At 41.6% G+C, this 72,089-nt stretch overlaps 3 protein-coding genes across 3 annotated transcripts; 2 read left to right on the top strand and 1 right to left on the bottom strand.

Moving 5' to 3' along the window:
- Positions 1–1,705: 1,705 nt before the first annotated feature.
- Positions 1,706–5,702, bottom strand: LOC117461017 (zinc finger protein OZF-like). The gene is made up of 2 exons (XM_071206102.1): positions 5,678–5,702; positions 1,706–3,241 (listed from the first exon to the last, which is right to left on the bottom strand). Exons 1-2 carry the CDS (start codon positions 5,700–5,702, stop codon positions 1,860–1,862), a joined length of 1,407 nt encoding a protein of 468 aa, XP_071062203.1. The 3' UTR covers positions 1,706–1,859.
- Positions 5,703–26,751: 21,049 nt separating this feature from the next.
- Positions 26,752–43,302, top strand: LOC117461022 (zinc finger protein 501-like). The gene is made up of 2 exons (XM_071206017.1): positions 26,752–27,264; positions 41,364–43,302. Exons 1-2 carry the CDS (start codon positions 27,033–27,035, stop codon positions 42,671–42,673), a joined length of 1,542 nt encoding a protein of 513 aa, XP_071062118.1. The 5' UTR covers positions 26,752–27,032; the 3' UTR covers positions 42,674–43,302.
- A 17,182-nt stretch (positions 43,303–60,484) lies between these two features.
- On the top strand, positions 60,485–70,269 carry LOC139435386 (zinc finger protein 41 homolog). Its single transcript, XM_071206034.1, has 3 exons — positions 60,485–60,604; positions 68,551–69,176; positions 69,856–70,269. Exons 2-3 carry the CDS (start codon positions 68,796–68,798, stop codon positions 69,943–69,945), a joined length of 471 nt encoding a protein of 156 aa, XP_071062135.1. The 5' UTR covers positions 60,485–60,604; positions 68,551–68,795; the 3' UTR covers positions 69,946–70,269.
- Positions 70,270–72,089: the final 1,820 nt, after the last annotated feature.

The raw sequence follows: 72,089 nt of genomic DNA, 5'->3' as shown, positions 1-72,089 counted from the left end.
CGTGGCTAGAAGCTGCAGCTAGACTGCAGAAGCATTAGCTTTTTGTTTTTGAGGATGGAACAACTTCACACACGGAGGCTAGACCTATACAATTCATTAATTTTGGTTTATAAATTAATGTCAAGACATTTATGTTATTGATTTCTGAAGCACTTTCTAAATAATAAAAAGAGAGTTCATATGTATTTACTGCATGTATGCATTGATGAAAAATAAGCCATGTGCAGTAATATAGAAAATTGAGGATGCAACGCATTGGTATGAATCGTGATGCACCGGGATATCGAACCGAATCGAATCGTTGACAGGATAATCGTAATCGAATCGAATCGTGAGACCAGTGAAGATGCACAGCCCTATTTACCAGCATTGAGAACACTTTCATGATCAATCATTATAAAACATATCATATATATTATTCTGAAATGGACCAATCTGCACAACGACTACTTTTACTGTCGCTACTTTCACTATATTTTGATGAAAATACTTTTCTACTTTTACTTGAGGAACATTTTGAATGCAGTACTTTTACTAACAGAGTATTCCTATTCCTACACTCTGGTACTTCTACTTTTACTCAAGTACAAGACCTGAGAACTTCTACTTTTACTCAAGTACAAGATCTGAGTATTTCTGCTTTTAATCAAGTACAAGATCTGAGTGCTTCTACTTTTACTCAAGTACAAGATCTGAGTGCTTCTACGTTTACTCAAGTACAAGATCTATACTTATACCACCTCCGTTTATCGCCTATGAAAAAAAAACTATTAGAAAACGAAGGCTAAAGCTAACGTTAGCAGATAGTGATAATGTATGCTAGCTAGCTCAACGATAATATTGCAACAGAAAAACTTTTCAGTGCACATCACGCTCTGCGCTCCGACAGGGAGCTCTGCTCTGAACACCTGAATGGCCCGTTCTAACAGCTGTTCACCAGCGGTCCAGTCTGTGCCACAGTGACTCCAGACCGCACAGTTAATATTAACGAACGCACCCGTAGCTAATGTGGCTGCTGAAGCTAGACCATCATCGCGGAGCAGCAGAGCCGACAGGCAGGAAGACTCGCGCTGCATTATAATATATAAAAAAAAGAACACCATGCGTGTCATGATGGCACATAACAGCTCGCGGCCGCAGATTACTCCGGGTCCCAGACCCCCCGCATACCCCAAAAATATTTTTATTGCAGATCTACATGAATCACACAAACGACCTATTTTGGATTCAAAGCGGCGAATTTCGCCGAAAGGTGAGTGATTCTCATGTCTGAGCAAGTGTTCGTGTGTGTATTTTCCCTATAAGGCAAGACCCGCCCAACTCTGTCTCTGATTGGCTTACCCTGAAATGTTACGCCGCGTTAACCAATCATCACACCTCTCTGGTTACTTTCAGTTTTCCATGGTGCTGTGAGAGGACATTGCTGTATTCGCCTATAAGTTACATACGCAGGGAGATTCGGTTCAGTTCCATCACATAATGTAACGCAGTAACGCACCCATTTAAATCACAGTAACTATAACGGCGTTACTTAATGGGAATAGGTAACTAGTAACGCTATTAGTTACCGCAAAAAGTAGTTGCGTTACAGTAACGCGTTACAAAGTCCCAACACTGGTCCTGAGGAGATGTAACAATTATTAAACAAGAAATAGTCTCAAGAGGTCGAAGAAATAAACATTTGTGTTTATTAGCGAATCGGTTGCAGGTGGGTGAAAACAGGCTTAGGGAGTAACGTATTACATGTAACGGCATTAGGTCATCAGGATACAAAATAGACAAATGTATTCCCTTACCAACACACTTGGTCTTTTTAAACGATTACGCCATTTAAATCTTTTGTCACAAACTTTGCAGATCTATTTTTCCTCTCCTGTGTGGATTCTCATGTGTCTCTTTAAATGTCCACTCCGTGAAAAAGATTTCTTACAGACTGTACAGGTGAATGGTTTCTCTCCTGTGTGGATTCTCATGTGTATATTTAAACTTCCACTATGTGAAAAAGCTTTCTTACAGACTGAGCAGCTGAGTGGCATCTCTCCTGTGTGGATTCTCATGTGGTCCTTTAAACTTCCACTCTGTGAAAAAGCTTTCTTACAGACTGTACAGGTGAATGGTTTCTCTCCTGTGTGGACTCTCATGTGTATCTTTAAATTTCCTCTCTGTGAAAAACATTTCTTACAGACTGAGCAGCTGTGTGACATATCTCCTGTGTGGATTATCATGTGTTCCTTTAAACTTCCACTATGTGAAAAAGCTTTCTTACAGACTGTACAGCTGAATGGTTTCTCTCCTGTGTGGATTCTCATGTGTCTCTTTAAACTTCCACAATGTGAAAAAGCTTTCTTACAGACTGTACAGGTGAATGGTTTATCTCCTGTGTGGACTCTCATGTGTCCCTGTAAATGTCCTCTCTGTGGAAAAGCTTTCTTACAGACTGAGCAGCTGAATGGTTTCTCTCCTGAGTGGACTATCATGTGTCTCTTTAAATGTCCTCTCTGTGGAAAAGCTTTCTTACAGACTGAGCAGCTGAATGGTTTCTCTAATGTGTGGACTATCATGTGTCTCTTTAAATGTCCACTGTGTGAAAAAGCTTTCTTACAGACTGAGCAGCTGAATGGTTTCTTTTCAGCACTACGTTGTGGATCACTGACAAATTCATGTCTATTTTTCAGTGAGTTTGAGCCTGAGGCAGGTTCTCTGGTCTCTTTCCAATCAGCACTGTCTTCAGTGTCAGTTTCAGAAGAGCCTTCAGTGTCAGGTTTAGAAGAGTCTCTAGTGTCAGGTTCAGAAGAGTCTTCAGAGTCAGGTTCAGAAGAGTCTTCAGTGTCAGGTTCAGAAGAGTCTTCAGAGTCAGGTTCAGAAGAGTCTTCAGAGTCAGGTTCAGAAGAGTCTTCAGTGTGGTCCTCAGTCTTTGGTTGTAAACTGCTCTCTGGATCTGAGTTCCTGGCTGGTTCTGGTCCTCGACAGTCATCTCCATCAGCTTTTGTTTCCATGTGTTCAGTTTGTCTTTGATGAGGCTGAGAGGACAGAGGTTTCTCTTCATCATCTTCACTCTTCACAGGGTCAGGAGTGAAAGTGGACTTGGTGATATCAGCCTCCTCCAGCTCCTGAAGCTGCTCTCCCTCCTGTTCCTGCTTAATGTGTTGGGGAGGCTCTGGGTCCTCCTGGTCCAGACTGGTGCTCCACTCCTGCTGGTCAGGGAGAAGCTCTTCTTTAACCACCACCAGCTGCTGGAGGTCTGCAGGAAACAGGAAAGTCAGTCAGAAGAAACTGTTAAGTGTTAGCATTTAAAAACCTCACCATTACAATGGGAGACATTTTGCAGCCCTAATGAATGCCTTTGTTTTTATATTTTCACATTATCTTTCTTAGTCCCACCTATTGTGTATTTTTGTTGGCTCAAGTCACCTCATGTAGCCCAGCCCCTTTCCACTTGCAGTTAAAAATGTAAAAGGGTTTTTTCTTCTGGCGTAGCACTTGCCGCAATGTAGAAATAAAGAAAGAAATTGTATTTGGGATCGTTCACAGATACACTACGCCTACAGTATAGAATGAAAATACGCAAACAACATATTGAGTTTCACTGTAAGTGAAAAATGAAAGGATCTATAAGTTAAATAACATTAGCATCTTCCATAGGCCTTATCACACTAGCATGTACAATCAAGCCCATAGCATAACATGCTAGCAAGCACTAACAGCCAGACTCTGAATATCAAAACCTTGTTAGCAGTTAGTGCTACCTCTATGCTAAATTGGTATTAGCATTGCAATTTCAGTAAAACAAACAACCTATGTTGTCCTTGTAGACATCTAATAATATCCATCATATTGAAAGAATAGGCCTTCACCAAAGCATGTTGATAAAGCTAGTAACTACAGCGAAAGACCTTTCAATTAACTTAAATATATATTGTGATAATGTTCCACACAGCTAGTTGGTTACAACAATCTACAGTGATTTCAGGCAGCAGGTAGTTGAAGGTTAATCCATTTGCTATGGCTACAACTGCCTCGTGGAACAACAACGTTTTCCTTTCTGTTTGTTTAATATAGGAATGCATCTTTGTCTATCACACTTTGCTTCTGTAGATCTCCCATCTGACTTTATTGTGAGCTTGTGTTTTCAAAAAGTAAATTGAGCATGTTTTATGAGACTGAACAGTCACATAGGGTATTGTACTCTCTTAAACCCCAGGTAGGTGCATAATAGGTTTCTCAAAAATAAAGCAATCAGGAAGGCAGTACTATGCATGACTACAAATGATAGTAAACTATATGTACACGTTGATTAATACCTACTTAACTTGGGACAGGACTGCAAAGTACAGATGGGATATTCCTGATCATAATCAAACTTATATAAATGTGTACCAACATTAGTTATCAGTGTTCTCTATTCTCAATTTAAAAAGAATAAACTGACAATAAAAAAAGTCCTATAACATATTTTGCTTGTGTCTTTTGAAGGCCTTCAGTGTTTGTTTTTGTATGTATCAACTAGTTACATTGTCATTTTGTAAATTAAGAAAATAACATCCAAATAATTAAACAATTATAATTGCAATGTAAATAGTTTGCACCCCATCTTTTTACTTTTAAATTAATCTTTATGGTGTGGTGTTGCCAATTCTGAAAATAATACAAGGATTGGATGTTCAAAGGATTTTCAGGGCAATCGATTTGCAGCCAATCAGAGACGAGACTTCTGCTGCATGCACCCATCATGCGCAGAGGCAGACAGAGCGCATGCGTAAAGGCACTGACACTACGGACACCACGCAGGAGGTGAAGAGCACGGCACGTGGCGCGCCCAGAGGAGAGAAATCAGCACTTTGAGAGGTAACGGTAAAAACTATTTATCAACGGATTCAAAACACTTAAGACTTAAAACGTTGCAAACCTCAAAGTCCTAGCTATGGTATACATGTTGTTTAACGACCAAAAACAAAGTAATGTTAGCTAACGTTACCATAGCTAGGTAGTAGCTAGCTACCATGCTTTGAAAGTGAGCTGTTCTCTGCCATCATTATGTGCAGTAATGATATTTTTAATGATGCGCAAGATGCGTGCTCGAGTGGCTGAGCGTGATGTGCAGTGAATGTTTCAGAGTTACTTTTTTGCAATATTATTTAATAAATAGTTTAGCTAACTAGCATACATCGTCACCAACTCCTAATCTCAATCCTTAGTTTTATAATCGATTTTTTTCGTGGGCATAATATTACACACAATGCACATTATCCATATATTTTAGATCCTATGTTAAGGCTATAAACAGAGGTGGGAGAAGTTCTCAGATCTTGTACTTGAATAAGAGTAAAAGTACTCAAGTCTTATACTTGAAGTGGTATTACTGTACTTAAAGCTGCTGCTGTGTTATTTAAGTTATTTTTGCTCAAACTTGTGTCTCTTGTTTCCCCTCAGCTGTTAGCTGCAGTACCAGTAATTGCAACCTACCAAGAATAAACAGCAGCCAGAGATCCTCAAGTAAGATTTCTTGCCATATTACAAGTTTTATCAATTCTCAATGTCCTATGTGATATTGCTATGCAAACAGTGAAAGGACATGGAAATGGCTAAACTATGTTTTTCTGCTGACCCTGTCCAGAGCAGTACATTGCTTTGCTTCCAGGTGGTTGCTCATGTCTGCATCTCCAAGCTCGGGGCATACCGGCCATCAGTGGGGGACTGGCCATTGAGACGAATCCCGATGGGCCGCTCGGCCCACTTCGGTACCGGCAGGGGCGGACTGGCCATCTGTAGAATCATCGAACGGCCGGGTCGGTTCGCTGTTTTTAATCGGCATCATTGAAGTTGCGCTGACAGGCGACAGAGGTCCACCATTTCCCAGTCTGCCCCTGCCGACCATCATCTACTCTAGGTAATACACTGACTATAGATAAGTACTGTACCTTATAAAACCCCACTTTAAACACCCAAACTATCCCTTTATGATGTGACATTTTCTACACTGTTCACATTAGGAAACACTTAAAGAAAGAAAGCTGCAGGAGCTGATCATTCCTAAAATACAATTGGCCATATGATCACCAGTAAAAAAACAAAACAATCTGCACTAAATATGTTTTGGATTTATAAATGTTTTATGACTTTTTCCTTTGTGTACCTTAAGGGAGTTCTCCCCTGACGGCTGGACACTACATGATAGCAGAGGATCAGACCATCGTCAGTGGCAGTGTCCTGAATGTTGTCAACGCCCTGATGCTGATGTTTGCAGCATATTACTGCGTCAACATCAGTTATCGCACAGAACTGGGAGCTACCCTGGAGTTCTTGCAGAGGTAAGACTTGAATTGTGATTATTAAGTCATTCCATCTTAAACCACAGTAGTTTTGATGTCTTCAGTATAAATCTAGAAAGTAGGACCAATTTAAATAAATAAAAAACTTTGAAAGAGAAGATGTGTCCAAACTTTTGACTGCGTCTAATATTAGTGTATATCTCTCTCAAAATATATATATTCTGTGTGTATGTATATATATAAATATATATATAAATATATAAATATATATAAATATATATATATAAATATATATAATATATATAAATATAAATATATATATATATATAAACGCCGCACCGTGACGAGAAGCATCCGTGACACAGCCCAGCTGCTCATATTTCTCCGGGGGATAACGCGCGACTTCAAGCTTACGGAGGAGCTGGCAGCAATGCGGCCAATAAAAGGAACCACAACGGGGAGTGATCTGTTCACCGAGGTAAACGCATGCATGGACAAAACTGGGACCCGAATGGGACAGACTGGCAGGTGTCACTACGGATGGATGTCCGAATTTGACAGGGAAAAATGTTGGGCTTTTGAAAAGAATGCAAGATAAAGTGAGTGAACTCAACGCAGAGCAGAAATTGGTGTTCAGCCAAGCGTTGTGCAAGTCAGTGCTAAAACTTAGCCATGTGGTTGATGTTGTTACAACAGTTAAGTTCATCAGAGCGCGAGCATTAAAGCACAGGCAGTTTGTTTCACTATTGGAGGAGCAAGAGAGCGAACATGGGGATGTCAGGTACCACACAGCTGTCAGATGGGTCAGCCTGGGCAAAGTGCTGAAAAGGTTCTGGGTTCTGAAATCAGAGATAAAAGAGTTTTGTGAGATGAAAGGCAAAACCATCCCAGAGCTGTCTGATAAGGACTGGATGGCAGATTTAACATTTGCTGTTGATGTGACTGCAATGATGAATGCACTGAACACACAACTGCAGGGCAAGGGCCTTTTTGCTCATGAAATGCAGAGCCATGTGAAAGCCTTCATGACAAAGTTGCAATTAATTTCAAGGCAACGAGGCAGCAACATTCTCGAACACATGAAAACCCTGAAAGAAGTCAAACCATCAGCTGATCACCGGCACAGGTACTCATCCATGTTAGGAGCACTGCGTGATGCATTTTCAAGGCGTTTTCAAGATTTCAAAAAGGTTGAAGATGAAATGCAGCTGGTTTCCTCTCCCTTTACCTACAGTGTTGAGAGTGCACCCACTGAGGTTCAGCTTGAACTCATTGACCTGCAGTCTGATTCACTACTGAAAGAGCACTTTCCAAACATGAGGAGACATGCTCAGAAGATGTTGGTTCTCTTTGGATCCACCTACACATGTGAACAGACATTCTCAGTCATGAAGTTTACCAAATCCAGGTACAGAGCCTCTCTCACTGATGAACATCTGTCAGCTGTGCTTCGCATCTCCACCTCAGACATTCAACCTGACTTTGATGGACTTGTTAAAGCTCAACAGAGACTGGATTTCTCACACTGAATGAAAAAAAAGAAGTGAAGAACACTCAAATGTGGGAATATAACAAGTGAAATGGGACACTTGAAACCTTTTTTTTTTTTTTGCACAGTTCTGAAAACATTACATGTTTAATATAGGCATGTAAAGTCAAAAAGGCTACAAAACTGGGACACTTTTCTTTACACAGTTACAAAGTTCAGTGACATGTCTTGTTTATGTTGGCTACAAAGATGATGTGATGTCTTTAGAAAGCTAAGAAAATCCTTGTTTCAATAGTATATGAAACTCAAAATGCCCTTTGTTATTAATGTTACTGAAAATGAGTCAAATGTTTCACATTTTGGAAATTATATTTGAATAAATTATATTTTTGAAAGCTAAACTCACTTTTTAATTGCCAAATAATAACATACACTCTTACCAGCGGTCAAAACAATGCCATTTACTGCTTTTTATATAGAAATAAAATGTATATTATGCATAAATGAGTTCGGCATTTTGGCCCGGCCCTCCAAAATATTTTCAGTTGCTCATTTGGCCCCCTGGGAAAAATAATTGCCCACCCCTGGTCTAAAGTGTTATTAATGTGATAATTAAGTGCTACTGAAGAGTGTAAAGTGTTAATTAAGGGTAAAGGGAACAGACCTGCTCTGTGGATCCGAAGCTGAGGCTGTAAAACAGCGTCCAGTAGCTTCTGGAGTCTCTTGTTCTCCTCTTTGGAAAGAAACAGCTCCTCCTCGAGCTCTGCTATTGTTTGTTCAAACAGAGCAAATATCTCTTCATTAGCAGCAGTGACTCGCTGCTTCTTCAACGACAGCAGCATTTGGACTTTACTCATGTTTCCTAGATCACCCTTTCCTGCAGACTCCGTTAAACACACCGTTTCTCTCTGCACCAAACTCTCAATCTGACTAGTGTTGCTAACGTGTTTCAGCTAGCATGCTAAGCTAGCTCCTGTAGTCCGAGGTAAACGCTCCAGAAGAAAGAGCACACAGTCCATGCGGAGGTTTATCCAGACACACAGATGATGGATCAGTAGAGCTGGAGCTCACACACACTTTCTCAGGAACACACAGAGAGAGAGAACCGTAGCGACGAGACGACACGTGGATCCAGGTTCTTCTGCTTCTTCTTCTCTTGCTTTTGGCGGATTGCAGACAATTTAAAAAGGTGCATACCGCCACCTACTGTACATGAGTATGAATCATCACATCATTCCAACTCTTTAACTTATGCTCTAATCAAAATAAAATTAAAATAAATCAATAAAACCATGAAATAAATAAAACAAAAAACAAATCTATGTTCTTTCCTGACCTATTGTTAAATTATTTTTCCTACCCCAGTTTCACTCAAGAATGTAAACAGTGCCTTTCTGGTAGATCTTACTCCCTCTCCTTTTGTTCCCAAAACACCAACCACACGCTTTATAGATGTCACAATGTAACAATATATGTTCTACATCTTCTTTTACTGCACAGTTAGCACACTTGTTACTGTCACTGTTCCCCATGATAGACAGCGTACTATTCAAAGCCGTGTGATTTATTCTGAGTCTAGCCATCATGATTTCCTCCCTTCTGTTTCTTTCTTTATGAATATTAATTGTAATTGTCTTTTGTACTTTGTGATAGTCCTTGCCTTTCTAATCTTCCTCCCACCTCTTCTGCCAGATCTCCATCCCTTTTTTCTTAATGACTGCTTTTCCTTCTCCTTTACCAAGTTGAACTGGTAATGTTATTTGCTTTTGTAGTGCACTTTTTGCTAATTTATCAGCACACTCGTTCCCTTTCACCCCCTCATGAGCAGGCACCCAGCAGAACTGCAGATCGATGCCGCTTCTGTGGAGTCTTAACAGGCTATGATTCAGTTCTATGAGAATGTCTTCTCTAGTGGTTGTTGTTGATTGTATGCGTTGTAATATGGACAATGAATCTGTGCATATAACCACCCTATCTGGTCTGACCTCTTCAACCCACTGCAATCCTATTATTACAGCAAGCATTTCTGCTGTATCCACTGATAATTGATCAGATGTTCTTTTTAAAAATAGATATTTTAAAGTCTGGGATGTATATGCCAACTCCAACACACTCTTCCTTGTTCTTAGAACCATCTGTATAAATGTGTAGGACATTTTAGTACTTTTCGTTCAGATACATACTTGTTTTAATTCCCACTTTTATTTGCCACTCTTTTTTCCTTTCTACAATACTCATATCTATTTTAGCTTCTGGGAACAGCCATGGGGGAACACTGCTAAATGGGATTGCTTTGGCAAACGTGATATTCTCCACTCCACATGCCCTCGTTCTTTCCTTACTTGTCCAGCCAAACCCACGTCCCTGGAATTTTGCATATTCCCAGCAATCCTGTAATATTCTGTTTGAAATATTTTCTTCTCCACTTCCTTGTAGTCTGACCCAGTATGACAGAGCACGTTTCTCTCTTCTGATCTCCAGCGGTGTCTCTCCTGCTTCTATCAGAACTGCATTGATAGGGGATGACTTTATCGCTCCTCTGCCAATGGTGGAACACAATTCTCTCCATGTTCTCTTTTTTGTATATTTGATTGTCCTTCGAGCAGCTGCCCTTTTCCTTTGAAACTCTATAACATTATTTTGTGTCATATTTTTCTTGAATTCTCTAAATGCATCGTTTCGCTCTTTAGTAGCCCTGCTGCATTCCTCATTCCACCATGGCACCACTTTCTTCCTACCCTTGGTTGTGGTTTTGGGCATACTGTTCTCTGCTGCATTTAGTATATGTTGCGTTATCTGGCTTGTAATGACCTCTCTGTTTCCCTCTGATGTTAGCAGGTGTACCGACTCCTCACACCATATTCTAAATTTCCCTAAATCAGCTTTAACAAAGCACCACCTGGTTATTACACATCCTTCCTGCATATATACATTAGTATTCATTTTCGTAAGCACTGGATAATGGTCACTTCCTACAGTGGAGTTATTCAAAACAAACCATTCGCATGTATGAACCAAACAGTTTGACACTAATGTCAGATCCAGGCATGAGACTTTCCCCCTGTGAACATCTACTCTTGTGCCGAGTCCATCATTAAGGCATACTCGTGTTCTTTCCTCCAGCATTTCTTCCACTATATTTCCGTTACTGTCTGTATGGTTGATGCCCCATAGACGGTTGTGTGCATTGAAATCACCACACCACCTTCCTATGTTTATTGCCTGCTATTTCTTTAAATATATCAGTGGTTAGATTTTTACATGGGTTGTATACATTGATTATCCTAATGTTATCTTGTTTCATAGGGTTGCAAATGTCCACTATAATACACTCTATATCATCAGGAGATTGCACCTCCCTGTATGCCACGCGATCTTTGAGAAATGTGGCACACCCTCCACCATTTTGACTATTAGCTCTATCATGCCTTATACAGCTACATCCTGGAATGACAAAGTCTAATTGAGGTTGTAACCATGTTTCCTGCACACATTTTACCTCAGGGACTACCTCTAGCTCATATATATATTTCTTGAATTCTTGACCATTAGCTATGAGGCTTCTTGCGTTCCACTGTAGTATGTGCAGCACCATGATTAAGGATCTAACCCTCATCCTGATTTTCATTTCCCCAGCTCCATTTATAGCTAGCATTGCATGTTTCTGATCTGCTTTCATATCTTTCATGTCTAGGAATTTCCCAGCTGCCTCCACAATGGCTTTGATTCTATCACTTTTCTTTTTTAACTGTAATGCAACATTTACAGTATGGCTTATGAATACCACAAAATTCACCTTTTTCACTCCTAGAACACCATCATCCTCTTTACTCTTGGTGGCGCTGTGGGGTTGGATTTGCAGATTACTTTTTGGTGTGTTCCTGCCATGTTGTATTGTAATGCTCTGCTCCATTCCACTAGGGGTCTTATTGATTGTTATTGTTCCCCTTACTTTTTTATTGCTTCTGTGTATGAAACTTTGTTTGTAATCTTAACCCTCTGCACCTCTCTGGCCTCTCTCTGCACCTCTCTGGCCTCTCTCTCTGGCCTCTCTGCACCTCTCTGCACCTCTCTGGCCTCTCTATGTACCTCTCTGGCCTCTCTCTGCACCTCTCTGGCCTCTCTCTGCACCTCTCTGCACCACTCTGCACCTCTCTGGCCTCTCTCTGCACCTCTCTGCACCTCTCTCTGGCCTCTCTCTGGCCTCTCTCTGCACCTCTCTGGCCTCTCTCTGGCCTCTCTCTGCACCTCTCTGCACCTCTCTGGCCTCTCTCTGCACCTCTCTGGCCTCTCTCTGCACCTCTCTGCACCTCTCTGCACCTCTCTGGCCTCTCTCTGCACCTCTCTGGCCTCTCTCCGCACCTCTCTGGCCTCTCTCCGCACCTCTCTGGCCTCTCTCTACACCTCTCTGGCCTCTCTCGGCACCTCTCTGGCCTCTCTCGGCACCTCTCTGGCCTCTCTCTACACCTCTCTGGCCTCTCTCGGCACCTCTCTGGCCTCTCTGCACCTCTCTAGCCTCTCTCTTGGCTCTCTCTGCACCTCTCTGGCCTCTCTCTGCACCTCTCTGGCCTCTCTCGGCACCTCTCTGGCCTCTCTCTGCACCTCTCTGGCCTCTCTCTGCACCTCTCTGCACCTCTCTGGCCTCTCTCCGCACCTCTCTGGCCTCTCTCTGCACCGCTCTGGCCTCTCTCGGCACCTCTCTGGCCTCTCTCTGCACCTCTCTGGCCTCTCTCTACACCTCTCTGGCCTCTCTCGACACCTCTCTGGCCTCTCTGCACCTCTCTAGCCTCTCTCTTGGCTCTCTCTGCACCTCTCTGGCCTCTCTCTGCACCTCTCTGGCCTCTCTGCACCTCTCTGGCCTCTCTCTGCACTTCACATCCTCCAAACGCAGCACTGTGCTCTCCTCCACACTTACAACATTTAACCTTTGCATCCTTTTCACATTTCCCATACTCATATTGTCCTCCGCATCTCGCACACCTTAGCTGCCCTTTACACTGCTGCGCGGTGTGTTCCATTCGTTGACATGCGTAGCCCCTGAGAGGTTTGGGAATGTACTCCCTAACAATGGAGTTCAGATATCCCATTTGTACTGCCTTAGGTAATGTTCTCTCAAACTGAATGAGAACTGATCATGTTTCTTTGAGTGTGCCATCCCGTTTGCTTTTAAGCCTTGTGACTTCCACTACTTTGCCTCCTTTTAATTCACTTTTAACATCTTCCACTGACATGTCCAATGGTACTCCTGATATTACTCCTCTCATTTTTACCATTGCTCCCGGGACATGTGCCTTCATTTTCTCCCCATTCAGTGAGTTCATTCCCAGTATCTTTTCCTGCTGCTGTTTGTTATTGGCATGTATCAAAACCCGTTTGTTGTTCATGAATTTAGCAAATAAAAAATTTCCAATCTCTTTTTCAATTGCTTTGGTAAGTTTAATCGGGTGGTAATGCCCACCATCCTGATTGAATTATATTACAACTTTCCACTCGTGTTCTAGTTCTTTATTCAACATTGCTTGGCTGACACTTTGACTGATTTTTGATTTTTTGCTTTGATTAGCCTTGTCTGCTTCACCCGACCAACTTCTAGCTCTTACTGAACTATCTCTTTCTCTCAAAGATCTTTTCTTCCTCGCAGCTTTGGATATCATCCATTCCATATCGTCTTTTTGGCTACCATCTGAGCTGGTTGACATGATGAAACAGTCAATGTACAGTTTATGCAAATCCGCCAAAAATAACAGTCCAATGCTACAGTTTCTGTATGTATCGAGCTTCTTATTCTGCTTCTTCTTCTTTTTCTTCTTCTCTCGGTTTTTGGGTTTTTGGTGCAAACAGCTTTAAGGTGCAGACCGCCACATACTGTACACGAGTGTGTATCACCATATCATCCTATCACCACTTGTGGGATTATACCATTGTGTTGTTTACGTTGTTTTAAATTCTTCCAATCAATCCTGTTTCACTCAAATACTTAAGAATGGCCTTTCTGGTAGCTCTGACCCCCTCACCTTCTGGTCCCAGTGTCCCCATCAGGCTCCACTCCCTTCCTGGTAGCTCTTACCCCCTCACCTTCTGTTCCCAGTGTCCCCATCAGGCTCCACTCCCTTCCTGGTAGCTCTTACCCCCTCACCTTCTGTTCCCAGTGTCCCCATCAGGCTCCACTCCCTTCTTGCCTCTCTGACCCTGTCTCTTAGTTGTTCCCTCTCTGTTTTGTACATGTTACAGTGTAATATGATGTGTTCCACATTTTCTTTCACTCCACACCCCCTTGTTACAGGCTTGGCCTGTCACTTTAAGAGTAGCAGCTGCAAGGGGTTGTGGGTTTTGGAGTCTGTGTGTGTGTAAAAATGTGACGGCCAAGGTGAAGTGCAGAGTTATGGAGAGAGAGACGAAAGTATAGAGAAAGTGGTCAGAAAAGGAATAGTATCTAGTCTGTATGTATGCAATACAGTGTCAATATAGCTTAAAGAACGTGAATAAACTGAGGTTCTTCCCACGGCACCCGAACGCCTCGTTTCCATCCTTTTTCCCCTCGAAATGTCTGGGCTGCAGCTCCCCTCTCTGTTTTCTCTTCTTCACCTTCTGCTTGTTCTATTATCACGTTACTTAAGTACCCATTTGAACCTTCTCAGAGACTCCATTCGTCTCCTTAGTTTAAGTTTCTCTCCTGGATGCGAGGACAAGGAATATCCTAATAGTTGGTGAATCCCTGACGTGATATTCGCCACACCAGGAGAGCAGTTGCAGTTTTCAAAGGAGCTTGAACAATGCCGTCAGACATACACTCGGGCCCATACAGAAAGGTAAAGAAGTACCTGTTTATTCAAAATCTTCAATAGATTACTGTTACAACCCGGCTCCAGGGCTGTAACATAAAGCAGGGAGGCGAGACGAGAGGTAAGAGTACAACAGTTTATTCTCAGCCACAAACAACTGAATGTACACCAGCAATAGGTCCCCGAAACTGGCGCAGAGAGAGTGCCCAGAGGAGTGAGAGAGACGTATCGGGCTGGGCTCCTCCTATATTCTTTTCCCCAGGTGTAGCTCATAAGGCAGGTATCCTCCCCGACAGGTGCCGCTCATCACCACCGGAACCTGTGAACACCCACAAACCACACACACAAACAGACGGCACCCCACGTAGTGTGGAGGGGTCGTCACACTCCCCCCCATAAGAAAGGAATTCTCCTAAGAAAACCGTTAACTACCTAAATAGCTAGGAGCTCTTCTCCGATATTTTGGCGTGGACAGAAGACCACTCTGGCCAGTCCCTTGACCCAGCACCTGGAAGAACCCGGAATGTCCTTCCAGAAACCACAAACTAGCCCTTGGCAACAAACCCAAGACCTGACCCCCAGGTCGCTGCCGAATTGGCTTACCTGTCTGGCATGATTTAACGTCCCGAGACACATCTCTCTTCAGACCAGGCCAAAAGACATACCGCAACATGTAACCACATGTTTTACGGACACCCCGATGTCCCGACTGCCCATGCGCTTTCCTGAGGACCTCCTCACTAAATCTGACAGGAACCACAATCTGATACACTGGCTCACCAATGAAGCCTTTCCCACGTGACCACCACTTTCTGACCAGCAATCCCCCTTGCAGCTGACAACCCGTGGTGACACCATTACCATCCTCGGTGGAGAGAACCACCTCAAAAAACGGACTGAGGGAGACATCTGCTTTCTGCTCTATCACCAACTCACTGCGGGATACGGACAACAACCAGTCAGGAATAACCACAGAATCTATCTCACTGACCTCTTCACCCTGCTCAGACTCCTCCTGTGCACGGCTCACAGCCCGGGTCACAGAGCAAGCCACAAACACTCCAGGAGAGCACTTAACATTCTCCTCTGCGTTAACAGTCACAGTGGGTGAAGATGACTGCATGCTAGGCGGTGGATCCTCAGCCCACACACGGCTGCCAGCCAGGCCGTTACCCAGGATAACATCCACACCACCAATCGGCATTACAGGACGGACCCCCATGGCGACCTCACCTTGAAGATCTTCCTGCTATCACAGTGGAGATCGATCGCCGCGTGTGTGCACAAGAGCGCTCCACTGACCTGACACAGGGCCTTGATGGCTCAGATGTCGCGGTGGTGGACGGGGCCGCCTGGACGGCACAGCACTGGGCGCAGCACAGGCAGGAGCCTCAAAAACTTGGGCTTCGGAGTGAGGGCTGCGGCGGGGGCCTCTGCTCTGAACGTGGAGAGGGCTACAACAATGGATAGTCCCAGTGGATCAACGTCTTTGCCAACCTCTCCAAAGTGGAGTCATGTTGTGAAAAAAGGCCGACGTCATGCCTCAGAGAAGGCTGCTGATAAACCAAGATTGCGCACTGTTGCTCCCGAGCGGAAAAATGAATCCGGTAACGTGCCTATTGTTGGCACCGGAGCTGCGGGCAACATCAAATTGATCAAGACTAAGCTGGTGAGTGTTTTTGCTTCCAAGTTCTCACCAGACCTAGATGCTGAAACTTTGTCTGTGTATCTTAAAGAAAAACTTGGCCGCGAGGTTGCCTGTTGCCAAAGAATTGGCACTATACACGGTATATACGGTTCATTTAAAGTATCTGCTGAATGCAATGAGGTCAGCGAAATGTACAATTTATTTATTTATATATTTATTTGACGCGGACAGTGCACATTGATTGACATTTCTGTAAATGCGCCAGAGTTAGCCAACAGGCTAACGTCTTTAGTCCCTGGACAGATGTTGAAAGTCATCCTAAAAACTAAAATTCACTTCAAATAACAGGTAAATACAATCAGTAAAACAACATTCAACAGAAATACTTCTATTATGATAAAAGCATATACAAAAACAGAAAAACAGAACTAAAATACATATTCACAAAGCAGATAGCAACAGGTCAAGGCACATGTACAAACAGAGCGTTGTAAAGTGTAGATTGTGTCAGTGTTGACATAGCTGACTTTCCACTAACCATGTTTTGAAGTTAGATTTAAATAAACTGCAGGTGTTTTGTTCTCTAATCTTCACTGGGATTGAGTTCCACTGTTGTGCAGCTTTAAAAGAAAAAGAAGATTGGCTGAATGAACTCTTCCTTAATGGAACCACGCAGTCTCCTCTTGTTGCAGCTCTTGTTGACCTGGTGTGTGTATGGTGATAACATGTCAGAGAGGAGGTGAGGTAAGGCCGTGTATTATTTTATACATAAGGCAAGCATTTGCATATCTCATTACATTTCCCCAGCTCAACAAGTTGTATTTTGTAAGTATTGGGCAATGATGAGAATAAACTGATTTCTTATCAACTATTTTAAGTGTTTGTTTGTATAATGATTCCATGGGTTTAAGAGCGGTTGTACAGGCATGTGACCAGGTTATTAAGCAGTAGGTGATGTGAGATAGAACCATGGAGTGCATGTACATCAGAGCCGCCTCTGTTGGCATGCAGTTTCTGGAATTTGACCCTGTTGCAAACCTTTTTCACCTGAGCCTTAAAATTGAGTCTTGAATAAATTAAGACCCCCAGGTATTTGTACTGTGAGACCACCTGTAGCCTCTCCCCGGACACAAACACATCTGGCTCAACGCAGGAGGACTTGGTTTTGGTGAAGAACATACATACAGTTTTACTGACATTTAGTTGCAGACAGCATTGCTCCAACCAAGCTGTTACATGCACCATCTTGTTCGTCAGTTCATTAGCCACTTGTGTCAGACAGCCTCCGTGAACACAAATTAGAGTATCATCAGCATACATTTGGATGTTTGTGTCAGGACATATCGATGGTAAGTCGTTTATATACAATGAAAATAACAATGGACCCAGAATTGACCCTTGTGGGACACCTGTGGACAGCTGGAGGTTAGATGATTGATTATTCTGTACTCCGACACACTGAGAACGGTTGAACAAATATGGAGATCTGGCCGGAAGGGGCATTTGTCCGGCGGTATTATGAGCCGCGCAGAGCAGGAGTTATCGGCTCAAACACTGCACCTACTGCGGGGGGAATGAGTGTGCCTGCTGGTGCTATGGACACTCACTTGTCTCTCTAAATGACTATTCGGGTCTTGTCGTACAACTGTTGTGGCCTTCGTATGAGCCAGAGCACAGGGGATAAAGCTCGCCACATTGTAGTTGACCACCTTCTGGAGAACTGTGATATACTATGTATGCAAGAGACATTTTTAGCGAAGCAAGACTTGGAAGAACTGAACTCTTTCAATGATAATTTCCATGGGGCTGGGGAGTCTACTACTGACTTTGGCATGGGAATAGTCAGAGGAAGGATATCAGGGGGTGTGGCTATCCTGTGGAATAATAACCTTGATTCATCAATACATGTGGTTAGGCTTTGTGCCGACTGGTAGTTACCAATTCGTACTCCAGACACAACAACAGTAACTAAAGCTGGAAGACTCAAGAACTGCACAAGACTCATACTACCGGTGATAGCGGCTGGAGAAGGAGGATTGCAATACCAACCATGGACTCACAGGGACATGGAAGCATTAGTGGGAAAACTACCTCCACTCACGAAAGGAGGTCAGAAGTGGATGAATGATCTGGAGAGATACACAGCCCAAGACCACCTGTGCTTGGGAGACATGAGGGCCCTGCTCGGACGGATTGAAGGACGACTGGAGGCAAGAGCAGTAGATTTCGAAGCCAAATGCGCCAACTCTCCAGATGACATTTCGTTCAACAAAATCAGGTCGAGGTATTGGGCTGCTATTTGTCACATCTACTGATAAAATAACCGGGGGAAGACATGCATGCCTTCCTGAAGAGATGTGAAGGAGTGTGGGAGGACTGCACTGGAGAACGACATGACGTTTCCTGAGCTGTCGAAATGTTGTGGAAGAATGCGGTCATTAAAGCCCTTCCCCGATCAGTGCAGGCATGCCTGGAAGACGAGGTGGGATTAGACACTAAACCCATTGAAGAATGGAGACAACATCTCATTCACCACGATATGAAATACCAGGCAGCAAAAAGGGAAAATTATGAAGAAATGGAAGCACTACAACTGAGACTTCTGAAGATACAGGTAGCTGACAAAGACACCGAAGCTTGTAGGAACATGACAAGGAGAAGGGAGGAGAAGTTTTCAAAGATGGCCATAGAACCAGGGAAGAAAGGCCAGACGCCTCCAACAGTTCAAGCTCAGGAAGAACCAGCGAAGGCAGTCCAGACACCTCCAACAGTTCAAACTCGAGTAGTGCCAGAGATTCAGATGCAGAACCGACAAAGAAGAGGAAGAGGTTTACGGTTTGAGGGATGTTACAATTGCGACCAAATGGGCCATTGGTCCAGAGATTATCCGCAACTACTAATGCAACACCCACCACAAGCACCACACAACGGCCCTCCAAGCAGTTACCCCAGGGGAGTTTTCCATGACTACGACAGAGGCAGGGGGTCTCAGGGATGTCAAAGAGGAACAGGAATTCCAAACATGAACCAAATGCCACTGAGAGCTTGGTATCAACCACAACAATGAGGAAGCTCAGAGGGCCAGACCACCAGGTGATGCATCTTCAGCCCAGAAGGGTATTTTTAAATCCAGCTACATTGAGCCACATCTGTCACCACAGGAGGGAGAGGTTGAATGTCATTTAAAAGATAGTGAGTAGCATATTGCATTTACATATAAAGCATCCACAGATTAGTAGTAGAAGATTAAAACATAGTAGAACATTGAGCAGACTATTTTTGTAATTATGAGAAGGATAGAGATTACGAGTGATGTTGTTCCCCCACACAGAAAACTATTGTGTCCACACAGCTAGTGAGGTGAAGACGATGGGTTTCCACCCAAATTATGAAGACGGAAACCTAGTACGCGCCCAAGACGGAGGATCCTTACCAAGTCCTCCTGTTTACACCGACTGCAGTTCAAGGGGTGACTATACACCTGACGTGAGGCTGTTGAGACCTGAAAACAGAAACTTGATTCTGCTGTGGTGAAGTCTGGCTACAAAGGGAGGTGTTCGATAGGATCGCTTGTCTCAAACCAGTGAAGAAGTCAACAAGAACCCAGCAGAACTAGAGAGTGACTGTTAGCGGGAGAACAGTGACAGAGCGACAGAGACTGGCACAACATTTTCCAGTACATAGATAGACCCCGTCAGAAGACCGGGGCTGTGTTTAAAGGGGAACTTCATTTATTGTTAGTGGAAGTGTAGTTTTTAGTCAAACAATTATGTGATATATGGAGTCAGATTACATTTTTCTCATAAACACCATTTTATAATCGGTCTGAAGTATCTGTTTTAAGGCATAAGCTGCAAACTAAATAACATAACACTGATTGAGAGCTTGGATGAAGAAGTTGTAGGGTTTTTACAACTGTTTCAAGAATCAGTTTTTATTTATTTATTCTTGAGTGACTTTACTGATTTATAATGTAGTGCGTAAGGCAATATCTCATTTTAAGTGAGGGGCACCAGCCCTTCATGTTCTCCTGCATGTCACCCTCTGTGAGAATAGTCCGTATTTTCCCTCTAGTTTACAGAAATGTTATTTTATCATATGTTAGTTCAGCAGTATCAACCAATGCTCTAAGAGTTATTGAGACGCATTAGCGAAACCAGGGGTATTGTTTGTCGCAGCAACGATGATGCATAATACCAGGACAAAAGCCATTATTGAAACAAGTACACTATTTTTTGTGCTAATGGCAGATTTGAGTGAATATGCATTTATACCATCAGAAAACCATACATCACACGATATTTTTGTTCGCCTTATGGGTACATGGAGGATTTGTATTTATTTCATACAAAGTTATGGGTCTTCCATCCTGTTCATAATAGGGTAATCATTGCAATATTAATTGAGCAATTTATGCTCAAAGGAGGGAGTGTCATGATTATACAGATATGTTGATTTCAGGGACGTTGTAGCTAATAAGATAAGATAAGATGCAGGGACTTAAGATGGACTTTTATTAATCCCTCGTGGGGAAATGTTTTCTCTGCATTTGACCCATGCTAGTGTTAGGAGCAGTGTGCTGCCATTTTCAACGGCGCCCGGGGAGCAGTGTGGGGAACGGTGCCTTGCTCAGGGACACCTCGGTAGCACTTGGTCTTGCCGTGACTTGAACTGGTGACCTTCCAGTTGCCAAACCAAGTCCCTATCGACTTCGCCACCACCGCCCCACATGTAACATGTTATTAATAAATAATAACATGTTACAGATATATTGATTTTGTTGATGCTGTAGTTAATAAATAATAACATGTAGTTAACAATAGGTCTCATAACAACAAAAGGTATGCCAAAGCTTGGGCCTTTTCTAAGGAGGGAGTGGTCCAGTTTTAGATATTAGACGAATAGAAGTGATGAACATGTCAGAACTCTGAGTAATGTTATCCACGTTTTGTCTACACAGGCTAGGAAAGCTACAGAGATACCAGACGAGACACCAGAAGAGTCTCCTGTTCGGCCAGGTGATTCGGTGAGGGTGAAAGTTCACAAAAGAGAGTGAGCTGACCCCCGGTGGTCGGAACCGTGAGAAGTTGTAACGAACTTCACACGCGCTCCGGTTTAAAGGTAAAGAAAAAGGAGCAAATTGACACCACCCCACACATTGTCACCCTTCACTGGCAACTTCCAGAAAATGATTGGAAGTTAGGACTGATTTGGCAGAGCTGGAACAAAACAATAAATAGAAATAAGATTAAGATAGAAACAGCTCAAAAGACGAATTGTCTTTAGATTTTTATAGATTGTACACTAAAGTGAAAACCAACGTTTTGTTTTTGTATACGTCATTTTTGTACTCATCATTTGGCTTCTGTAACTGACACAACCATGGAGAAAATAGAGATTATGTCAAGAACAAGGCCAAACCAATTGTGGGGTCCCCTAGGGATAAGAGTCAGAATAGCATTGTTGATTGTGCTCATTACACTTGGCACCTGTCTGGTTGGAAGGGGAGTACAATATCATGTAAGACATGGATCCATTAGTTCACTCATAGAGAATGCCCACATCACTAACAGAACTCCAGCTGTGTTTCAGAGACTTTCACTTATCCCCAGAGCCAAAAGATCAGCTGAGGAACAAGAGGAGGAGTTAGAAATACTTGGTCCCAAAGGTGAGGCGGTTACAATCAAGATGATTCACCCCCCTATATGCAGTTCTTGTATCAAATGATGAGATGGGTTTAAGTGATCGGGATATGTAAGTGATGGGGATTTACAGATTAGGGGAATCTCCAAATACACTGCATCCATGTTTTAGTCTGTACCAGAAACACCCCTGTTATTATTAATTATTACAGTAGAAACAGGCTACTAACCCACAAGCACAGCTTTGTACATACAAACTCTATGAACAAAATTCCCCCGCAGATTGTGGCAACATTGCACAGATATGTCCAGTCACAAAAGTTACTGATGTTCTAAATAACAGTGAGATTTAAAATGATGGAGAAAATATGGGGAGGTTCTTTTATAGGGTGTGTGGGATCTTGTGCCGACGGGTCGGGTCGGGTTGCGGAACTAATTGGCAATATCTGCAGGTAGCGGGGCGGGTTCTGTATTGCACGTCGCGGGGCAGGAGCGGGTATTGAAAATCAGTGTGTGTGTGTGTGTGTGTGTGTGTGTGTGTGTGTGTGTGTGTGTGTGAGAGAGAGTCAGTCAGCTGATTGATGGGAAAATGCTGGGGAAATGGTTGGTTGAAGGATAACATTAAGTCTAATAATGATGTACCGTGCATGTTCACATCATGTATACTTGGCATTACTTAATACCACTTTTCAAATATTTATTTTTTAACATTTTGGACAAAATAGCCAATTGTACATCGAGGTGCCCAGATGTTCCTAGTGCCCACCTATCCGATTTGAACATGCTGATGTACAATGTGATGTAGTAGCCTAATGCAAGTGTAAGATCATTGTGTTTGTATTGTGTTATAGGTATGCATAGTTTTCTATGCATTTTGAGGGTTTTGGGGGGTTTGACCCCTCGAACCCTAGGGGGCTGGCTCCCCCAAAAGAATTAAATAACATAACCCTAAAACCGAAATAAAGTAACAAAAAAACTAAATCCACCAGAATCCCGAAAATCTTCGCGCTCGTGGGGGACACATGCATGTTTCCCATTTCTCCATTTCTGGAAGTTGGCAACCCTAGGCTTAACAGGCAACAAACGAATATGACTTACCTTTTAGAAGTCTGGTGGATTTTTGTCAACTCCAGTCCAGTCAGTAGAAAGAAACGTTTTGCTGCAACCTGCTGCTGTCTGTGCGAATCTCAGAGTGGTGCGCGAGTATCAGAGTGGTGGGCCGAGTATCAGTGTTACCATGGTAGCAGAGGGAGAGGGAGGGGCTGCAGTATGAGCATTGGAAGCTCAAATCAAGCAACTCCCTGGCTGTGTATTTGTTGTTAAATATCAGATAAACTACTGCATTGGGAAATATGGCAGTTTAAAAAAAAAAATATGATGGCAAATTTCAAGATTTCCTATCCTCTGTGACATCACGCACTCTAGTTAATGTTAAAATCTGAAGAAAACCTCTGTACCAAGGTCTGAACAATGTTTAATATCTATAAAAATAAGAATAAGATTTAAAAGTTGTTCTACACGAATAATGTCAGAACGATGTGTAACATTGTAAAGTTGGAATGAGGTTTCTGAGTGAAAGTATGAATGAACAGTTAGCAGTTGAAGTCGCATGAAGATTTGTTGAAGTCTGAAGATTTCCTCCATTGACCTCAATGTTAAAAATGTGATGAATTATGGGATGTATCTCTGTAATTATGAAAGTTATGAATGAGAAAAGTAATAGCCATCGATTCCCGACCGAGCTGAACGTTTTGATGTTTGAACGGAGTTTCTGCAATGTTCAATGAGGGAGGAGAAGAGGGCCAAATTCCCGGCGGAATAATAATAAACTTTTTGTTGGAATGCTGTTCAACAAAAATATGGCAGAAAAGGTGGGAGGAAGATCAGAAATCAGTCATAACAAAGATCTATACAGAAAGTAACAGACGGGAGGAGATCATCACTAGACTCAGATTGGATCATACAGGATTAAATGGAACAATGTTTATAAAGGGAAAAAGCAAAGTTGAAGAATGCAGGGGGTGTGGAGTGAAAGAAAATGTGGAACGCATCATATTACACTGCATGTACACAACATAGAGGGAACAACCAGGGCCGTATTCACCATATACATTGGGGGGGGGACATCCCCCCCAATATTCAGATACACTCAAAATGTCCCCCCCCAATAAATAGTAAAAAAAAAAAAAGTTTTGATTTTTTGATTTTTTAATTTAAATCAAATTGCTATTCTATGACTTATTTATTTTGGTTATTTGTATACTTGAAAATCTATATTTTCTGTTATTGTGAGCTTCACCAAAATGATATTTCTTTTCATATGTAAATTGGTTCCTTATTTTGTACCCGCGGGTGTATTTGGCTGTTGCACGTCTGAGTCCACCTTCAGTTAGCTTGATGCTCCAAGCAGGTCAGTCATGTTTTAATTTGCCCTCCATCAGTTCTGGTATATTTTCTAGTTAGCCCTAAAGTAATCTATATTATTTTATTTCGTAATGGTAATGTTAATGAACCCTCCGGTTTAGCTTCTTTGTGTAAGTAACTTGTAGTTCTGATGTTAAAATCGAACTTTTCAGGAATAGTAGCTAACTAGCTGTGGGCTAGCTGCTTTCAGTTGTTAGCCAGGGTTTGGCGGGCTAGTGTCAGTATATAATATAGATATCAATATAGATGTTTTTAAAGTAAATTCAGATTGAACATAGTAAAAAAATGTAAATGATAGTGTCCGTGCAAAAAATAAACCATTTATTATAGTGAAAACCACCTTTGAATGATGGGATAGTAGACTAAAAGCCTTAGGAATCCAAACGGTAACATATAATAAGTACCTTGTATCAAGATTGATGCAAAACAAGTATTTCCAAGGCACACCTTTATATGATCATTATAGTAATACAAAATAAGAGAATAACAGAATAACAGGTATTAAATCATTCCAACTCTTACTACAGTTTAAAAAGTGAGTGATTTGTAAAATATGCATAAAGAAAAAGTAAATCTGTTCTGACTATCACCATCGGCACCTCTGTTGTTTCCCCGACTCAGACTGCAAGGAATCTGGGTGTGATCCTGGATAACAATCTGTCCTTCACTGCAAACATCGCTGCTACAACCCGCTGCTGCAGATACACGCTTTACAACATCAGGAGGATACGTCCCCAGCTGACCCAGAAAGCCACGCAGGTTCTGGTCCAGGCTCTCGTCATCTCACGCCTAGACTACTGCAACTCCCTCCTGGCTGGTCTACCTGCATGTGCCATCCGACCTCTGCAGCTCATCTAGAATGCAGCGGCTCGCCTGGTCTTCAACCTTCCTGAATGTTCCCACACCACTCCGCTCCTCCGCTCCCTCCACTGGCTTCCGGTAACTGCTAGAATCCACTTCAAGACCCTGGTGCTTGCGTACCATGCTGAGAATGGATCTGGCCCGTCCTACATCCAGGACATGGTTAAACCGTACACCCCAGCGCGTGCACTTCGCTCTGCATCAGCCAAACGGCTCGCTGCAGCCTCGCTGCGAGGGGGACCCAAGTTCCCATCAGCAGAAACACGTGGGTTTGCTATCCTGGCTCCTAAATGGTGGAATGAGCTCCCCATTGACATCAGGACGGCAGAAAGCTTACACACCTTCCGGCGCAGACTGAAAACTCATCTCTTTCGACTCCACTTCGAGCAATAGAATTACTAACAAAGAACAGCTAACAGAGCACTTATATACTAATAAAGGACTGGATTATCTATAGCCAGTTGAGTAGCACTTGAAATACTTGGCTCTATGAAACCTGATGTACTTTATGATTCTGTGTTCTTCAAGGTTGTGTCTTCCTGGTCGAATGCACTACTTGTAAGTCGCTTTGGATAAAAGCGTCAGCTAAATGCAATGTAATGTAATGTAATGTAATGTTCAGTTCTGTTTCACATGGGTGTTGTTGAGATGTATCCATAGATTTTTGCAGGTCACCCTTGAAAAAGAGATCTTTTGATCTCAAGGGGCTTTCACCTGGTTAAATAAAGGCTACAAACAAACAATCATTTAGTCCCTAATGTTGCTCTCAAAGTGCACCAGATTGATGCTTTTAACATTTAAAAACAAATCTTCCCGGGGGAGCATGCCCCGGACCCCCCTAGAGGCAAGGCAAGGCAAGTTTATTTATATAGCACTTTTCGACGCAGGGTAATTCAAAGTGCTTTACAAAAAAGAAATGAAAGACATTAAGCATTAAAAAAGAAAAGCTAATAAAATAAACATTAAGGAAAAATACATGGATAAAAGTTACAGTGCAGTCTAAAATATGATTTAATTTAGACAGACTTTCTTCACCATATTTTGCTCGCATGACATCCACAATAGAGGAGGTTAGGTCCCCCGCCCGCCCACACCCCCCGTCAAATTGTCCCACCCACATTGAGGATGCTTCCTACACCCATGCCTGAGACACAGTTTCGTGACTATTGTTGTGTTTTGCCCCCACGGGCAGGGGCATGGGGTTTAACAGGTTTTAAAGTATCCAATGTGTTAGCGATTTTTTATGTATTTTCCTTTAGAATGGCAGGAAATTAGTATTCAAATTTGTATTGAATTTTTGGTCCCCCCCCAATGTTGACTCCATGAATACGGCCCTGGGAACAACTAAGAGACAGGGTCAGAGAGGCAGGAAGGGAGTGGAGCCTGATGGAGACACTGGGAACAGAAGGTGAGTGGGTAAGAGCTACCAGGAAGGGAGTGGAGCCTGATGGGGACACTGGGAACAGAAGGTGAGGGGGTAAGAGAGGCAGGAAGGCCATTCTTAACTATTTGAGTGAAACAGGATTGATTGGAATAATTTAAAACAACGTAAACAACACAATGGTATAATTCCACAAGTGGTGATAGGATGATATGGTGATACACTATCTTGTACAGTAGGTGGCGGTATGCACCTTAAAGCTGTTTGCAATCCGCCAAAAGCCGAGAGAAGAAGAAGAAGAAGAAGAAGAAGAAGAACCTGGATCCACGTGGCGTCTCGTCGCTACGGTTCTCTCTGTGTGTTCCTGAGAAAGTGTGTGTGAGCTCCAGCTCTACTGATCCATCATCCGTGTGTGTGGATAAACCTCCGAATGGACTGTGTGCTCTTTTTTCTGGAGCGTTTACCTCGGACTATAGGAGCTAGCTTAGCATGCTAGCTGGACACACGTTAGCAACACTAGTCAGATTGAGAGTTTGATGCAGAGAGAAACGGTGTGTTTAACGGAGTCTGCAGGAAAAGGTGATATAGGAAACATGAGTAAAGTCCAGATGCTGCTGTCGTTGAAGAAGCAGCGACTCACTGCTGAAGAGATATTTGCTCTGTTTGAACAAACAATAGCAGAGCTCGAGGAGGAGCTGTTTCTTTCCAAAGAGGAGAACAAGAGACTCCAGACACTTCTGGACGCTCAGCTTCGGATACAGAGAGCAGGTCTGTCCCCTTTACGTTTAATTAACACTTTACACTCTTCAGATGTGTTCATGATGACTTATATATTTACTTTGATTCATTCACAGTGCGGTATAATGAGACAATAACAGGCTACAGATGCGGACACGCACACACACATGTATATATTTATATATATACAATTTCAGAATCAAACCGAGCACTCTCATAATAACGTAACACTATCAGAGACTGGATATACCCCCCCCCCCCCCTTCTCTCTTCCATCTGGTCGCTACAATGAGGAAAATAAATTACGGGCCAAAAGTTGTATTAAAAGTAAGCAGAGGACACCAAACCAACAGAGACCCGTCTGTCCGCTGCATCTACGCACACACTGTACCACACACACCTACACCTACACCTACACACACACACACACACACACACACACACACACACACACACACACACACACACACACACACACACACACACACACACACACACACACACACACACACACACAGCTCCTAAAAAAGGCAACATCCGTTGTGTATTTTATTGTGAAGCACTAAATGGTTTTAGAAAAATATCGACTGTTTGTAGATATCTACTAAACTAAAGCAAATAAAGAGAGTAGGCCTGTTATACTGAGTGATATATTATACACACTGCTCTGCTTTCTCCACGGACCTCACAGCTGTTCTCACTGTAAACATCGCGTCGTGATGAAAGCAGTTAATATAATAATATCCAGGGGATGCATGCAGAGCTGTCATTGGCTGAGATAAATCCGGCCGTGCGTCACAACTCTTTGAAACATCTCTGTTGCCGGAAATGCCTCCACGAAGGAGCCGTGGAGGACCGTAGAGGACCCATCAGTGTATCCTCGGTTATAGCTCCTCCAGAGAGCCTCCTCGACGCTCGGTCCTCGAAGTGCATTTAGAGAAATGAGATGTCCTTTAACATGGCGCGCTAAAATTCATTTCCGGGTCACTATCGGAGGACCGAGGAGTGGAGGAGGGGGATTTGATGAAATGAGAAAGGGCCCTGGTTTCTTTCTCTTGTCATCGAGATGTCCGTTTCTGCTGCTCATTAAAGCCAGCTACATACCTTCAATGCACCACCTCCGACTCCTATCTCCCGGCACTACAACATTGAATAATATGCCATTTAATGTACTGATTTAAATATGACCCATGCATGTGGGCCCTAGTTGGTTCAATGTGGCATACATTGATACTTTAGTTTTAATGTGCTTCTTTATTCACCTTTTCTTTTTAAATGCGTAAAAGCAAATAAAAACAAATACTTTTGATTAATTCAAATTTGCGGGAGAATAATTCATAAAGAAATCAATGAATAAATATTAGGAATGCTCCAATCGATCGATACTCACTCTCTACCGATCGATCGGGCTCTCTAAAAATGCCGATCACGAGAGCAGATCACATGACGTAAAATGATGAAGTAAAATACATGACACTTTTCTCTGTGCGCGGCAAAACCAGCTCGCCAAAATGGCTTCACCAGTCTGGCAGCATTTGAAGGTGTCCGAAAAGGACAATAAAATAGCGGTGTGCAACGTGTGTGAAGCAGAAATCCTGCAGCTCCACCCGCTGTGACGGACCGGAGAGCGGAGCGAAACACACACTAAGAGTTAGACCTAACACACTTAGCTATTTTATCTACCCCTGGAACAAGCTAAACTAGTTATTATAAATATGTTTATTCTTCACTGTCGGGTCACTCATTACTGGATCAGTGAGCTGCATGAGATACTGACAGGTTGTCAGGAGAGAGAGAGAGAGAGAGAGAGAGGGGGGGGGGGGGGGGGGAAGAGAGAGCGCTTCCGCTCATTTCTCTCGTGTTATTATCCACAGTTAATGTAAACTTGAATAATGTACTTTATATGAATGTAATAATTATGTTGGTTGTTGTTTGTGGAAGCTCCAGTGAATGAGCCCCATTAACCTGTTAAGCCCGAAGGTCCCCGCCGTCGGGGACCCTGTTTTTTTTTTCACGACACTGTGTCTCAGGGTATCTTAATATTTAAAAACTATTAATGTGTTATACCAGATTAACGAGAAGAATCTCAGCTAACTGAAAATACGAACCATTTTTACCGAAACAAAACACAAGTCACACAAGAAGCGTTAGCATTAGCCCTTAGCTAAAACGGGCAGATGCTACTTCCGGTGCTAACTAGCAAAAACTATCTTTAAAACTTAATATTTCTGCACAAACTACATATCATCTGAAAGCTGATACTCCACAGATTATGTTATAAGTATCATCACTGTAGGACCTATGTTGCAAATGTATTATCTTTTCAATTTACACACGGCATCTATTGCACGTCTGTCCGTCCTGGGAGAGGGATCCCTCCTCTGTTGCTCTCCCTGAGGTTTTTCCCATTTTTCCCTTTAAACTGGGTTTTCTTTGGAAGTTTTTCCTTGTACGATGTGAGGGTCTAAGGACAGAGGGTGTCGTATTGTCATACTGATATTCTGTACACACTGTGAAGACCACTGAGACAAATGTAACATTTGTGATATTGGGCTATATAAATAAACATTGATTGATTGATAGGACACAAACTCACTGAGCTAGCAGCCAGAACAGAGAAGAAAAAAAAAAACAGTTTTCAAAACCATAACAATAATTATGTCTTACCGTTGCTGTTTTGTAATCAAAGCTCTTGTTCAAGGGAATAAAAACGCTGTTTAAGGTTAATCCAATGTCTCTTAGTCACTTTAGAATTGTTCCTGATAATCTATCATTATATTCATGGCAGCAGAGTAGGTATAAAGTTTCGCAGTCCCGAGCTAATGCTGTCTCACATGCTGTTTACGCAAACCTCTCTACTTGACATAAGTGTTTAGCAGGACTCACTAACTGTCACTCGATTCTATTGGCTCTAACGGTTCAGAAAAGGTGTCAATCACCCAAATCGACCAATGGGTTCCAAATATATGATCCTGCGTAGTATAAACTACGCCCGCTCCGGCTCCATTACGCATTATGCAGCCAGAAGGGAGAGCTTCACCACTGAGCAGGTGCTAGAGATGCTAGCTGACGATAGCTATGATCATACCAGATGACTCTTCGTCAGATGATGAAGATCTCCTCCAGCCAGACCTGGATCCGGACAGTAGTGACTCGGATGTTGAACTTCCACCACGGGAAAGGTATGTAATCTCTCTGTTTTTTTTATATTACTTGTGCTTGTACTATGTGTTTGGTGGAACTGCGTCACAGTGCTAGCTTAGCCAAGAAGCTACAGGAATGATTAGGCAAAATGCTAAATAGTGTTACTTGTCTTTTTGGAGTTACATTTTCTAAATGAATGGCCAGTGAATGAATATACATGTGTTTACTTATTTATTTGGTGTAATATTATTCATTTATAGTCCAATATTATCCTATAAGTATAAGCCAGTGAATTAATCTAATCTCTTTGTTTTTCCACATTTGTTAGATGAGGAGTGACCCCAGCAGGACAAAGCCACACACCCAGAAGACTTTCAGGGAGCAGCTTGCTGCAGAATTGTTGGAGTTTGCTGAAGGCCCTGCTGAAGGCCCTGCACCTCCACCACCCCCTCCTCCACCACTCACATGCATGCCCGAGTATTATGGGGAAGATGCCACCAAGGTCAGGAAGAACTGCAGGAGGTGCCTAGATGCTGGACTCAAAAGGGTGAAGACACCTGTGTACTGCAGGAAGTGCCAGGTCCCTCTGTGCTTCACTGTCAAAAAAGAACTGTTTCACGGAGTGGCACGACCTAAATACTGGAAGATTCAGGTAGGTATAAAGTTCAGGTATGTATACCGTTTTGCGAGTGTTTATTTAAAAAAAAAACTTGTTTTTATATACCTAGTGTGATTTTATTGTATAGTGTGTTGGTAAAATATTTGTTGTTTTTACAAACCTACAGTGTGGTTTTATTGTATAGTACGTTGGTAAAATGTTTGTTTTTACATGCCTATAGTGTGTTGGTAAAATGTTTGAAATAAATCTGCCCCAGTTGGAGTCAAATGTTACCTATGTTTCCGTTTTTTTTTATTGTGCAAGTACACCTACACACACTGACTTACAGTGTAGTTTTATTGTATTGTGCGTTGGTACAGTTACATACACACGGCTACACCTACACATACCCACACAGCTACACTTACACACCTACACATACCCACACAGCTACACTTACACACCTACACACAATCACACAAAAATATATATTTTTTAAAAATATTTTTTTGTTTTGTTTTGGGTGGAATGAATACCTATAGTGATGATTCAATGTAATACAATGATTTTTATAGTCTGGTACCTGAAAAAGGTCAAATGGCACTGATGGAACCAAATGTGCCCAAAGCTTATACCGCCTGGACTTTATTTTCATAAACCTCTCTAAAAAGGTCAAATGTCACTTGTTTTGCCTCAATCTTGATACATGGTACTTATTATATGTTATACTTTGGATTCCTAAAGCTTTTAGGCTACTAACCCATCATTCAAGGTTGGTCTTCACTATAAGTAATGGGTTTTCTTTAGGCGGAGACAGGAATTTACATTTTTTTGCTATGTTTCATCTGAATTTACTATGACACAGAACAATCTATATTGATTCTGACACTTCTACATCCAATTCACAGGTGTAACCTTGATTTGATAACAACAATTATTCATATAAACCTTTTAGAAGTGATGTTATAGTCATTTGTTCTGGGAATGTCATTTTCGAGCCTGAAACCTGAAAAACAGTCTCTGGGTTTAACAGGTTAACAGAGTTTTAAACATCACTTTAAATGGAAGATCCCCATATGCCCCGCCCATTCGATCGGATCGGTATCGGCCGATACTGATTCTGGCCACAAAATTGGCGATCGGAGCATCCCTAATAAATATGTTCAATAATAAATAAAATCTAAATCTAATCTAAAATGTTACTTGATAAAGAATAGGGGAACTAGTACTGTTAGAGCCATTTTTCCTTTTGTTATTATTGTCTGATTGTTAGGCTTAATAATAATATAAATTGGATTGTACTGTAAATTATCGGCTATTGTTGTGAGTCACATTATGGTTTAAAATGCATTAATTTATGGCTCACTTATTATTTGTTATATGTGTATCAGTATCACGTGCATGGCTATGCCTATATATGGTAGATTGATAGGACACAGCTGGGGGTGGTAGACGGGGAAACGGAAAAGTCTTTTGACCGTTCTTTTTGTTACTTTGGAAAATGATACACTTTTTAGTTACTATGAAGCGAAGAAATGTGTCCTCCTGTATGTACCGTGTGGATCAATGAATAAAGCTCATCTGTTTCAACTACGATCTCTGCTGAATTGTTTGGAAACAAAGAGAGGCGCGTCAAAACCCACAACCCCGATAGAGGTGGCTATTCGATTGTAGACAAGGATCAAGACGACATTAGTCAAAAAACTCCGTAAGCTGTGGATAAAGACTTCGAAGGACAAGCACAGGATTCGTGTGGATTTCAGCTCTGCTTTGGAAACGGCGAATGGACGTTCTAAAGTGCCGAGGAGGAGGCCGTGAGTAAACCATGCCGGCCCGGAACTTATGAATGAAACGCTGTTTACAGCGGGATCGCTTCGTCAAACAATGCAAGTACTGATGCGTGCATAGTTACGGATGTTTGCCAAACTAAACGGGAAATCCATCCAGTGATATCCTGATGCTTACTGAAGATAATCCGCAATTGCTGTTGGAAGGCTTAAACAATTAAATGCATTAACGAACTATCACGCGGTTAAGGAAGCGGACGTTAAAGGACTATTTGGCACAAAAACAGGATTCGCGAAGAGCTGTTCTTGGAAATATTAATAACTTTATATCATGTGGATTAAGTGAAGAAAAAATTAAATAAACAATGGATCCTGATATACCTCCAGCTGATGTTGCCGCGGCAGAGGAGACTGGAGAGATTTAAAACTCTCAGCCAATCGCTAAGAGGAAGACTTGGAGCATGCACCCGCAGAATGAATGAAATTAATCCATTACTGGTGCGAGGTGGAAATATGGAAAAGGTGGATGAAGCTGTTGCAACGTTCAAGATGTTACTCAATGAATTTATGGAATGTCATGGAATTGTCCAAATGCTTTTATCTGAGGAAATAAGGGAAACTGAGAGAATAGATTGGGATGAACCAAAAATGTCTGCAATCACGAATTTCCTTAAGGATGTGGAAATATGGAAAAGCTCTTAAATGGATCCTCAGATACTGATTGAACCCCATGACAGTGTTTCCAATGCATCAACCAGGAGGAGCTCAAAAGCAGGATCAGCAACTTCTTCTGCTTCCTCAATCCACCTCAAAATGGCCACAAAAAGAGCTGCCCTCCTTCCCCGGGCAGCAGGATTAAAAGAAAAGCATGCATTTGAAATGGAAAAGGCTCAACTGCAAGCTAGATCCGAACGGATAGAAATGGAAGCCAGCCTAGCTGAATCTGATGCAAAAATGAAAGTCCTGGAGCACTTCGAGACTGGTTCACAAAATCCAACACAAGGCAAATATGATGGCATGAATGACTATTTAAAGGACTACAGATTAAAAACACATATGTCAATGGATGCAGAGCCGTCTCCAATTTCCTTTGCTGAGTTCGGAGCCATTCCCAAGACACCACAATAAGTACAAAGGTCATTAAGTAATTAAAACATTAATATAAATTAATGTAAAATCTCATCAATCAATTATTGCCAACATGTATTTACAGTGGGGCAAAAAAGTATTTAGTCAGCCACCAATTGTGTAAGTTCTCCCACTTAAAAAGATGAGAGGCCTGTAATTTTCATCCTAGGTACACTTCAACTATGAGAGACAGAATGGGGGGAAAGAATCCAGGAAATCACATTGTAGGATTTTTAATGAATTAATTGGTAAATTCCTTGGTAAAATAAGTATTTGGTCACCTACAAACAAACAAGATTTCTGGCTCTCACAGACCTCTAACTTCTTCTTTAAGAGCCTCCTCTGTCCTCGACTCGTTAACTGTATTAATGGCACTTGTTTGAACTCGTTATCAGTATAAAAGACACCTGTCCACAACCTCAAACAGTCACACTCCAAACTCCACTATGGCCAAGACAAAAGAGCTGTCAAAGGACACCAGAAACTAAATTGTAGACCTGCACCAGGCTGGGAAGACTGAATCTGCAATAGGTAAGCAGCTTGGTGTGAAGAAATCAACTGTGGGAGCAATTATTAGAAAATGGAAGACATACAAGACCACTGATAATCTCCCTCGATCTGGGGCTAAACGCAAGATCTCACCCCGTGGGGTCAAAATGATCACAAGAACGGTGAGCAAAAATCCCAGAACCACACGGGGGGACCTACTGTGAAACATGGGGGTGGAAACATCATGCTTTGGGGCTGTTTTTCTGCAAAGGGACCAGGACGACTGATCCGTGCAAAGGAAAGAATGAATGGGGCCATGTATCGTGAGATTTTGAGGTACAACCTCCTTCCATCAGCAAGGGCATTGAAGATGAAACGTGGCTGGGTCTTTCAGCATGACAATGATCCCAAACACACCGCCTGGGCAACAAAGGAGTGGCTTCGTAAGAAGCATTTCAAGGTCCTCGAGTGGCCTAGCCAGTCTCCAGATCTCAACCCCATAGAAAATCTTTGGAGGCAGTTGAAAGTCCGTGTTGCCCAGCGACAGCCCCAAAACATCACTGCTCTAGAGGAGATCTGCATGGAGGAATGGGCCAAAATACCAGCAATGTGTGAAAACCTTGTGAAGACTTACAGAAAATGTTTGACCTCTGTCATTGCCAACAAAGGGTATATGTTATGACCGGCTTGTAGGCCACAACGGAAAGATGACGAGACGTACACGAGTTTCCAAAAGCCACGGCACATGTATTGCGATTGTTCAATATAATGTACAACATGGATGGACGAGGGGAGAGGATTGCCGTGTTACTCCTCCTGCGGTGGGCTTGGAGAGAGTCAGGGCTGCCCTGTGACTCCGGGCAGCTGGGCATAATGGCACCTCGGCGCCGGCCAGGTGTCCGCGATCGCGCTGATTGGCCTCTTCAGCTCCACCCCACCGTAACGCCCCGTCAACACTACAGCCATCGAAAAATGCTTTCAACGCTTCGCCCATTCATTTGAATGGGGTGACGTAGAAGTTTTTTAAATTTCGCCGAACTGCATTGTGGGGAGCATGGCTTTGCAAGCATCATGAGCATCTATCGGCATCAAAAGTTGAACAATGTTCAACTTTTGAGGCTCGATGCTTGGCATCAGCCAATCAAATCCCGCGTATGCAAATCTGACAGTACAAGCGCTATCCAATCAAACCGCATGTATGCTGGGAGAGACTACGCAGGTAATTTCCTCATATTCAAAAAAATGGAGCGGTAGTGAATCACCCGGTGATGTATGATCAGTCTCTGTTGTGTTCATCTACCGGGATACAAACCGGAGGAGCCAGGCATGGAGGGAGGTGGCAGAAACAGTGGATGAAACTGGTAGGTTTTCGCCTGTTTGGGGATTTTATATCCAGTTTACTTCGTTTTAACATTGCTATTGCTTTGTATGCCAGGGGCGGGTGGGAGATTCCTGAGTGGTTGTTGGTCGCCTTGGGCGCGAGAAATCGCCAAGCCTCAGACACGCCCAGCTTCAAGATTTTTTGATGCCTGTAGTGTAGACGGGCCGTGAGACCTGTAACACACCTTGCACACAGGCTCGGGGGCCGTCACAGCCCCCCCCATAAAATCATGGTCCCCATCGGAACCCTGGTACCTACACACAAACGAAAACACCCTACAAAGAACATGGCGCCCACAACAACGAAGACAAAAATAAACAAGTCACTGACTAGTTCAGCTAACTATAACGCGTTACATTTTTCTTCCCTTTTTTTTTTTTTCTTTCCTGCCATGCTCCGGAACCTGGAAGACACCCCGACCTGGTAATCCGGTTCGCCAGCAAAATATGCGACACTCTCCTGAAGCGAATAACTCTCCTAACCCTAACCCTAACCCTTGTACCCGCACCATCATCGGTCCCCACCAGAGAAACAAAATCTTCAGTCATGAAAGGCAAATAAGACTGTAGTTCTGGGCTAGACCCCTGTGGTTTCAACTCGCCGTCTAAACACCCAGTCACCTGCTCAGCGACAGGTGCCACGAACATTGCTGGCCTGGGACTACCACTAGTCCCTTCCTGCTCAGCTTTAGCCTTAAATGCATTGCAGTCTTTTCTCCAGTGCCCTTGCTCATGACAGTAATGACTGAGATTTATCACCTCTCTTCCAATTCCTAAACCGCTGACGATAAGCTTCAGGCACCAGCTCGTAAGCCCTGAGAACGGCAGATTTAACTAAATCATAGCGCAAATAGTCACTGCCACTTAAAGATGAATAAGCCTCCTGAACCCTCCCGGTTAACACACTGTAACCATATCACGCGAGTGGCCTCAGACCACCCCTTACACCTGCGAGACATTCAAACATTGAAAAATAAATTTCCGGATCCTTCTCATTAAACCTGGGCACCAGTCTCAAATCATTTAAGTCATCCACTGACCTCCCTGGGGCCCCGCTTTGACTAGCTGAATAATCAGGAAACAGGACATCAGCCGCTACTTTGCCCTCTCTAATTAATTCCAGTTTCTCTCTCTGAAACTCCAACTTAGCCTGCTCAGTTTCCTGCCTCAATTTCTCCAAGGACACCGCTCTTTCCAGCTCGATGCCCCGTCACATCTTCTCCACCGCCAACTCCTTTTCCATCTCCAACTCTAAGCGCAATCTGAGTAACTCCTTCTGTTGCTCGAAACTCAAAACCGCACTTTGACCCGCCATTTATTTTGTGCGCCCGGGGACAGGAGTATCAGACACTTTACTTTTCAACAAACACGCCCTCAATTTCGCTTTCACCGACTCTTTCACTCTTCTATCGCCAACTTCAAACCCATAATACTGAGCTATGTTCACCAATTGATCCTTGGTGCACTGATCCAAGAAACCTTCAGAAGGTGCAGCCACAAACGCCCCCACAACATCCTCCATATTTACCCAATAATAGCTATTCACACAGAGGAAATGCAATTTTTTAGCCCACCTGTGCACACAGTAGGAATGAGCAGCCCCGCTAGCTGACTTCCTAACTACAAACTTACTACATTACTCTCCCCTAGTCTTCATGAAGCGTAGCGGTGGGTACTTATGCACTTATAGCCCGCTGGACCGAGAGAGCCGTGTGTGTGTGTGTGTGTGTGTGTGTGTGTGTGTGTGTGTGTGTGTGTGTGTGTGTGTGTGTGTGTGTGTGTGTGTGTGTGTGTGTGTGTGTGTGTGTGTGTGTGTGTCTGTGTGTGTTTGTGTGTGTGTGCGTGTGTGTGCGTGTGTGTGCATGTGTGTGTGTGTGTGTGTGTGTGTGTGTGTGTGTGTGTGTGTGTGTGTGTGTGTGTGTGAGACAAGCGGGCGGCAGGACCGGGGCTGTCAGCATCAGCTTGTAGACGGTATTTTAAACTTGATGCGCTCTGAAACTACGGGGCGGCCGAGGAAAAAAAATACACATGCGTTAATCGTGTTAAAATATTTAGTGGCGTTAATTCTTTTTTGCGTTAACTTGTCAAACGATTACAATTTTTAATCACAGTTTAAAAATTAATTAATCATGATTAATCACCATTCGAACTATGTCCAAAATATGCCATTTATTTATGTATATTGTTGTGGGAATGGAAAGATAAATGAAAGAAGGCGGATATATCCATTTAACATACAGTAGGTTTATTATAACATTTTTCTGCGTGTCAAAATGAAAGACAACCCACACACCTATCAATCATCAAACCGTGGGGTCTTAATTCATTACGTGTTGATTTATATCAGGGGTGGGGAACCTTTTTCCTCTCAAGGGCCATTTAAATTTTTACAATATCATCCGACGGCCGTATACAAGTTTTTGACCTTGCTTAAAAATACTAAAATCACAGATTCATTTCATTTCGCCTTTCTTTCATGCTGTGCAAAGAAAAAACAACCTCTTAATCCAGATATTTTACCATGACTCGCGCATGCCTGCATGCACGCACGTGCACGGTTGTGGCATGACTACCAAAACAGAAATATATGGACACAAGATGTGTGCAAAAGTATTTAGTTTCCTATCCATGTGGAAATGATTTAAGTGGGGGGGAGCTAACCTCCTCTAGGGGGGGGGCATGCTCCGCCGGGAAGATTTTTTTTTTAAATGTTGAAGTTAAAAGCATCAATCTGGTGCACTTTGAGAGCAACATTAAGAGATCAATGGATACATCTCTCAACACCCATATGAAACAGAACTGTAAGCAGATTTATTTTTCTTTATGGATATTTTACAAATCACTCCCCTTTCAAACTGTGTTCTTTTTTTTACCGTCATATACTATTTTACTGTTTACTTTATTCTCTTATTTTTTTAGAACTATAATGATCATATAAAGATGTGCCTTTACCTCACTGGTTGTAGAAAAAGCTTCTTATATTCGTTAGCATTGCTAGCTAACCAGATGCTAATAACAACAAAGTTATTGACTGTATGATCGGTATGACAGATGAACAGATCCCCACTGGGCTTTCAACTAAAGACACAGACACGCAGAAACTGCGGCATGTGTACGGCTCCTTATCAGTACTGCAATTTCTGGAAGTGCCGGAGCGGCGTTCTGGTGCTCTCCGTCAGAACTGCACCCCTGTCAGACGAAACATATACCACGTGATGACACGTTAGGCTCGTGTTGTGTTCAAGGACTCTGACCTTGGCCAGGAAAAACAGGCACTCGCTTGTTTAATTTAGTTGCGTTCTAGATTTCTCTAATTTTTTTCTTTTTTGCGTGTTTATAAATTACCTCGAGGGCCGTACCAAATTGTCTCGCAGGCCGTATACGGCCCGGGGGCCGGAGGTTCCCCACCCCTGATTTATATCAACGGGGCAGTACTTCAGGAAAGTCGACAGGGGGGGGGGGGGGGCGGCGGCTAGTGGAGTACTTCGTGACCACAGAGTGTGAACGTTGTGATCAGCTGTTTTAGCGCAGTTCTCCAGTGAAGGGGGGGAGTCTCCTTCCGCAGCTGGCGTAGTTTTGGCACAAGTCCGTTATACAGACTGACGTTAACAGCAGCCCTGTCTGTGCACACGGAGACCGACTCTGTCGTCCGGTGATCCAACAGCCTTCTGGAAAAGCTTCACAAGTACGTCGGTACGCAAATGCGCTTTGTGACACAAGTGACGGTACGCATTTCAGATTACGCACATAACCTGCGTACCAGTTTGTGCACCCCTGTACCAGAGCCATATTATTACTATTATATGGCTCTGCCCTGTACTACAGCAAGAGTATTCTGCGTCGGGACTTCCTGCAACAACACCACGCCGTTATCAAAGATGTTCTATTGAGAAGACGATCACTCCGTGACAAAAGTTTTCAAAACCGTGGCTACTGAAATCAATCTTACTAACTGCTGTCTGTGCAATTTACTCCGCGAGTTGGCAGACTTTATTTTGCTTACTTTAACATCATTTTCATGGTGGGTCTAAGCCATTTCTTGGTATGGGTGTAGCCTACCCCAGCCATACCCTGGCGCTGCCACTGGTGGCACGTATGGGGCGGGCCATTCTGCACATGCGTTAAATGCGTTAAATATTTTAACGCAATTAATTCAAAAAATTAATTACTGCCGTTAACGCGATAATTTTGACAGCACTAATATATATATATATATATTTCCACTGTCTAATGTCCAATCATTGTGTTTCTTGGCCCAAACAATTCTCTTCTTCTTGTTGTTCATCCTCAGTAGTGGATCTTTGCAGCAATTTGACGTTAAAGGCCTGATTCACGCAGTCTCCTCTGAACAGTGGATGTTGAGATTGTCTGCTACTTGAGCTCTGTGATCATTTATGAGGGCTCTAATCTGACGTGCTTTAATTTGTGGTTTCTGAGGCTGGTAACTCTGATGTGTTTATCCTCTGAGCAGAGGTAACTCTTACTCTTCCTTTCCCGGGGGGGGTCCTCATGAGAGCCAGTCTCATCATAGCGTTCCATGGTTTTTGCGACTGCACTTGAGGATACTTTCAAAGTTCTTGACATTTTCCGGATCGACTGGCCTTCATTTCTTAAAGTGATGATGGACGGTCGCTTCTCTTTACTGAGTTGAGTGGTTCTTGTATAATATGGATTACAAAAGCAGTCAAATAGGGCTTTCCACTGTGCACTAACTCTACCTTTGCACAACACAACTGATGGTCTCAAACACATTCATAAGGCAAGTCATTCCACGCATTGACTCTTGACAAGGCACATGTGTTAATTGAAAACCATTCCAGGTGACAACCTCATGAAGCTGACTGAGAGAAGCCAAGAGTGTGCAAAGCTGTCATCAAGGCAAAAGGGGCTACTTTGAAGAATCTAAAATAAAAATCATATTCTTGATTTTTTTTTTAACACTTTTTTGTTAACTAGATAATTCCATATGTGTTCTTTCATAGTTTTGATGTCTTCAGTGTTAATCTACAAAGTAGAAACAAATTAAAATAAACAAAAAACATTGAATGAGAAGGCGTCCAAACTTTTGACAGGTACTGTATATAAAAAACACACATATTTGAACATTTAGCAGGTTCCCTCATCTATAATCATTTATACAAGCGCAACTTTGAACATGTATACCAGTAAAATGCAACATACAAAATAATCAAGAAACAACATAAATTAAACACTAAGAGGAACGTTTTACTGCATCATCATTACTGTTACATAGGAAGGTGCCGTCAAATGTTCTGTTAATACTTGCATACCTTTACCTAAATAAGGTTTGAATGCAGGATTTTAATTTGTAACAGAGTATTTTCATTCTATACTGTAGGCGTAGTGTATCTGTGAATGATCCCAAATACAATTTTTAACTGGAAGTGGAAAGGGGCTGGGCTACATGAGGTGACTTGAGCCAACAGAAATACACAATAGGTGGGACTAAGAAAGATAATGTGAAAATATAAAAACAAAGGCATTAATTAGGGCTGCAAAATGTCCCCCATTGTAATGGTGATGAGATTTTTAAATGCTAACACTTAACAGTTTGTTCTGACTGTGTTTCCTGTTTCCTGCAGACGTCCTGCAGCTGGTGGTGGTTAAAGAAGAGCCTCTCCCTGACCAACAGGAGTGGAGCACCAGTCTGGACCAGGAGGACCCAGAGCCCCCCCCACACATTAAGCAGGAACAGGAGGGAGAGCAGCTTCAGGAGCTGGAGGAGGCTGATATCACCAAGTCCACTTTCACTCCGGACCCTGTGAAGAGTGAAGATGATGAAGAGAAACCTCAGTCCTCTCAGCCTCATCAAAGACAAACTGAACACATGGAAACAGAAGCTGATGGAGATGACTGTCGAGGACCAGAACCAGCCAGGAACTCAGATCCAGAGAGCAGTTTACAACCAAAGACTGAGGACCACACTGAAGACTCTTCTGAACCTGACGCTGAAGACTCTTCTGAACCTGACGCTGAAGACTCTTCTGAACCTGACGCTGGAGACTCTTCTGAACCTGACACTGAAGACAGTGCTGATTGGAAGGAGACCAGAGAACCTGCCTCAGGCTCAAACTCACTGAAAAATAGACATGAATCTGTCATTGATCCACAACGTAGTGCTGAAAAGAAACCATTCAGCTGCTCAGTCTGTGAGAAAGCTTTTTTGTGGAGTGGACATTTAAAGACAGAAATGAGAGTCCACACAGGAGAGAAACCATTCACCTGCTCAGTCTGTAAGAAAGCTTTTTCACAGAGGTTAACTTTAAATGAGCACATGACAATCCACACAGGAGTGAAACCATTCACCTGTACAGTCTGTCACAAAGCTTTTTCACAGAGGGTAAGTTTAAAGAGACACATGAGAGTCCACACAGGAGAGAAACCATTCACCTGCTCAGTCTGTAAGAAAGCTTTTTCACAGAGGGTAACTTTAAATGAGCACATGACAATCCACACAGGAGAGAAACCATTCACCTGTACAGTCTGTCACAAAGCTTTTTCACAGAGGGTAAGTTTAAAGAGACACATGAGAGTCCACACAGGAGAGAAACCATTCACCTGCTCAGTCTGTAAGAAAGCTTTTTCACGGAGTGGACATTTAAAGGACCACATGAGAATCCACACGGGAGAGAAACTATTCACCTGCTCAGTCTGTAAGAAAGCTTTTTCACGGAGTGGACATTTAAAGGACCACATGAGAATCCACACAGGAGAGAAACTATTCACCTGCTCAGTCTGTAAGAAAGCTTTTTCACGGAGTGGACATTTAAAGTCACACATGAGAGTCCACACAGGAGAGAAACCATTCACCTGCTCAGTCTGTAAGAAAGCTTTTTCACATAGTGTAAGTTTAAAGTCACACATGAGAATCCACACAGGAGAGGAACAATAGATCTGCAAAGTTTGTGACAAAAGATTTAAATGGCGTAATCATTTACAAATACCAAGTGTGTTGGTAAGGGAATACATTTGTCTATTTTGTATCCTAATGCCGTTACATGTAATACGTTACTCCCTAAGCCTGTTTTTACCCACCTGAAATCGATTCGCTAATAATCACAAATGTTTATTTCTTCGACCCCTTGACTGGACTATTTCTAGTTTAATAATCGTTACATCTCCTCAAGACCAAGTTCCCGTGTCCTGCCTTTCACCTGCTGATCACCCACTGCTCATTTAAGGTGGACTGAACTTTACAAGGGACCAGCTAGTCTTAGTGTCTTAATGCAAACGTTTTGTAAAGTGATGCTAGACCAACAACGTGCTGTTGGGCTGTGTGCTCTCTGCAGGACGGTGTCTATACTCAAATATTGTTGATGAAATGAGAGCTTCATTCTGTTTTTGTTGTCTAAACAACGCCAACAGAGCGATACGTCTTCTTTCCAGCAGCTGACATAAATGTTACATCATACAGTTCAACTGTCATCGACATATTAGAGATTCAAAACAGCAATGTGTGAGATAAGGCTAGTAATTGACTATTTCAACAGAATGTGAAGAGGTTACAGTCTTGAGGCCATGTCCAATATGTTTGTGTTTTTGTTTGATTAAATCGACTGAAATGAGCAATCAATGACTCAATTATTCTGAATTACTGTCATTACATTGTGGGTTTGAACGCATAAAACCCAACTTTATTTCTTCCAAGTTAAAAAAACTGAAGCGGGTGTTCGTTGTTTAGAAGTCTGTTGTGTTTCATCCAAGCTTCCACTGCGTGCTCCGATAATGCTGAAAGTATCTGTTGTATGCTTTACCTGCTCCAGTAACACAAGTGTAATTCACTGGACAGAGACAAGAGATAGTGGATGGATCCAGAGGAGAACCAGAAGATAGTCCGCATAGAGCCTTCAGGCTCTGAAAATGATCAGGGATAGAGCTAGAAAAAAACTCCAAAAACCTGAATAGAGCTAGAAGATAGCAAAGCCAAGAAGGAGCCAAAAGAGTTTGTATTTTTTATTTTTTAATATTCAAGCTCTTCTCTTAAGATATTAGAACTTCCTATCTCAACATAATAATAATAATAAATTGGATTTATATAGAGCTTTTATAATACCCAAAGACGCTTTACAATATGAGGGGGGGGTGGTAGATAGACTGGGCAGGTAGACAACAGACTAAGAAAAAACAACAAAAACGACAAAACAAAACACAGTGGCAGTCAGGAGGAGGTCGAAAATGAGTGGGGGGGGGTGTTTTACGGATAGAGAGAGGTGAAAAGATGGGTTTTGAGGCGGGACTGGAACAGAGTGAGGGACTCGGACTCACGGAGGTCTTGGGGGAGGGAGTTCCAGAGTTTTGGGGCGGCCACAGAGAAGGCTCTGTCTCCAAAGCTCCGGAGATTGGCAGTGGGGGTGGAAAGCAGGCCGGCCGAGGTGGATCTGAGGGTCCGGGGAGGATGGTATGTATCCTTTTATGCATTAAAAAAACCTTACATTTTTGCTGCTAATTATTGAGATTGTTCCACAGCTTTATCTTAAATATTTAGACTGTTCTCTTTACATATAGATTACATAGGATGAACAGCATGATCCACTCTGCTGGATTCTGCCTAAATCGGCTCCAAATGCATGCACACATCTCGCTGTATCCAAACTCCTGCAGTTGTATTGTTCTGGATTCATAGTGAAGTGTATTAGATGTTCTGCACTCTTATTGTTATGTATTTAATATAAAGTGAAATACCCATAAAGTCAGAAAAGAAAAGAGTCTCACTTAAGGAAAAAGGTTCTGAACCAGTGAGAGTTCTTCATTTGCACATAAACATGGTCAAATATTTAAAGTTGTGACCAGATGGTGTCGCCCTAATCCTTGTATCTACGGTCCATTTGTTTTTCTTTATTACACAAGTTAGCGGAAGAGCGTCTGAGAGGCCTTTTTGTTTTTGTAGGTTTACCTTACTAAATGATGAGTCATTGGAGCAGAATTGGGCGAAACTCTCGGAAGTGATTTCAAAACAAAAGCCCTCGTTTGCTTGGAACGTGATAATATTATAAACAAGGTGAATTTAGCGATCACAACGAAAACGGCCAAGACACATATTAGTAGTAGTAACCATACTGTTTCAATCAAATTAGTATGCATGAAAAAGTGACAGGTGGACACGCCCCCAATTATGTAAATGAGCTACGTCCGTCTCCCATTGGCCAATGAGCTAAGTCCCGCCTCCCATGTCCCGCCTCCCATTCTTAGATGTGTGTGTTATCAGATTGGTGTGAAATGCCCCCGGCGTAGTTCTTTGATGTATTGATTAAGATAGTTAAGGTATTTGACCCTTGCCCTGAGAGTGGAGTAATTAGACTGCAATCAGATATGAATGAAATGCCCCAGGCAGTCCCTTTGTTGTATAGTTCTTTGATGTATTGATTAAGATAGTCTCTTTGACCCTTTGTTGTCTAATCTAATTAGCCTTTGATGTTTGCCCTTTGATGTGATGTGTAATTTCACATTGGTGAAAGCCTTTGATGTTAATCTCTGTATAAATGAGCCTCCTGAGGCTATGGCCAGCGTATAGAGATATGCTCAAAACTAAATTAAAAAAAGACAGACAATTCAGCTTACCAAGTCAACCGTCTGAAGCGCCAGTCAAGAAACGAATGCAGCATTTGGGCCGGGTTCAGAGTACAGCCGAAAGATCTGTGCGCAAACTTATCTCGCGCCCTCTTTTTTGGTCATGTGAGCGTTCATGTGTGTTGGAGGAGGGGCTCTGTAAGGAAGTCTGAAGGAAGGGGCATATTTCCCCCCCGGTTTGAATGCAAAAGACTCTGACTTTTCTCCAAGGGGCTCCGCCTACCACTCAACATAACAAGCCCCGCTTTTCCTCACCAGATCATTTAAAAATGAGAACCCCTCAAGGACATTTTGTGAGCAGCAATCATGGATCTGAGAAAAACCAAGTCTCTCCCCGCGAGCTGCAGCATGGAGCAAACGCCTGGAGGACCTCCATCCTCTCCTACAATTTGGACACCAGATCTGGACAGCGCTATGGCTGGCATTGATATTACAGGCGCTATGGCTGGCATTGATATTACAGGATGGTTGAATATGTATCAACCTCCATCTACTCTCGACTCTTCAGGGGAATCAACAGCAGTAGGCATTGATTCGCCATGCTTTCCTTGTGCTCCCGAGGGTGATGCTACAGAACGTGCTAGGACATCGGCATTCCTGAATACGGTAAAAGCAGTTGTAGTTCATCTGTTGGATAGAGTCGTGTACCTTTACAGAAGGGAAAAATGTTACGGATGTCAAGTCGATCACCCCAGTCAGATGCAGCACGAGTGTTTAACTCATGCTGCGAGTGCCCCAATACTGTGCCCCTTACTGTGTATCGCTCACTGATTGGACGATGCAGCGCATGCACTGATCTGATGCTTCTTGACATGAGAGCAGTTTCCCAGCGGAGTGAAGAAAACACATGAACCTCACGGGAGTCACTCCTCAGTTTATACTGTGTTTTGTTTCAATTCATGTTTCATTTAGTTACAAATATGTGATATATCTGAACAACAAAGTGGTCACAAATCATTTAATTCATTTTTTGGAAACATTTTCATGATCGCTTTTTTCGTTTTAGCTTTTCATTTATTGTCATTTCCATTCAGTCAATCATTAAGTGCTATTTAAAATGTTAATTTGCTACATATCCAAACAAACAAAGTGTGCAATCCAATGAATGTTAATCTAACTGGGGTTTGATAGATAACATATCTCTTTTTCTTCTCTCAATTCTTTTATTTCTATTGTGCACTCTAATCAATATTAATCCAATGTTCGTTTATACATTTTAAGAATGGCGTTTATCTTTTTTGAGAATGAGTTCTTATTTTATTTTATTTATTTGGGTCTACAACAGATGATACAAATGTTTGTGTCAGTAAATGTGTACTAACAGAGGCGGGGGTGTTTGTGAAAATAACGGGGACAGAGCTGCTATAAGACGATCAGCTGTGCAGCGTCATCAAACGGATGTCGCTTCACGTGACGCTCCGGAGGAAAGGACGTCCCATTGCTCTTGAAACTCATTTCCCTGCTTCTCGTGGTTTCCTTGCGTCTCTCCATGCTTCCCTGGTGGGAGGGACTAGTCGCAGGGAAACGACGCAAGTGAGGGACACAAGGAATCCATTTAACCGAAGTGAAACGCAGCCTTCGGCTGAAGTCGAATAGTCCATTTAGCTTAGGAACCTTCCTGAAGGAGTGAAATGACCCGGAAGTCCCTCAGTGGCAGCCATGAAAAGTGCCGTTCGAATTCTCTAGAATGATGAGAATGATAGGAAAGGAGGTTTCAAACTTCCTTTATAACCTCCTTTAGCTTAGGAACCACTGGACCTCCCTAACCGACAGGAGAAGCGAAAATGCTGCCCCACAATGCCTTGCGGCCGCAGCATTTGCCATCACTCAACAGTCGGCCGTTCACGGAAACAACCGATTATGACCGAGAAATTATATCATGAAAGTTACGGTGCTTATTAAGCATTTTAAAACATAGGTGGTAAGTTGCCAAAGTGCTTTGTTTTGAACGTTCATCAGTATTATAATCAAAAAGAGAAATATGAACGTTAGTTTTTACTGAAATTATCAAATAAAGTCAACATTTCAGTCTTTACTGAGCTGTGTGGGGTTTGTTCAACTTTTAAAAGATGTTTGAATGGTGATAGATGTTAAGGACTAACGTTTATAATAAATACATTTGTATTGATTTTAAGATCTTTAGTTCATACAATCATACATATTGGGATCATTGGTATTAATGTGGACCGGAGGGAGAGGGTGACGAGCATAAGTTTCACTTTCGTTTTTTATTTCAATTCCAACTTTGGTCATGAACAGTGGCGAGCCGTGACTTTTATACCTAGGCCCTCTGACCCCCCTTCCCTCGAAAAAAAGAAGAGATATTACGTCACAGCGGAATATCAAAACAGAGGCCCGGGGTGCAAAACGCATCAATGACAGTGACCCTCTACCACACAGAACAACACCATTTATATAAATACCTATCATGACAGGGCACCCACAGCCAAGTAACAATTACAAATGAATTAAAGGAGACCTATGATGCTATATTTAAATGATATAGTGTATGACCATACCTATATAAGGTATATTATTTATATGTATGTGTATTCAAAATACCAAACAGATCATTTTTTAGCCATGCCTCGTTTTGCTCATTTTCTCTCTATTCCAAGCCCGTCTTTGAAAATTCTGAGCAGCAGCTGACCACGCCCCCCTGCAGAAGAGCAGGCATGAGCCAGCGAGAGTCACGTTACCGTGCTTGCTGTGATTACGAGTGTGTAATAAACATGTCATCTCAGAGCAATGCATGTGTTCAAGCATATTATCAATTTAATCCAGAGACTGACCCTGAAGCAGCGGAGGTTTTGGTGGAGGTGCAAACATCTCGGTTGCAGCAGGACGTTTCTGAATGGTTAGTTGACAAGCTGTTGTCCCTATTTATTTTTACTCTGTTACGATGCTTGCTACTTATTCCGTTCATATTTTGGCTAATTAGCAAGAATGCAATGTGCACAGTTTATAACTTGTAACGCAAAAACAGCGATACATATATATATTTATAAAGGGAGACATTCATATTTTCAGCATATATACAATGGCCTCATTGCGTTTATTAATAGTTTACAGTCCTTTTCTTCCAACATTGTGTAAAAACCGTTGGAAAGTTCAATAACTTGATAAAAAGTTATTGAAAAAAAAGTATAACTCCAACACCTCAGTTGTCAGCAATGTGTGCATTTTCATGTGTTTTTAAAAGCTCAGTTATTGACTTCTTTCTACAGGTGTACATGTGCAAATTGCGCCACGATGCCTTCTGAACGGAGAATGTGTGCTGCATGGAGATACCACAGGTAGCATTTTTGATAGCTTCACTAAGTTGTCTGTTTAGAGAATACATTTTTCACATGTCATTCAATATATGTTTATCACACTAGGTGTCAAGACGGATGCAGGAACTTGAGGACTCGGTAACCTTTATGGTGGACCATCCTGGATTGGAGCCTGTGTGCCTAAATGTGTTCTCCCTGCAGAATGCGTTGAATATTTACAGAGCTGAACATGGTGGACTACAGTTGAGGCAAATAGAGCAGTGAGTGGTTTGTTTTGACTGAAATTGTAAAACGAATGCTAATATTGTTCATGGAAATAAATACTGGTGTATATGGCTTTATGCAATCTTTCATTGTACATGTACTATTATATTATATACTACACAGCAATGGCATAACACACCCATGTGTACGACAACAAAAGTCCACACACAACCTTATGCTTTTGAAATCAGAATATTCTTTACCCATCCAAACATGAATAATCACGACACATTTGATATCAACTCGGAACTTTATTGTCAAAATCAACGGTTCTTTGAACCCATAAAAAAAAACTAAATGTACTTGTATTTTGTATAAATGACACTAAATATTTTTTTTTTAATGATTTCAGGCGTCACAGGTATCTAGCCTACAGAAGCTTTTTGAGCTGGTGCTGGGGCTTCCTTGGACGCAGGATCAGAGTGGTGATTCCGGCCTGCGTTGTCCTCAGGATTCGCAGGGAATTTCCTGATCCGCGAAATGTCTATGTTGGGTTCAGACAGCAGCCAAATTGAACTGTGTAGCGTAACCGGCAATGACCTCCTCCCTGTCAGGTCGCTCATAATGGTGCAGGGTCCACAAAGCTCTCCCGTCTTCACAGAACTCGCAGAGACGGTATTTAACCCTTCACATTCCAACAGAAACTGAACAGGCGGATTCGAAGGATTTATTTCTTTGGAAATATTATTTTAAATACAATTAAATCAAGTTATTTTGGTAAAACTAATGAAAAATATAACTACAAAAACATATATATAAAAAATATATATTTAAAAAAAAATGTGCCTAGAGGGCCCTGACGGCTCGCCACTGGTCATGAAGAATATGTTTCTCTGTTGTTCATAAAGCAAAGCAACAGCATCAGAGCACGGTGCAGAGTCTCTGGATGAGTTTACAGCAGTCCCTCGTTCTTATTGAACATCCATGTTGTAGTGCGCTGTATAGAAAACTGCAGTTTCCATAGTTCCCCCACAGCAGCAGACGCACATTCAGGACGTCCGCTGGCGCATCATAAACACGTGGGATAGTGAAAGTGCATTCGGATTCTCTAAAGTACCGCAGTCTCTTCTCCTAAATCCTTTTGAATTCTGCTGTCCACTATCCCTTAACCCCGTGACGTTTCACTCAGAGGTCAAGGAATAGACGATAGGGTTAGAACTTAGGAGCTGATCTTTGGACTATTCGACTGCAGCCGACGACTTCAGCCTTGGTTAAAGCTGCGCATGCGCTATGAGCGCACATACGGGTACTTCTCAGGCTTGCTGGGTAATCTGTGACGTTTCGCTCTCTCGAAAGTTGGGCCATTTTATCATCATGCACTAATGAGCAACTCTCATAGGAATGAATGAGGCCCCGCCTCCCACGCTGTATCCAGTTCTTATTATACATCCAAGGTCTCGTCGCTAGTGATGGCGAGATGAAGCCTTATGAAGCTTTGAAGCTTTCCAGCCAATTGGTTCGCAAAAGGGTTCATCTCATGAGGCTTCATCATGGGCTTCATTTGAACACAAACCCCCCTGTTGGTCAAAGTGTGTAAAACAGGCAGATTAGACATCTCAACAGTGTGCTCTATCTCATACCGAGTTCCCAATGAGTAAAGCCTTAGAATAACTCTAAACAACGAACATTAAATCCTATTTTCATGTTAACAATATTGTATTTATTCCAGTTGAATGATTGTGATTGAAAAGCCTAAGGAGGCTGGTAAACATTGCAAAGAGGGATTTGTATTCCTTAATAATATTCATAAACGTAACCATGTTGTAGCCTGAGAAAGGCTAAACCCAGAGCTATTTAATAGAAGAGTTACGACACCGGAAGTCCAAAAACGGTTATCGTCACGTGGTTCATGTAGACGAGGATCGTTCCCCGGAAGTTCATGGCGGGCAATGTGAATGCATTGATAACAGGAGATAGAACTACGATTTTTGGTAATTATTAGTGAATAAAGGTTTTGATTTGCAATATTTATACAACAAATCGATATGTGTAAGTATTTACATCAATATGTTTCAAAAATAAAATCGAATTTGCTAATATTAAGTGGTAATATTAGGATTAGTGTGAACAACTAGTTTACATGTTAGGCTATCAGTGCCTTGGTTAAAGAGCCTGTTGCTGTTTATGTATAGCTTTGAATTCTTTCAAACCAATATTATCTTCTTAAACTTGTATGGTAGTCAGGAGGATCACTTTCTAATGTTTATTGATACATTTAGAGGGAGGGGATCTAAAGTAATGCTTTAAAATTCAGATTGGATTCATTTCTACCATTTTCTTAAATTCATGGTAGTTTCAGTAATCCCCATGGTAACTGAGGACACAAGTTATCTAAATGACTAATGTCATCTTTATGGCTTTCAGAAAGGACAGGTGACCGACAGGATATGATGATGATGTTAAATGTGTTGCTTTAGGAACATCCATTGCAAATACATGGAATTCAATAAACATAGAAGAGCATATCATGCAGTTTGTCGGTGCCTTTTCCTCCGTGTTGTCCTGGTTTGCTGTGCTGCCTCCTAGTCGCCACCATGGTTTGCTGTGCTGCCTGGGGATGCTCAAATCGCTCAGAGAAAGGAGTACGAATGTACGGCTTTCCCCACTGACACAGAGCGGAGCAATTTCACGACCAACAGCAACAAAATATGTGATTTATATACAAACACTGCATTTGCACTTTTTCACAAAACGAAAACCACACCATTGGGAAAGCTTAATGTTTTGTTAAATACAAAAAAACAGGGAAAGGCTTGAAAAACACAGAGTTGAGACTCAGGGTGCAGGGTGAGGGTCTCAGTGCAGGTATTCAGGCTCCATTGAACCCCCCTCTGGTTCTTGTGCTGAGAGAGGGAGCAACAGACAGGAGAAAGGGTTATACACACCTATATAGCACACCTATTGCCTTGGGGAGATAACGTGTTTACTTATATAAAACAGTAGTATTAAACGTACCTTGTATTTTCACTCTCACTTAAGTCCCTCTCCCTTTGCCATCAATCCAGAATCAGCTGGGCTGCAACATTATACAGACAGGTAATAATCAACAGAATCACAAGGACACAATATGGCTCTGCTAAAAACACTCACTCTTACACACACCAAAGTTATATTTATCTAATATTTAACTCCCTCCACCCCCGCATACAATCCCGTTTAGAAGCCCCTCTTCTCTAATTCAACATGTTGGACGAAATGACAGAGAGAACGGAATTTACAATTAAAAGGCTGTTCAACGTGTGTTGCTAACTTGCTTCGGTATGCTAGCTTAATCTGTTATCTGTAAACGTTCCCTAAATCTACTAATTTAGGGATAATCCACTGACATCCTTTAATACACATGTTCATTTGAATCAGATGTACTGATAATATCCGCAATATACATCTTTAAACTTCTTCTTACCTTTAAAAGTCCGTCATGAACGGTCTATTATGCAGCAACTCCACAGCTCTGCCAGCCTTGGCGCTAACTTCCGGGGAACGATTGAGAGGCTACACGATCCGCCATTGCTGTACAAAAGTGGTCCATTGGAGTGAACGGAGATGTCATAACTCTTCTATTAAATGGCTCTGGCTAAACCATATCAAAGAATACATTTATTAACTACATTATCTCATTTAGCTGTAGCTTTTATAAACAACAACAAATACGTATTGGGCAGTCATTGAACCAGGGACCCTGCGGTCGTGAGTCAACTGCTTTCCAGCTGAGCCACAGCACACACATTAAATCTTCCTGAAAACATTGACACATATGTATTCCTGTATTTATTCATTTATTTGTTTATGTTTTTATTCCTACATTTATTTATGCTTGCATCCATTTATAGGCTACTTATTGACATGTTCCAACCATAGACTGTATATATAAATGGACGTAGGGTCCGTGACGTCACCCATAGGATTCTGCAGAGTTGCCGTGAAGCCCTTAGTAGGCGGAGTCAGCCACTAACGGCTCGACAGCGACGTCAGAGTCTAACTCCCGCCTTCTCCCGCCTGCTCCAAATAAGGGCAAAGAGGCGGTGCTGAGGCGGAGCCGAGGTTGGACAGGGCGGGACCTGCTGCCACCGAGCGTGACGTTCCAGACCTAGCTCAGGCTAAGAAGCTAAGCTAACATGCTCTATTCAGTATTAAGCTAACAACCTATGCTAACAACCCAGCTTGAGGTCACTGCTCCTCGTTCCCGGCATATTCTGAAGGTAAGATACCCTGTAACTTTACAAAACTTGTTCTTTTGATTTAAATGTTCTTGAACCTACACTATACAATTGTTTTTTAAGTGCTTCACCGTTTTTCAAATATAAATGTCATTTGTAACTAAACTTTGTAAACTAGCAGAGATATGGCCAGTGTTGCGTGAATTAAATGTGATTAATGAAATATGACTGTAGAAAAAGAAAGGTGCTTTTATATTGATTAAACCATTTTTATTTCTTTCAGCATTAAGAAAAATGAAGATGGCAACCTCCTCCACGCCAAACTGCACAACCTGTAAGTTGATGGTCCTGGCTTACTTTACATGACTTCAGATGGTTGACATTACACACAAACATACTATACATATACATGTGTGCACAATTGTAGATAAACAGCAGACAGTATATAAATATATATATATATAAACTGTGTGCTGTTAATCTGTTTTTGAGGAGGTTGCTCTCTTGTTACTTTTAACCATACAGGTGTGATTTCATAGTTATTTTGCATGTTATTGTCAAAGGAACAAAATGAGAAACCCTTTATAATTCATTTGATATTCCTCATTATCTGAAGCATTTGTTCCTCTCATTTATTTTCCTCCCATAGTGACTGTATGGATAATCGGAGACAGCTATGTCCGGCATGGAGCCCAGAGAGCTACAGAGACCATCGGCAGCAACCTTGGCCTCGACCTGAGGGTGTGCTGGTTCGGTTGGGGTGGACTGCGCTGGAGAGGTGTCCTCCCTTTCTTTTCCTACTCCCTGCGAGGAAGAGCAGTCCCGGATGTCCTCCTCATCCACTGTGGCGGTAATGACTTGGGGGATGTGCCCAGTGTTCAGTTGCTGAACCAGATGAAGGAGGACCTGCACCAGCTTCACCATCGGCACCCTGGCATGAAGATCATGCTCTCCCAGATGAACCAGAGGCGCCGGTGGAGGGCTGGTGCAAATCCTGTCAAAATGGACAAGGCCCGGAAGTTTGTTAACAGTGTTATGGCTACTTTGTTCATAGCCTAAATGGTGCCATTGTTGACCACTCCAACATAGACATGACAGTCCTGGGCTGTTTTTGCGAGATGGATTTAATTTCACCCCTTGGGGAAATGATATTTTTTGTAAAGTCACTAGCCAATTGCCTGAAAGACCACCTCCAAAGACTGTGAACTGCTAAAATGTCAGTATCACTGTTTTTGGATTTGGCCTTTAGAGTATGTATTCTAAGGCCCTTGCTAAGCCCAGACTGTCATGGCTAATGTTGAGTTAGATATTACATCTGTAGCCATAACACTGTTAACATGGCTGCTCCTCCTCTTCCCCACATCCCACCCCCCCCTCTTCCCCCAATGGACTCTGCAGCTCTCCAGGCCCATGCTGGGCATGGCTGTCTGTCAAACCTTTTATTTTGTATTTGTTATGATGTTTTTTGTTATTTTATTTGTTAAAATAATTATGTATTTATGTAAATATTGAAAATAAATTACATTCATATTTTCACTTCTTTTGTCTACTGCTTACTGAAAATGTTAGCTATCACATCCAAATGGGACTATCAAATGAAAGGATAAGCTTACCATACAATACAGAAAACATTACACATTAAGGCTCAAATCTTTTCCCAAGCCGGAGCAGTCTGAAAAGAGTCCCAAGTTTAAAAACACAAAATCTTGATAATGAATACTACACTGTCATTTGTCAGTGACAATGCAAACAACAGGAAGGTCTCCCCTAGTCCCATGTATTTTGGCATCAATGTCATAAGCATACCATAGACTGTAATTATGAAGTGCAACACCCACAATCCCTACAGGGTCGTACCGTCACAGAAGATAATACCTTTTAGAGAGTTTCTAAATTGTTCAGTATGCAGATAAATATTTGTTTTACAATAGAACATTTTTTCTCTATAAATGTTCCCACATGTTGTGAGCATCAACTTTAAATCTTTTGTCAACAAATAAAAAACATCTTAATTCCTTTAGGACAACATTTTGTTCAAAACACCACTACATTAACAATAAGCATAGGAAATGATAACTGTCAACATTTAAGATTGTGCTTTTACTCTTTATTTAATCAGATCTATTTACATTGAAAATGTGATAATACACAAGCCACATTGAAAGTTACATCTTGCATTTTATGAAAAGTAAAGGTTTAGAATCATTGTATGACTTAAAGGGATAGTGGAAATCCGCGAATTTTGGGTTTAACTTATGTATTTTTATTAAAATAAGCATAATAAACCATTTTTTTTAATTTCATGCGCCTAGTTTCATTTTATTTTCAATTTTACTGCTCCCGACCACGCCCTCTCAATGAAACGAAATACTTCGGGAATCTTCGGGTGATGACGAAAACAAAGGAAGACGGGCACAAACATTGGACGAGGCACGAGTATTTTATTATGTTTTCTGGCTGATTTAATGCATCATTAGCCTGTACCATTGTGTACAACGCCATTTATTGCCTGTCGATTAGGCGACCGGAGGCCTCGTCATCCGATAATCCGGTACACAGTGTCGAATGTGTACACTACAGTCATCATATAGACATGATAGACTAACAGTACTGTGAGTACAGCCTACACTTGACAGGCAGCCTGGCTAGCCTAGGATTAGGACCATACTACGTCAAAAGACCGATTGGCTCTAGCTGTATATCATGCTAGTATACAATTCATTTAAATGTATTCATGTAATTAATGCCATAAGGCTGTTACATATACAATAATAAATGTGACAAGATAATTTATGTGAACCTGACCCTGGTATGTTATGAAATGTACCCTACATGCAGTCATCCTCGGGCATAGCCATAGGCCTACATTGCATGCATGCCAACTTTTGCAATATATAATATAGCGCCTAGCGTGAGCTATGCTTAGGGACCTACCAGTCAAGATTATTTGTGCGTAGGGGTGCATCATCTGGCGCCTGGTCCTGGTCATCCTCGCCATTGCCCATTCCGTGAACTAACTCCATCACCTCGGGCTCGAACAAATAAGGACGTAATGGTCCATCGTCTGGCTCAATATTCTCACCATCGTCGCTTACTGAACCGGATTCAGATTCAGTTCCTAAAACGACATTTTCGCAGGAAAGCCGAGAGGATGTTTCTGACTCGCTATCATCACTGGATACCTCGTACAATCCTTCTTCTTTGTCTGGTATATTTGCCCTTCCACGTTCATCTGCATAGACGCCATGGTTTGTTATTGTTTCGTCTTCCTGAGTTTTCCTCACTTCCGGTTTGGCTGACTCGATCATTTCGTTTCTAAAAAAGTTCGGGGAAGCTGCAATAAAGTGCTTCTAACATGCGTAAGGCAATTATTATATTTTTTTAATCAGGTGTGATTGTTTTGGTACGTAATTATGCTTGTATATAAATTAAAACGAAACTATTTGGGGTTCAATTTCCACTATCCCTTTAAGTACACTACAAAATAAATTAAAGATGTGCAACAACTGTATCAGTAATTAAAATGATATAACCTATGCACAGGCTTGGGAGGGCTACTTGCCAAAAACACAACCAGTAACTTCATGTGAGTATCAAGATATAAAAGTAATGTAACCTGATAACTTTCTTTTGTTTTGGATTACTTCAATATCAAATGTAATGCAAATAACACAGGAGAGAAGGAATATGAATATGATTTTTTTACTTAAAATGTATAATATAATACCATAAAGCAGATTCAGGCAGTAGGTATAGATTCACAATGAAAGTATTATCCTCCAGAACAGTACCGCTTCCAGAGAAGAGATCATTTTACAACAACCACTATCTGCTCTTTTTAGGTTTTGAATAAGATTGTAATCCTGAGTTTCCCTATTATTAAAAAAAGTAAAACTAATCCGATTACATCTCTTCCTCTGTAACTAAGGATTACACTTCCCTTTTTCTCTATAGGATCTTGATTCGTGTTCGATGTAATCCATTACTATCTAAGCCAATACAAGTCATCACTTTTGGAAAATGGTCTCAAGTTATAAATGATGCCTTCATCTCTTTCACGTGGAGAAGACATCCCATTGGCCGAGGCGTTGCAACTTCCCTCAAGCGTCCTACATGAAAGAAAGATCACATGTTAGAAATGTGTGCACAAACTATTCAGCATGACCCGTCTTGGTTTAAAGCCCAAGTGTGAGAGTGAACAGAGGCGGAGTCTGCCTGTTTTCCAATTTGTTTTGTTTGTTGGCTGCTGCTGCCCAAACCAACACCCTCCTCACAAGCATTGACTGTTGGAATGTCATTACGCTCCACATGTGGAACAACAAAGGCTTCTTCAGGCATGCCTTGTATCATAATGATATTGCTCTGATCAGCAGCAAGACTGTTTTCACCACTACCATGGTCTACATCTGCAACCTCCTCATTGCTATTAACAGTCGAACTAGGAGTGTCACTTACCTCGTCATTGTTACTCACCCTGCTTTTCCTTCCAGGCTCTTGTTCTTTGCCATTGGTGAAATAGAAAATGGTGAGCACTGCAGTGTTTTTCAGGCATCTCCTTCCCTAATAAAAATAATAAACAAAAACACATAAAATAACTTTTTGAGGTCTGTAGATATTCAACTTTCTTTTGAATAATGTTGTTTTAAATGTAAGAGTGCATTATAAAAGACAATAGAGGGCCAACGTGTTAACTATGCAGTTAATCCATTCAACAATTACGTGTTTCCAAGATTCAGATTCAAAGGATTTATGTCATAGCACATAGGCTACAGTGTGGGAATGGCAATGAAAATCATCTGTCCCGAGCTCCTCCAACAATGCAACAGTTATATAAGACATAAAACAATAATAGAAATTCAAAATTAAATTAAGAATAATAAATGAGTGCAGGCAGAAATCTATATACACGTAAATATAATAAGACATATGCAAGAACAGAATGTAAAGATAAATATTGTATAGTAAAATTAAATTAAATCATTTTTTTTTTACAGTGATAGCTGTTAAGATAAATAAGTTATAAGATGACAACAGATGAATGAATGTTGCTATTAAAATAATGTAAAAAAAAGGTAATATAATTCATCTGTTTTTAACATAGAGTATGTGGGGGAAATGGCAATTCTCTATCTATGATAAAGAGTCTTTGCATAAATTGAAGAGAAATGTGATGGTTTGCAAACAAATCGATTTCTATTTTTCTTTACTTAACTGGCAAAATCTTAATTTGGCCTTTAATCAAAAGAACATTACTCATCACTGATGTGCAAGCTGTGCCATAACAATTATTTAGCATTGTATAATGTATAACATGTATTTAATTAGTAACAACAATTTACACTCACAAATGGAACCAAGTTATTTTGTTTTTAAAAAAGGATCTGTACCCATGAGTCCGTGCTGAAGGGATGACTCTCAAAGTGTGCACTGCACAGGCGAGAAGAAACGTTGGGGGTCCATGTATTCCTCCGGATGTTCAGCACCCACTGGTCCAGCCTGTCTGGATCACCGAAAGGAAACCTTTATTCAAAAATACATGAAAACCGACCCAAAGACAACAGGGGGTTAATGCCATATTCACTTAGTAACGCATGAACAACTTTTACAAATATTTCTATATAGTCTGTGTTGGTAAATGTAATCTAGGTTGCACATTTCCTGCTGAAATACATGCATGGGCCGACCAAGTTACTGCGTGGCACTTTGGTTTTGATAAAACAGTGTAGTTCCACTATATAAACGTTACATTCATAATCAAACGAGATAATATGCAAGATAAATAGCTATTTGTTGTTATTCTTAATGCTTGTCATTCACACGTTAATAAAATAAAATAAGTACCGATACATAGCAGAACAATTGTGGCGATGTTCAGCTTAATAAGCCTTGTTCAACATCATTTCTTTAGCTAATACTATAGCGGGCTGCAGGCGAACCAAGTCCGCGTTTCGCTGCATTCCTTGATCTCCAGTTATAACGCCGGGCTCCGCCGCTGGCCGAAGCTAACGGAGCCGCAAAGGGCTAGCTACGGCTCCGGTTAGCTTCGGCGGCGGACTCCGGCAGCCACCACTGGGATCATTTGGTCCCCTTTTAACATTTGCTCCCATTTAGCATTATGGGCGTCATAGCCATAGACTATAAAAGTCTTACCCAAGGCTGAATCATAAACTAAACTGTATATATATATATACACATGCATAAAGGGTTACGTCCTTAGCTAGCTACATAACAAGCTAAGCTAACAAGCACACAAACACCTGCTAACGGGGTTAACATGTATAATATTATCATTTTACTCACCGAAAAAAGCTGAGAGTAGACTTCTTGGAAGTTCTGTTAGTACATTCAAGCGCACAGCACGACATCTTAATTGTCTGGTATATCACCACGAACACGGCTAAAGCTAAAGGGTCAAGTACAGTACTATGACTAACTAACGTTGTAGCCACTATGGTTGTAGCCTAGCAGAGTGGACAAGTTGCTGTTAGCTGACAGTGAGGCACGTATCTGTCAATCAAAGTGACCACGCCCTAATGTATGCACAAACTTTAAGACCTAATATAAATAAAAGGGTCGCGTTAGAAAACAATTCACTCACAGATCCATAATCATGAAGGTGGAATCTAACTATATCGATAATAAAATGTATGGAGCCAGGGAGAGAAACATGTTTTTTTCCGCTGTAAAGTTGGGCATTTTAACATGGGGGTCTATGGAAATTGCTCCTTTCTGCAGCCATCGCCTATCGGCCAATATATGAACTGCAGTGTGTGGCACTTCCGTATTGGCTTCCCGGCTCTTCCCCAGAGTTTGCCGCTTGGTTCCAACCTATATGAGTGAGGGTCTCTCTTGATTCCATCGTGTCACCGGGCCCGGGACAGGAAGGATAATGTGATTCTTAGTATACATCCATGGGTATTATGAGCGTTGTGGTTCAACGGTTCAACCGATCTGAATCGCTTCGTGAAGCAGTCACGTGGTATCGACAGGCAGCGAGGCTTCGTTTGTCATCGATGACGTCACTGGCCCAAAACGATACAAGCCTCGATACATGCTTCACAAAAAGCTTCGGGGATTACTCGACACACGCAATACGTAACATCACTACTCGTCGCTACGGTTCTCTCTCTCTGTGTTCCTGAGAAAGTGTGTGTGAGCTCCAGCTCTACTGATCCATCGTCTGTGTGTCTGGATAAACCTCCGAATGGACTGTGTGCTCTTTTTTCTGGAGCGTTTACCTCGGACTACAGGAGCTAGCTTAGCATGCTAACTGGAAACACGTTAGCAACACTAGTCAGATTGAGAGTTTGATGGAGAGAGAAACGGTGTGTTTAACGGAGTCTGCAGGAAAAGGTGATCTAGGAAACATGAGTAAAGTCCAGATGCTGCTGTCGTTGAAGAAGCAGCGACTCACTGCTGCTGCTGAAGAGATATTTGCTCTGTTTGAACAAACAATAGCAGAGCTCGAGGAGGAGCTGTTTCTTTCCAAAGAGGAGAACAAGAGACTCCAGAAGCTACTGGACGCTGTTTCACAGCATCAGCTTCGGATCCACAGAGCAGGTCTGTTCCCTTTACCCTTAATTAACACTTTACACTCTTCAGTAGCACTTTATTATCACATTAATAACACTTTAGACCCTTTATCAGCACTTGCTGCAGGTAGTAGATCCTGAAGTAAAAGTACAAACACCACACTGTGGAAATACTCCATTACAAGTTAAAGTACTGCATTCATATCTTATTTAATTAAAAGTATGTAAGTATTATTAGACACATGTACCTTATTATAATAATTAAAATGTATTACGGAAGAGCAAACCTACCAAAATAAATATATTTATAAAAATACATACATTGAATAATATGCCATTTAATGTACTGATTTAAATATGACCCATGCATGTGGGCACTAGTTGGTTAAATGTGACGTAGTTTATTTATTTTTTTCGAGCACGTAAAAGCAAAGAAAATACAAATGAAACAAAATATGATACAGACATGATACAGTACTATACAAATGAATGCAATAACAAAACGAAATATTTGAATAATTGAATAATCTGTAGTATCATTGTCTGATATCAATAAACAACAAAGCTTTAGCTAATTACACGTCCGAAAATCCGGCCCCTTCTCCCTTTTTTTTTTCACCACTTAGAACCAACTAAACAATGCAGAGATTATTATTATTATATAATTGTATTCAATAACCGTAAGAAATTAAACAGTATGAAGTGATTTGTAAATAGGAATACAGATTAGGGATTCCAGCGATTATTCGATTATTCGAATATTCGTTACAGTCTCCATAATCGAATATTATTTTTAAAAATCGATTTTATTTATATATATATTTTTTTTATTATTTATATATATATTTTTATTATTTATGTTTTTTTTTTCTTTTTCTGGCTTAGTTTCAACCAAAATATATATAAATATATATATATATATGCTAATAATAGTAATAGTATTAATAATTGTAAATGGCCATTGGTCACACCACCAGTTTGTTTTACTGTAAACTTGGAGGAAGCCTGCGTGCAGAGCAGACTGCTGCTGCACACCGACCCCACCCCCCCTCTCCCTCACACGTGCGACTAAAGATGAACAAAGCGGAAGCCGGCAGGTAAAAAGAGTTCCTCCTTGTGGAACTACTTCGAACTTACAAGTCCAAAGGAAGTTATATGCAAGCTCTGCGAAAAGACGTTGGTCTATCTCAACCTCAACAATGCGTTCGCATTTGAGTGCGAAGCACGCCAAAGAGGTTACAGAGAAAGACGCAGCACAGCTGGCCATTACCAACTTCACTTCAAGGCCACGTCGTTGTGATGACATGCTTGTTTGTTGTTTGTACTGTAAACATGTTCTAGTACAGAAAACAACGGAATTCCTTTTGTTGTTTATCAGTTTCTGGCAACCCTAATACAGATTTGACTTAATGTTTTCATAAATATAATTTTCTCCCAGTTTGTCATGACTTATTTTTACCCTCTCAAAGAACCGGAATCGAGAACCGAAAATAACCGGACTCGAAAAGCAGAACCGGAATCGTTAAAATCCAAACGATACCCAACCCTATATGTCATGCAGTCAAATCTTACCGCTCACTTACGTTAGCGGTGTCGTAAAAAACGTGGGGAAATGTAAAATACGATGGCGAAGAAGAAGATTCCAGTGGCCCCAAATGTTGTCCTTTCTGGACAAGTGAAAAATGTATTGGGACAAGTAAATTGCCAAACTCACTTGTCCATGGACTCTCTAAAAACTTTTTCTCACACTGAATACGTAAAAGTGGTAGCTACAATTAATTAAATACTTGAAACACCTTTGTCATATAATTAGCGTGAAACACTTTGGTCGTATAGTGAGCGTGAAACACATTGCTAGTTAGCTAACGCTATCTTACCGAGTAGCGTTGTTGTTGAGTCGTCCTGGAGTAGTCTCTGCTGCGTTGTACGATAGCCATAAGTCTCCCCTCAGCTTCTTCTGTATTACGTCTTGCTATAAGCAGCCTTTTCCGAAACAAAGTTTTCCTTCTTGCTGTGATAAAAAACCACATACCAAGAAGCAAGGACACGATGGCTTCCACATGCTCCATTGTTGTTGTGTGAGTTGTGTCGCATTGAAGATGACCTCACGGCAGTTGTATGTAGCGTCGCTCCGCCCGCCAAAAAGCTGATCGCCCCGCCAACACTTCGTTACTATAGTAACTACCCCAGTTCCTAAACTGTAATGGAAACGCAGCATTAAAGTGAGCCGGGCCTAATAAGGCCAAACCAAACCGAGCGAGGCCTGCAGTGGAAACGCGCCATTTGTGGCCTCACCCAGTTGCATAGCGACACTTATTGTGTAGGTGTCTTTTAATAAGCAGGTAGTCCTATCATTAGCTAGAACTAGCTGGATCTGATCGATATGGACATAAACGCGAGTGAAGTCTAATCTGACGGGAGAGAGAGATCAGCTGCTGCTGACGAGTCGACACGCAGCTCTGCATAATCACATGCAGCGGTGAGCGGACAAAACACACACTTCAGGTTAGAATATCACACGTAGCTATTTGAATGACCTCTCAAACTACCTAAACTAGTTTATAGATATGTTTAGTTTTACTGTCGGGTCACTCATTACTGGATCCGCGAGCTGCATGATACTGACATAATAGATTGCCCAATCTGGCAACCAGCAGGTGAGGCTTCATTGTACGAGCTAAATACTATATGGCCCGGGCCATCGGGCAGTCGTTAATGTCGAGCCCGGCCCCTGACAGTAAAGCATGTAGAGGGAATTTTGATCAAGAATCTGTTTTGCCTTGTTTAATATTGCAATACTTCTTGAAACTTTGGAATGAATATGTTTTATGTGTGGTTTACAGCTCAGTTTCTCATCCATTGTGATTCCAAGGAATTTATGTTCTTTAACTCTCTCAATGAAAATTCCATCTATCTTAATGGATGCTAGTGTATTAGCCATATTATTTCCAAATATGATTAATGTTGTTTTATTCAAGTTTAATGATAACTTATTACTGGTTAGCCATAACTTTAGTTTGCATAATTCAGCTGTGATCACTTCCAATAGTAGCTGTGCATTGTCCCCAGAACAAAATATATTGGTGTCATCAGCAAACAAAGCAAACTTGAGTACTGTAAATAAATAGTTTCGGCCCCAATACTGACCCCTGGGGGATACCACATGTAATGTCCAAATATGAAGAACAACACTCTCCAGCTTCACAAACGGTTGCCTGTTGGTTAATTAACTCCTTACCCATTCCAAAACTACACCCTTGATTCCATAACGTTCCAGTTTCTTTATTAATATGTCATGATTAATTGTGTCAAATGCTTTTTTTAGGTCAATGAATATTCCAATGGCATGTTTCTTTTGGTCAATTGAGCTAGTAATTTCTTCAAGTGAGTCTATTAAAGCCATCGATGTTGATCTATTGGCTCTGAATCCGTATTGACCTTCGATGAGAAGTTTGTGTTTTTCTTTGAAATTGTCTGTTATTGAAAAGCTTTTCGAGAATTGTGGAAGAAGTGAGACAGGTCTGTAGTTTGTGAAGTGATGTTTGTTCCCAGCTTTGAACAAAGGTATGACTTTTGCTATTTTCATTTTGTTAGGAAATGCACCAGTTTGGAATGATAAGTTACATATGTGTGTGAATGGTTTTGAAATAACATCTATAACCTTTTTTAATACAGTCATGTCAATGTCATCACAATCGTAGATTTTTTGTTTTTACATTTCGTTACAATATCAGCTACTTCCCTTCCATGCACTGCTGTGAGGAACATTGAGAAAGGATTAAGTTTTATTACGTTTTCCAGCTTTTTTTCCTGATGTTCCTCCATCAGGGATTTTGCCTGCTAATTCAGGTCCAACATTTACAAAGAAATCATTGAAACTGTTGGATACAACATCCATATTTTCCTCTTCCTTATCCTTGTCAATGAAGAATGTGGATAACTCCTTTTTCTAGACCCATTTTTTATAATACTATTCAGTATGCTCCATATTCCTTTAATGTTGTTTTTATGTTTGTCTAGTATTTTCCGATAGTATTCACTTTTGCAGTTCCTTATTATAATTGTTAATTTATTTTTATATGTTTTATATCTAATATCGGTCTCTTTTGTTTTATTTCCAATGAAATCTCTATACAATGCATTTTTCTTTGTAAAGGCATTTTGTAAACCCCTTGTGATCCATGGACATTCTGCATATTTCATTTTTCTTCTGTATTTGACAATTGGGCAGTATGTATTATATAATGATAACAAAATTCTCAGGAATTGATCATATGCACTGTCAATATTGTTTTCTTTGTATAAATCATCCCATCTTTGTGCCAGTAAGGCATTTTTTAAACCGTTCATTGCTTGCTCTGATCTAACTCGTCATTTATTAAGAGTCCACTTACTGTGTTGTTTTCTATGTCATGTGTGAATATATTGTCTATGAGAGTTGCACAGTGCGATGTGATTCTGCTGGGTCTAGTAATTTTTGGATATAAACTCATGCTGGACATTGTGTTGATGAATTCTTCTGTCATGCTGTGATTATTTGGATTTAGAAGGTCAATATTGAAGTCTCCACAAATTAAAACTGTTTTATGAATAACTTTTGACAATATTTGCTCCATCGAGTCCTGCCTCTGCGCCTCGGCTTGTTGACAAAAAAGACGCCAGAAGCGACATTTTGAAGTATTTTAGCTATATCTCTGACAGTGAGGGCAAGGCATACGGACACCACGAGGTCCGTCTGTCAGACATGTTTTAGATCCCTGCAAACCAAGGGAGCCAACACATCAGACTTGGCTAAGCACCTCGCCGACCGGCATCCAGAGCTGTTTAAAGAATTTAAAGACAGATAGGTTAGCGAATGTGATAGATAACATAATTACATCATGCTCAAGCCCATGCCCTTAAATCTAAGTCAAACAAGTGTAATTTATTTTGTGACAAACGAACGTTTTCGTAGTTTGACGAGGCAATTAATGGGAATGATAACTGTCTAATATGGCTATCTTTTTAGCTAACTTACCAATGTGGCTAACATCCGCAATGTACATTTTGTCAATAATTATTTATATTACTGTACTATTACATCTTAATAAAATATAAAGTTAACTATCAAATAAATCACAAACTCAAGTATAAGGCAGAACACATCGTCAGTCATGTTTTAGAATCAAATTATTTTCTTTAAACATTGCAATTTCAAATATACAAACTTTATACTTTAATTCATTAACAGAGACTTCATTTATTAACATAGACAAATATGGGCAGCTTGTCTCTACGATTCGCTGGCCCACGAAGTTGATTTGAATCTGTGCGCAGGCCGCCTGCATCCTGTGCCTCATTGTCTTCATACCCGCTGTAACCGTTCTCAAGGTGTCAAAAACCACTAGCGCCTTTCGAGAATGATAGCTGGAACTTTTACGCTTTTATTGCACCATCTAAAATGTGTGTGTGTATAGGTCAAACGTTCAGAATGTTCTATCTAGTTTCACATGCCTGGTTTCATATGCCTGAAACACCAAAGAAGGAAACATACATCCTTTACATTCACAGCCAATTTAGCATATTTTTATCAATGGTAGGCAAAAAAACATCGTTTTGTGCTATTTTGATTCTATAACATGTTTTCTTTCAGGCTTTTAGAAGGAAAACGTACAAAATACACAATACAAGTGTTTTTTTTACTATAGATTGTCTATTTGCGTCTGGAGATTTCTCCTAAATTCACAAAGTTAGCATTCTAACGTAGCATAAAGTACCGCGACCGCTGTGTGCACCATGTCAACAGAGATATCGTTGGAAAGCTGTGTCTCTCCTGCACAATCTCATCGGATCCAAATATGGTAATTTCCTTTGTATCGGCAACCAATCGTGAAAGCACAAAGGGGTCTTAAACCAAGAAACAAAATCTCATTGGCTGGTGTCAATTTCTGACAACGTGATTCGTTCAGAAGCGTCACGTGGTGTGCTAAAACACTTACTGGTTAGCTTTCCACTAGAAATTGAAATCTCAAAATGGCAAAAGAACGGCGAAAAAATTGTTCACAGAGCAGACGACAACAATTGTCACTTGCACGAAGCAAGGTTATACAAAAAACAAAAGCCCCCGAACATGAAATACCTTCACGGAGTGCGTCGATGCGCAAGCTGTCATCCAAAGAACAGGAGGGTTTAGCTAGCGCCTCACTGCAATCTTTAAAGGTCGTTTTCTCAAAATTAGTTTTTTCTCCTACTCTGAGTTCGAAATTTCAACTTCAGTAGCACGTAGAGACACCAAACCTTCCAGTTCATATTCCTATCAATATTATGAAGGCTTTTACAGAAGGGTTTGTTGATATATCATTCATAGCCTGAATTACACAACATTGTATACCTAAAAACATGACGAAAATGGATATGTTAGGGCTGTTGACAGTATTTTCTGATTTATGGAGTGATAAAAAGAGATATCCAATATCCCTTCTGTAAAAGCCTTAGATACTAATATGTCTACAAAATGAAACAAGAATTTTGAACCTGGCTTTATCCAAAGTTCAGATTTCGATTCTTGAAATGTGTTAAAATATGTAAATATTTAATGAGATAATGGTTAATTTGCATATTTAAACATGCTATTTCAGAAAACTTGTAATACAAAAGACAATTGCCTTATTGTAAGTAATTAACTGGAGACATTTCTAGCTGATACCTTTAAGTTAAAAAATGTTTACCCTATTCACCTGGGGTGTCTCGCCTTAATAGAGGTAGGTGAGGTAAAGGTCAGGTATGACATGGCCACTTACACAGCAGAACTGTCAACAGTATTTTAAACTCGATGCTCTCTGAAAAACTGAAAACTACGGGGCGGCCGAGGACAAAAAATAGACATGCGTTAAAATTATTAGTGGCGTTGGTTCTACTTTTTAGATTTATACTGAAGACATCAAAACTATAAAAGAACACATTAAAGGTGGGGTAGGTAATTTTGGAGAAACCAGCTCGAGTGCGCTAGAATTTGAAAATACACAACCGGAAAAATCTGCCACTTCCTTCCAGAGCCCCTCCTCCAACACACACGAACGCGCACATGACCAATGAGGGCACGAGATAAGTTTGTGCCCAGATGGAAGGCTGACAGGCAGGTAGGCCACCCAGTTACTTTAGCCGGCTCAGATGATTGGTCGTGCTTTTTACAGTACTACGGCTTCCACAGATGACATTTGTTTATGGATTTTTTGTCAAAGCACTTAAAATAGTCATTGCTATCGGGATGTTAAGGGCATTCCATGGCATATAACAAAAAGTGTATCTCCAGCTGGTTTCTCAAACTTACCTTCCCCACCTTTAACTAGAAATATCTAGTTAACAAAAAAGTGTTAACAAATCCAGAATATGATTTATATTTTGCTGGCTACTGCAGAATGCTGTGGTATAAAAAACACACATATTTGAACATTTAGCAGGTTCCCTCATCCATAATCATTTATACAAGCGCAACTTTGAACATGTGCAGCAGTAAAATGCAACATACAAAATAATCAAGAAACAACATCAATTAAACACTGACAGGGAACATTTTACTGCACCATAATTACTGTTTCATAAGAAGGTGCCGTCAAATGTTCTGTTAATACTTGCATACTTTTACTTAAATAAGGTTTGAATGCAGGATTTTAATTTGTAACAGTATTTTCATTCTATACTGTAGGAGTAGTGTATCTGTGAACGATCCCAAATACAATTCCTTGTTTACATTGCGGCTAGTGCTACGCCAGAAGAAAAAACCCTTTTACAATTTTAACTGGAAGTGGAAAGGGGCTGGGCTACATGAGGTGACTTGAGCCAACAGAAATACACAATAGGTGGGAAGATAATGTGAAAATATAAAAACAAAGGCATTTATTAGGGCTGCAAAATGTCTCCCATTGTAATGGTGATGAGATTTTTAAATGCTAACACTTAACAGTTTGTTCTGACTGTGTTTCCTGTTTCCTGCAGACGTCCAGCAGCTGGTGGTAGTTAAAGAAGAGCTTCTCCCTGACCAGCAGGAGTGGAGCACCAGTCTGGACCAGGAGGACCCAGAGCACCCCCCACACATTAAGCAGGAACAGGAGGGAGAGCAGCTTCAGGAGCTGGAGGAGGCTGATATCACCAAGTCCACTTTCACTCCTGGCCCTGTGAAGAGTGAAGGTGATGAAGAGAAACCTCAGTCCTCTCAGCCTCATCAAAGACAAACTGAACACATGGAAACAGAAGCTGATGGAGATCACTGTCGAGGACCAGAACCAGCCAGGAGCTCAGATCCAGAGAGCAGTTTACAACCAAAGACTGAGGACCACACTGAAGACTCTTTTGAACCTGACACTGAAGACTCTTCTGAACCTGACGCTGAAGACAGTGCTGATTGGAAAGAGACCAGAGAACCTGCCTCAGGTTCAAACTCACTGAAAAATCGACATGAATCTGCCAGTGATCCACAACGTAGTGCTATAGAGAAACCATTCAGCTGCTCAGTCTGTAAGAAAGCTTTTCCACACAGTGGAACTTTAAAGAGACACATGAGAGTCCACACAGGAGAGAAACCATTCACCTGCTCAGTCTGTAAGAAAGCTTTTTCACAGATGGTAAGTTTAAAGACACACATGAGAATCCACACAGGAGAGAAACCATTCACCTGTACAGTCTGTAAGAAAGCTTTTCCACAGAGTGGACATTTAAAGCTACATATGAGAGTCCACACAGGAGATAAACCATTCACCTGTACAGTCTGTAAGAAATCTTTTTTACTGAGTAGAAGTTTAAAGAGACACATGAGAATCCACACAGGAGAGGAAAAATAGATCTGCAAAGTTTGTGACAAAATATTTAAATGGCGTAATCGTTTAAAAAGACCAAGTGTGTTGGTAAGGGAATACATTTATCTATTTTGTATCCTAATGCTGTTACATGTAATACGTTACTCCCTAAGCCTGTTTTCACCCACCTGCAACCGATTCGCTAATAATCACAAATGTTAATTTCTTCGACCCCTTGACTCGACTATTTCTTGTTTAATAATCGTTACATCTCCTCAGGACCAAGTTCCCGTGTCCTGCCTTTCACCTGCTGATAACCCACTGCTCATTTAAGGTGGACTGACCTTTACAAGGGACCAGCTAGTCTTAGTGTCTTAATTCTAACGTTTTGTAAAGTGATGCTAGACCAACAACGTGCTGTTGGGCTGTGTGCTCTCTGCAGGACGGTGTCTGTTACGTGCCGTAGTGTGTGTGTGTTTTCCCTCTCTCTCCCTCTGATTGTCCCCAGGTGCAGCCTCTTCCCAGGTGCAGCCTCTTCCCAGGTGCTCCTACTTTACAATCAAGGATTCCATATAGGACCGGAGGAGGACGGCAGTGAGGGCCCCCTTCTTTCTCTCCTTCTCGTCTGGCTGCATGTGTGCAGCCTGTCTCTGTGTACAACCCAGCCTAGTTGTGTTGTTTATTGTACGTTTGTGTTGTAATTTGGCTGGTGAGCCGCCTTACGTATTGACGCATTAAAACCTCACTTAAACTCCTTCAGCCTTCCGTTTCCTCTCCTTTTTCTCTCGTCCGGCTATCTGGTGTGTCGCTACTTCCCTTGGTACCCCTAGCTCTACAAGGGAACGTAACATGGGGGCTCGTCCAATCTTTGAGACAAAGAGTGAGTATGTGGTTGTTGGTTAGTGTTATTGTGTCTGGTGGTGAGCAGTAGGGTATATAGGTGTAGAATTGGCTGTGATATTATTTACTGTTGAACAGCTTCCTCAGTTTAGACAGGGGAGTGTCTAGCTGGACTGAATCAGTCCTTCCTTCGGATACTCATTTTTTATTTTGCCTTTTTTATTTTCGGGGTAATCCTGGGTGGGGATTCATTCCCTGTTGGGGGCAGGCGATTCAGGGTTTCGGCCGCTGATGTTTGCCTTTTTTAAAGTCGCCTCGAGCCCGGCACGCTCCAGAAGATAGTTAGGTAAAGTTTGGTAGGCAGGATCTGGGGAAGTTTGTAAATAAATAAATAATAATATTTGTAAGTAGCCGTTGCTAAAGATGGCTTTTGTGTTGGAGCAGTTTGTGGCCAGTCCTACTGTGGGTCAGCTAGACGGGTACAGGAAGGTTGATTTGCGGTTAGTTGCTGACAGGGTTGGGTTGTAACGGAATACATGTAACGGCGTTACGTAATCAGAATACACAAATCAAGTAACTGTATTCAGCTCGCGTTACATTTGAAAAACGAGTAATCTGATTACAGTTACTTTCGTAAACCTGAAGTGAATACATTTTGGATTACTTATTGGAATTATTGGTGGAAAGATTTCCTCACAACATTTAATATTCATTACTAAAGGTACAGCGGAATCATCACAGCGCACAAAACCTATTACCGCGCAGATGGGCCAAAAAAGCGTTTGAAAAAAAATCGCCGGTCCGCTCGCTCAGTGAAACAATAACAACGAAACATGGAGGAACAAAAGTCTGCGTTTAAATCGCGTGTGTGTATATAGAGGTGTGTGTGGTTAAAACACATCAGCCTGCAGTCGCTCTTTAGCCTTACTAATGATTATTTCTGAAGGTAAACACAGTGAAGGCGGTGCGAGCTCGTCTTCTCAGAGGCGGAGTTAACCCTCCCGCTGCCTCCTGGGCTGCAGAGAGGTCATGAAGTGAAGGAGGTGTTCCTTCTATAAAACAGCTGCGGGCAGCAGATACTGTGAGAGGCACAGACATGAATTCATAGATCAAGGCAGACTGGTGCACACACTCTCCTCTCCTGTTTTGCCGATCCGGTGCTTAAACAAATATAGCTCTATTCCTGGCCGAAATGTCCTTAAAATGAAGTCTGAGTTCGACATTTTAATTCATGTCCTGCCAACACTGGCAGGACAGAAGGCGACACGCCCGTTCTAAGCCGTGTCCCTCACTCCTCACATCCCAAGCTGCATCCCCAACAAGTGTATTATGTTGTTACATCGTTTCAGATGCGATGTTTCAGTTGTGCTCTTGATACGCCATTAAAACAGTAAAAACACGTTCAGTTTCCTTTTGCTTTTTGTGTCTCCTGTTCACCAAAACATACCATCCGTGAAGGAAAGATAAAGTAGTCTGATTACGTTACTTTTTAAAGACACGTAACTGTAACTGTATTCGGATTACTTTCAGAGCCATGTAATCAGTAATCAGTAACTGATTACATTTACAAAGTAACCCTCCCAACCCTGATTGCTGACCATTATCATGTTTCTGTCTCCTCGGCTCTGGTAAAAAGTGAACTCAAGGCTACTTTGATAACTGGACTAGTTGAACAGGGGGTTTTGAGGCGGCCTGTTTTAGTGGAATCTCCTGGCACGGTGGTTCAGAGTGCTACGAAACAGGCAAACATTTTCACCACACCTCAGTTTGACTCGTTTTCGGCAGGATCCTCACCTACGGGGTCTAAAGTAGATGCCAGGGTAAAAGTACGTATGGCTCGTCTCCAGTGTGAGAGGGAGGAGCGTGAGCGAGAGTTTCAGCTCAGGAGGGAGCTGGAGATCA

Source organism: Pseudochaenichthys georgianus, chromosome 16, assembly GCF_902827115.2.
Source record: "Pseudochaenichthys georgianus chromosome 16, fPseGeo1.2, whole genome shotgun sequence".
Lineage (NCBI taxonomy): Eukaryota > Metazoa > Chordata > Actinopteri > Perciformes > Channichthyidae > Pseudochaenichthys > Pseudochaenichthys georgianus.
The sequence above is the reverse complement of the archived record's forward strand: the minus strand, read 5'-3'. Positions and strand labels throughout refer to the sequence as shown.

Excerpts from the sequence above, each read along its gene's own strand:
- LOC139435386 (XM_071206034.1), top strand. The coding sequence starts at position 68,796 with ATGGAAACAGAAGCTGATGGAGATCACTGTCGAGGACCAGAACCAGCC. Across the intron at positions 69,177-69,855 it reads AGAAAGCTTTTTCACAGATG|GTGCAGCCTCTTCCCAGGTG; the intron begins GTAAGTTTAAAG and ends GATTGTCCCCAG.
- LOC117461017 (XM_071206102.1), bottom strand. The coding sequence starts at position 5,702 with ATGGCCAGTCCCCCACTGATGGCCG. Across the intron at positions 3,242-5,677 it reads CAGTCCCCCACTGATGGCCG|ACCTCCAGCAGCTGGTGGTG; the intron begins GTATGCCCCGAG and ends TGTTTCCTGCAG.
- LOC117461022 (XM_071206017.1), top strand. The coding sequence starts at position 27,033 with ATGCAGAGAGAAACGGTGTGTTTAACGGAGTCTGCAGGAAAAGGTGAT. Across the intron at positions 27,265-41,363 it reads GCTTCGGATACAGAGAGCAG|ACGTCCTGCAGCTGGTGGTG; the intron begins GTCTGTCCCCTT and ends TGTTTCCTGCAG.